At 42.6% G+C, this 72,089-nt stretch overlaps 2 protein-coding genes across 3 annotated transcripts in view; both read right to left on the bottom strand.

Annotated features, from left to right (window-relative positions):
* Window positions 1-16,723, bottom strand: part of LOC308323658 (dual specificity calcium/calmodulin-dependent 3',5'-cyclic nucleotide phosphodiesterase 1B-like) — a 21,742-nt gene extending 5,019 nt beyond the window's left edge. For both annotated transcript variants that reach the window (XM_080775423.1, XM_080775424.1), the window contains exons 1-10: window positions 15,930-16,723; window positions 11,514-11,627; window positions 9,753-9,938; window positions 8,545-8,611; window positions 7,785-7,901; window positions 7,178-7,318; window positions 6,536-6,636; window positions 4,101-4,226; window positions 2,766-2,867; window positions 862-982 (exon numbers count right to left, since the gene is read on the bottom strand). In XM_080775423.1, the coding sequence (XP_080631549.1) occupies window positions 862-982; window positions 2,766-2,867; window positions 4,101-4,226; window positions 6,536-6,636; window positions 7,178-7,318; window positions 7,785-7,901; window positions 8,545-8,611; window positions 9,753-9,938; window positions 11,514-11,627; window positions 15,930-15,982 (1,128 nt within the window). In that variant the 5' untranslated portion in view covers window positions 15,983-16,723. The remainder of the gene's footprint in view (window positions 1-861; window positions 983-2,765; window positions 2,868-4,100; window positions 4,227-6,535; window positions 6,637-7,177; window positions 7,319-7,784; window positions 7,902-8,544; window positions 8,612-9,752; window positions 9,939-11,513; window positions 11,628-15,929) is intronic.
* Window positions 16,724-26,305: 9,582 nt separating this feature from the next.
* nckap1l (NCK associated protein 1 like) lies at window positions 26,306-70,363 on the bottom strand. The gene is made up of 31 exons (XM_080781685.1): window positions 70,222-70,363; window positions 66,997-67,107; window positions 66,424-66,516; window positions 65,575-65,631; window positions 63,640-63,782; window positions 61,746-61,836; window positions 61,172-61,309; window positions 58,457-58,505; window positions 58,018-58,174; window positions 57,593-57,649; window positions 57,374-57,470; window positions 56,826-56,935; window positions 55,018-55,150; window positions 54,506-54,587; window positions 53,808-53,866; window positions 52,427-52,572; window positions 51,267-51,399; window positions 50,089-50,208; window positions 49,800-49,951; window positions 47,522-47,653; window positions 44,807-45,031; window positions 43,816-43,946; window positions 39,834-39,931; window positions 38,746-38,839; window positions 35,181-35,263; window positions 34,368-34,448; window positions 32,360-32,453; window positions 31,714-31,830; window positions 29,247-29,356; window positions 27,990-28,079; window positions 26,306-27,001 (listed from the first exon to the last, which is right to left on the bottom strand). The coding sequence occupies exons 1-31, from the start codon at window positions 70,312-70,314 to the stop codon at window positions 26,885-26,887; spliced, it is 3,393 nt and encodes a 1,130-aa protein (XP_080637811.1). The 5' UTR covers window positions 70,315-70,363; the 3' UTR covers window positions 26,306-26,884.
* Between the last annotated feature and the right edge of the window lie 1,726 nt (window positions 70,364-72,089).

Raw genomic sequence — 72,089 nt, 5'->3', positions numbered from 1 at the left:
AATTGAAGGTTCCATTATTATGACCCGTGGTGGAAAGCAACTAAGTACATTTACTTTAGTACTGTACTTAAGTACAATTTTGAGGTATTTGTACTTTACTTGAGTATTTCCAATTTCCAATACTTTTACTTCTACTGCACTACATCTCAGAGGCAAATATTGTACTTTTACTCCACTACATGTATTTGAAAACTTTAGTTACTCTGATTATTATTACAAAACATACATTAAACACTTCAGCCCTATATACATTTTGTTACATACATTTGAGCTCTACAAGCTCACATTGTGAGCTTGTAGATCTGCTATTTTCAAAACATTATTATATATTCTGCACAACAAGTACTGTTACTTTTGGTACTTTTTGATGGCAATACTTGAACTTTTACTCAAGTACATTTTGAATTCGTACATTGCTGCATTGATATTTTTAAAACATGCGAGTACTTTTCACACCACTGAATATGACTCGCCTCTAAAGAAGCACACTGTTTTTGTAATTGTTTACAGACGGTTTTTGAAGAATGTAACGCCTATAATGACATAATCAAATCGGGTACGTACATCATGCAGGTTGAAAGTGGTTAAAATCTATTTAACTTCCATATTTAAAAACTACATGGTGGCCCCAATGTGTATCTTGGACTTTAGTGACCAGCCTGTTGTCTATGACTCGTGTGCGAAGATTGACCTCCATTAGTAAAAATGATAGTGGATCATGTTCTTTGGCCTATACAAATGCACACCCGCACATGCCCACGCACACACTTGTATAAAGAAAGTACATAATTGAGAAGTAGACCGAACATAGACGAGAGAAGATAACCCGAACACACTCAGTGGTCCTAATTATACCAGTACCTGTCTGAAGAACTCTTCCATCAGAGCTTTGGTCCAGCGAGAGTGCAACGCCCAGGGCTTGGACGGATGGCTGATGTCAGCCGTGTGCAGCAACAGAGACAGAGCCTTGGGCTTGTCGATTCTATCGAGGAAGAGCATACTTTTGTCAAATCATAATGTATACAGTTCACCTCGGATGTATATGTCGCTATAGTCACACAGCCAGCTTTTAGGGACTGTTTGTTATGGTGCATTTTGCTCCTGGATCCTATTGGTTCGTCTGTGTGTGTGAATGGGTGAATGCATGACAGAAATTACATTTGACCTTTTCACAATTCTCTTCACTTTCCCTGATCTTCCCCTATACAGTCACCCCCCCCCCCCCCCCCCATTGTGATTTATTTGCCAGGTGTGAAATGGGGCAAATTATTGGCTTTATGCACTCGTGAATTCCGTTTGTGTCCGAGCATAGGCATGGTAACGCCCCAACCTGCCTGTGATTGGTCTACTGACACTTCCCCGTCTTGACTGTCCTCCGAGACGCGAGGTCACTCCGTGGTGAGATTGAGAAATAAATAATACAACAAGAGAATGACAGCTTGGCACGCGTGACGGAATGCAGCCTTGTAACTAACTTGTACGTTTTATTTTTGTAGAAGAGGCAAACTAATTCTGTTTATGCCGTTTGCTTTGATTGAATTGAATTGATTGAACACATATGTTGTACTATGATTTGATTTGGGTGTGTTCTAAATAAAGTGATGTGTTGATTATCGTGTATTAATCTAATTATAGTAAACTAATCTTATTACACTAAAAATGATAAAGATGAAGGGAAAATAAACCTTTTTATAGCACAATAATGGTTAATAATAGTTTACACATACAAACAAATTACACAATAATCAACACAAACACTTTATTTTAGGACACAAATCAAATCATGGCGTGCGTGTTCAATCGCTCTGTGCAATTATTAGCTTGTCATTGACTCCCATGTTAGCGCAGCGGAAAGAATGACTCGTATCTCCTCATCCAGGGCGCTCTCCGTGGTGATGACTGGATCGATATGCTGGCGCTTCATTTCTGCTCCTCATCCGTCTCTCCCGCAAAATATGAACGCTTTTTGGATCATATATCGTATAAATTAAAATGATCGGGGATGTGAGGTCACTTTGTAAAGTCAACTTTTTTAAGAAAGTGTTTCCGGTTCATGGCTTTCAGAGTAAAAGCGATCAGACAACTCTGGCACCCCGGAGCTTCTATTTTGATGCACTTCCGGCACTGATTGTGTTTTAAGGCTCTGTTCCATTTAGTGTGCAGTGGCTTTTTAACTTCAAGGACCCCCATAACTCTGCGAGTGTACAAATGGACCCTTTGGTTCCATTTGTACACTCCCCTGTACGGGCCCATTTGGAACCCACTCAAGGACACTTTGAGACCCACTGGTGTAGCAGAGTGTTTCCAGTGAGCCAACACGCACAACAGCAGAACCCTGACTCTGTTTGACCAGAATGGAACAGAGCCTTCATCAGTATCAGCACCGGTAACACCTGTGAAGGAAGTAGGGAAGGGGCCCAACTTCCCAAAGTTCTTTCCAAAATGGCGTGTGTGCATAGAGTCCATTCATGGGTCCATTTCACACCTGCCAAATGCCTCCCTTTCTCCGTGACAACTTGACAAGGCTTATTGGACCATCGCTGATGTCCCACTGAAGTGCCAATGGCAGGCTTTGAAGCTTTGAAATGTCTGCTATGACCACTGTAAAGCGCTTCGGATAAAAGGCGCGATACAAACGCACCATGGCATGTGCCATTTTAATCGGTATTGAACCCATAATATACCCACGGTATCCAATATGCTTTCCATTCAACTTCCACAGATCAGAAATGCACAGATCGGCCTGCTGTACTATATAACATTACCGTTCTGGTTGTTGTAGATAGGACTTCATGGCTTTAACTTGGAGGAGGTGAGAAGACATGTCTGTAGCCAGCACCATCTCTATAACCAGCGATCGCAACTCCCTGTCAGCACGCACGCACACACACACACACACACACACACACACACACACACACACACACACACACACACACACACACACACACACACACAGTGGTACAGTATGCTGTATACAATGACACAAAGATGACTGGCAGCCACACTCAAAAGATGTTCTAAACCTTTTCACGATTTCCTGATGGGCTTCCTTGTTGCCGTGGTAACAGAGATTGCTAATCAGTCCTGTCCCGTTTTCCTGCAGGCTTTGATCTGCAAAGCTTTACCAAAACATTTACAATTGTGTAAAGCAGCAGTGAGTTGTTATATGAAAAATAGCAGATCTACAAGCTCATATGAGCTTGTAGGTCTGCTATTTAGAGGATTTAGAAGTTTCTTTTTTAATGTTGAGGTCAGGCCTAAATGGGTTAACATGACCTTAGTTAGAAGGTGGCTGTGACCTCATATTGTTTATTTGGTATAGCCTACTCTACTGTTGTTGTTGCTGAATAAACACAGAAAGAGGCTACTTATGGCTAGAGTTGGGACCTGGAACCCGGAGGACCAGGTTCCAGCATTAAAGAAGCACAATCACTTTCCAGAACACCCATAGCGATGATTTGATTGGCTGAGGGCTTAAAAAGTGAAGATAAAAATTGAGGACAGAAATGTGAGGATGCCAAAAGCGATTGGCCGGAATGTGATGATCTATGATGATAAGAGCTCACTTCACACAAGTGTGATTTATTTATTTTTTTAGGTTGTTGTTTTCAATGTTTTTATTTATTTAGTAAATTCCTGTGATGTGACAGGTAAAAGCTAATGACTTTGAAGTGGAGTTGAAGTATTTGTTGATAACTGATTACCAGACTGGCTTTAAATTACGTTTGTGCTTCTCTATACCGATATAAGTTGCAGTGCCCGCCCAATCAAACAATAAATTGTGCCCGATGTGAAGTAAAGTCTGTAAAGATGTAAACGTGGATGGATGTGTTTTGCCACATCGTTGCTGCAAACTGAGGTAGACTATACTGTGCTTCAACTTAAATACCCATCATATCATCAGTTCACTGTCTGTCTTTGGAAAGCATGTATGTATGTCCAAAACCGTTACTTTTCAGGAAATAGGGAAGAAGCAACCTGTGTTCCTCCAATGGATCCAATATAGTTATGTACAGGTAGAACCACCTACATAAAATAAACATGTATAAACATGTATACTTAACAGCAAGAAGTGAAACTTCTTTTTTCCATCTTACATCCATTCCTCTCGAGTCAGGTTGGTGAAGATGTTCAGTCGGTCGTCCTGGAGCAGGAGGAACGCTGCACTCAAATGATGGCTCTCTTGAACCGAGCGGTCATTGTAGATCATCGCAAACTCTGACCTAAGAGAGAGAGAGAGAGAGTGACATTATTCAGTCTGGCTCATGTATACGTGGAAATATGGCATCATCTGGCATCGCCTTCAACAGTGGTGGAAAGTAACTAAGTAGTTGTAAGTACATTTACTTAAGTACTGTACTTAAGTACAATGTCCAATACTTTTACTTGTACTGTACTCCCACTACATCTCAGAGGCAAATGTTGTACTTTTACTTCACTACAATCATTTGAAAACTTTAGTTACTTTGTAGATTTCTATTATTATTTCAAAATACACATTGCAAATGATCATCTGGCATTGCCTTCACTGTGTGATAGTCACAAAGACTCAAGTGTGACAACCGGCGTTCGTCACTCATGGCACTTGGTAACTATCCAATCACAGGGAACAATGAATGCCTGTGATTATCAATCAATCAATCGATCTATCAATCGATCAGATAACCACAGGCATCGAATGATCGGGAAAACTGAGGTAAGGGTTTGATGGGAGAGGAGGGGAATGAGAGTGAGAAGGATTGTAAAGTGCAAAAATCACACCCGTGTGAACTGAGTGGTGCAACTCCTCTCTCTCTCTCTCTCTCTCATATCAGGCCACAGTGCAGCACTATCTCTCTCTCTCTGTTTCTGGCACAACAGCGCCGCTTTTGCCCCTACTGGTACTCATAGTCCCACACATGCATAGTCACATAGGTTAACACACAGACATTGCTGTTCCTTGGGAGTGGTTGCACCACTCAAAACATGATAAAACACCCTAGTAAAGTGTATGGAGAGCATGGGCTGAGGGGGAAATGCCTCTAGCAATGACAGTGAAACAGGGTGGTGGAAAGGCTGCGGGGAGTATCCCAACCTATTAAGTAGGTCTTTCATAAATGAATGCAGCGTTAATGAATAGTGTAGCCGATGATTAAAGCTGAGGGCTTTTGAGTGTTAATTACTCAGTCGAGGCTTGATAATAATGACCCAATTTTACTTCTTCAGTCTACTCTCATTTGCATAATCTGCTTTGTTAGGATTCTTTTAAATGGGGAGTAAAGTACGTCATGAAAAGCATTCCAATTAGCGATTATTATAACCAAACCACACACACACACACACACACACACACACACACACACACACACACACAGCCCTGTTAAAAAGAGCTTTGCGCACAGTAAGGGAAAAAGTTATGCTTCTTGAACAGAATGCTAACTTAGGTCTGGCCAATAGCTAACACTGTATATCGATATTATACTGATACCATGATATGTTTTTGTGAGGGTATACCTACCCTATAGGGGACACGGGGAGAGAACATGCAAACTCCACACAGAAAGGCCCTTTCACAATATTTTAAACAAAAAATATTTTCCAGAACAATTGCTGTTGGTTTTTTTTATATATATATATAATTTATCTTCCCGCCCGATCTTTTTTCACATTTTTTATTTAACTACATTGCAAAAGAAGTAGCATTACTTTTGACAGTGCAGAAACATAATTGCCTTCCTTGATGTATTATTGAGCATCAACGACCATCACCCATGGGCATACAGTCACAGACACACAGCTCCCCTCGACAGAAACTGAGAGACTACTACTATCAGTCTGCATGGAGTCTGTCTCATTTATGTAAAACTACTTAATTTCTGTACAACTGTAAGCATGCTTATTGTTTAGAACTTCAAGTTAACATGTTAAAAAAGCTTTCTTTGAAGGCATCGTAGGATGGATGTAGATCTATTTGACAGTGCAGAAACATAATTGCCTTCCTTGATCATGTTTTAATGAGCATACATACATGCATGTCACACAGACACACACAGCTCTCCTCTACAGTGCTCTACTACTGAAAGTGACTGGAGCCCAACACACACCGGGTGCGCAGCGACGCGCCACAGGCGTTGCCGCGCGGCAACGCCAGGACAATAGAACGGTGGCGTATCGGAGCGTCGGGCGAGGCGTGAACGCGCGTCGGACGCCGCCGGTGTGCGATAGGTGTGCGGAGGCGGCTGTTTTGACGCGCGGTGTTCGCAGACGGTGTGTGAGACCCTCTCATTTCTCTCCAAAAACACTTGAATATGATAGAATATGATTATTTGTTTATTTTGATAAATCGATTTTTATTTGTATTAAATCGATTCATATCGTCAGGAATAATATCGATATACGATATATCGTTACATGCCTAGGTATAACCAATTTTAGAGTTTAGACGTCTTAATAGGCAGACAGTTGCTCAGTGGGTAGCTAGCTGTAGTACTGCATAAAATACGTGGATGGAGTTCATAATGAAAGAATACTTGGCAAAGAACCGTATACTTACTTTGTGTGAATATGGAAGTTGTTTGTGGTGCCTGTGTGCTCATAGTCATGGATAGCTGCAGCAAACAGGGACGCCATCACCTCCAGCTCTGTTAGCCAGTGCTATATATAGACACACAACGTGAAAACGGTCAAATGGATCAATCAAAAGGACTGCCCGTTTTCCATTAGGGGTTATGATATGTAGTTTAATTTAAATGATCGGTTTACAATCTCAGTCCTCGCTGAGAAGTAGGTCTAGGGCCACCTAACTGATCGTTGTCGGGCAGAAACCTTGCATCTCCAAATTATGTTTTGTGTCATGCCCTATACTTCATTGTACAACAGTGCCACGCGAAAGTAGCAAAATTAGCAAAAATAAATAGAAATATTTTTTGTGAGCAGCTCACAATGCACCACGATGCAGAGTGGTGTGAGCTTGTAGCTCTGACATTTTTTTGAAATATTTTGAAAGTGGGCTGTCTGTGGACTTTATTTAGCCATTGAAAAGTAGAACTGAATAATCTCTATATTGGATCCATTGGAGCTCAGGTTCTTCTTTTCCATTTCCTGAACGGTTTTGGACATGCACGGTTTCTTTCCGCCCGACATCGATCATTATATAAAAGTGTAGCAGCCAATAGATACTGTACTGTTACTATACCACTAGTCCGGTGCGCAGGAGCAGGCAATGTAGGGTCTGAGTGACGTCGGCAGCATGGATGTGACTGTGGTAAGAGTTGTTGTGTTTACAGTAGCCCCTCTCCAACGCAGATCCGAACTCTGTTAGACAGGAAATGGGGATCTACAAAGTACATAGTAGAATCCTGAGTGTTAACATTTACATTTTTTACCAGTTGTTTTCCATAGATAAAGATATATGGACAAAAGCTAGATACCTAAAGCTATAGTGCGGAAAGCACGCTGCCACTCGAGTGACTTAAGACCCGCCCCCCACCTGCCTCTGATTGGCCTTTTCAGATGGGGGGGAACGCGTGACGGCGACGCAGACGTTGTCGCCTGGAAGACGACAGGTCTGCGTCATGAGGGGGCGCGACTCGCACTGCGTAAAAATAAAAAAATCTCGACACAATCCAGGTCTATATAGTCAGTCGTGGGCGTGTGTACGGAACCGCAGGCAGGATTAAAACCCCTCGTCTCTGTGGTGGTGGTGCATGCAGGAAGGAATCCGTGCATTGCGTAATGCCTGTATCAGTCAGATATTTTACTGTACATCATGCAGCAGTGTGAAAACCAAAGTTTTATTTGACCTTGAAGCGGCTGTTCAGCCCGTATCTGATGATGAGCTCGAAGAACAGCGCCTGCAGCGAGTGGTTGGAGCTGGCCGAGTTCAGGGCAAACACGTCGAAGTTCCAACGGTCAACGTCCTAGAGAGAGAGAGAGTATATATTTGAGTATATTTGATAAAGAGATTGAGTGAGAGTATATTTTATATTTTCTGTTGTAAGTATTTTTCGGTTTTTGCTGCATTTGATGCTTTGGCAATACTGTAATTGTTACATTCAAGCGAATTAGGGAGAGTAAACTTTACTTGAGTGTTTTGATTTTTGGATGCTTATGACTTTCAAACTTCAAAGACACGCGGGTGTACTTTTGACTCCAGTACATGTTTAGGAGAATGTACGCATCGTTACGCAAAGCATTGTTTGTGGCCATATTGATGGTGCTATAGTTTCACTATTGTTGGATTTTTGTCTAAAATGGTAATACAACAATGCAATTGTACTTTTAGTACTATTAATAATACATTATACGCATTTTTGAAAAGCAAGTACAGTACACCGGTACTTTAACTCAAGTATTTGACAGAGCAACTTTGACTTAGTAGTCGAGTCATATTTGACCAGAAATACTGGGGGGTTGGAGTGCTTTGTCTACCATGGCTAACCAAAATGTGAAAAAAATATACTACCTGGACTTTTGTTTTATACAATTCCTTTTGTGGCGTCCATTCAATTTACAGTGAAACATGCGAAGAGCAAGGCTAGGTTGATGTTGACCATCACTCACCCTGAGGCAGTTTACGACAACCGCAGGTTGGTCTGGCAAGGCCGCAGTGTAGGCCCTCTTGAACATCCTGGAATAACGATGAGATGTTTACATTGTAGTTCAGCTCCAGTTTCGCACGGTGACGCTGAGCAGCGAGTGCTAGCCTCGCACGCTGTTTATATAAATCGTCCCGTGGACAGACATGTCCCCTCTGTCTCCTCCCCCCCCCTCATGCAGGGTATTTTAAAGAGGAAAGGGAGAGGTTTACTGTACGTGATGCTGCTCAGTTTTTATTGGCAGTCTGTTCTGTGGCTTTGAGAGATGATCCAGTTATACACACAGTGCAGACGTGGAAATCAGTAAATCTTTACAGTGGCATATACATACATGTTTATACTTGATACTAATTTATGTATAGCGCAGATATTCTGCTATTTATACTACCATATAGGCCTAGAGACAATATCCAGTAATAATAATAATAATAATAATAATATGCCTGATTATGTTTACAGTCTATAGCTGTCGTTGAGGTGATCCCAGGCAGTGATGTAAATAGGTTTTCAATGTAATGGTGTGGTCTCTTAGATGGGTCCCAGGGACAATATATGAGTCCTACTTCCAATGACAGAGTACAGTACCGAGTACCGTATTGCATCCCAGCATCCTTTCTCAATTTAGTGAGTCTAAGGATGCGGGCTATTGGCATCCCCCGCCCACATAAATGATTGATAGTCATAGGAACCAAATGCACCCTTGCGTGTTTAATTTTTTACAGTGTAGATGTTTCACAGTGTAGATTCCAGAGATGCCTAATGCATATCAAACTGGGGGGGGTCCTTGAAATGGGTGAGAATCACGCATGTTTGGATCGTCCTCACCCAAAAGGCCCATATAAAATGAATCTTTTAACCCATTCTGAACGGGAACCCCTTTTGGTGTTAGCATTACGTTATGCTTTAGCTATTGAAAAATAGCAGATCTACAAGCTCATAGCGCGCCACCGAGTGGCGCGCTACGAGCTTGTAGGTCTGCTATTTTTTGACGTCATTTTTTGGACGCCACTTTAGCAACGTTGTCGTTTGCGTGGACGGAGAGAGATTGCAAACATATAGACTCGGAAAAGATATACAACACGAAAAGGCTCCGTTTATAAAAAGAAAAGAAAACGTGCTTTTACTGCCATAATTAAGGGCATATGTAGAAGTGAAAATGGGAAAGTGCGCGACCTTTCCACGAATATCCCGGCCTGCACGGCGTGCACGATGCTGCGGAACTTGGGCTTGTCGTCTGAGCGCCGCGCGGCGGGCCGCCGCGCTCTGGTGGTGAAGGTGGACGCCAGCCAGTCGGTGACCTCTGAGGGCACGCCGTCCTTGTGGAGCTGCTGAAGGTCATCCTCACAGTCCAGAGACTGTCTGTGAAGACACACACGCACGCACGCAAACACACGCACACATGTTGCACAAGCACACACACACAGGCTCACTGTCACAATGTTTTCACTACAATGGCAGCATATTGCTACACAGTGGTGGAAATTAACTAAGTACATTTATTCAAGTACTGTACTTGGGTACAATTTAGAGGTATTTGTAATTTACTTGAGTATTTCCAATTTCAAATACTTCAATTACTTCTATACTCCACCACATCTTGGATCCAAATATTGTACTTTTACTCCACTACATTGATTTGACTACTAACTTTTAGTTACTAGTTACTTTGTAGATTTCGCTTATTATTACGAAACGTACAGTAACCACTTCAACCCTATATACATTTTGTGGCCATTTGAAAATAGACGATCTACAAGCTCACAATGCATACTTTTATTTTTGGCACATTTTGATGCCAATACTTTTGTACCTTTTTACGCAAGTACATTTTGAATTCCAAACTCTTTTCTTGTAACAGAGTAGTTCACCACCACTGACAACAAGCTGGCATAGGCAGACACGGCAGTACAGCAGCAGCATGTCAGTGTTTTCATCAGTACAGTCAGTTGAAGTTGATAGCCCATATACATCCAAACAGAAAAGTCCTATCTGATTACATTAAACAACGTTAAACGACATTAAACTCACTTTGCCACTCGATTTCCCATTCACTTTATGCATGTGCATACCCTCTATATACAGTAACCGGTGGAATATGAAGTTCATAATTCACACCTTAATATGGTATACATAATAAGCCTAGAGTGAAGAGTCTCAGAAAGCGGGTAACTTATTGCTTGCCACAACAGAGCAGCGTTAACACGTAACTGCAGTTAGGGGTTCAGTCAGTGTCTTGCTCAAGGACAATTCGACACAAACTGGAATGGAATCGACCTGGGAACCTCACAGTTCCCATCGGCTGCTCTACTGGCTATATACTCTCTACTCCTGAGGCACTGCTGTCTCATTGTGTGACCCCATTGCACTTCACCACTTTTCAACGTATCTTCATATAATTGGTCCTCACTAATGTTCATGATAAAATTATAGCACCATTGTCTCATAGGAGGGCTGTGTGGGCAGTTCAGAAACCCGTCCACCAGTGACATCATCAATGGGGAAACCAAGCTAATAGAAACTGCAGGCTTCCTATTCCTGAAAAGTTGCAATACGAAAATGGAAGCCATTGTTCTCACGATAATAAAAATCTAATTTAAAAAAAACCTGCCTAACGATGATGTCACTTGTGGACATTAGTGAGCATCAATTATAAGAAGATGAGTTGAAAAGTGGTGAAGTGGTCCTTTAATTTACTTGAATGACTTTAGTCTGACTTTGCTCATATTGGTTGTAACCTTTTTAATACATTTCTTACATTGACAGGACTGAATTTGTTAAATAATGAATAGGTCCTATAGCTGTACAATGGCAAACCATCATGGAAAATGTGATCAAGTGGTGACTATAGTTAAATTCCCCATGACAGATGATTGCTGTTAAAATAGTAAACATTATAGCATTTGTTAATACCAGTCACCATCATAATGTGCTTACCGTGTTCCGTCAAGGTACACTGCCTCAAGTAATGATGCCGTGAAGTCCAAACTCTTTTTGATCTCCTCAAAGTCCACATCTTTCTCTTCCAGTTGCTTTACCATACTCCTCAGCCTGAAACAGTCACATTCATGATCTAAAACAATATCCATTTCAATGCACTCCTATACATTACACAATGTTGGGCAATCTCCTCCAAAAGCAATTCACACGGAATGCACTGACTTCTTCTTGTATTCTTTATTTTGTTTTTTACTGAGAATAAGGTTAGAAATAAGTTTAGGGTTAGGGCATAGTTTTACTGGGGTTTAAGTTTAGGAATAGGGTCAGGTTTCGGCACCGTTTTACTGAGGTTAAGGTTAGGAATAAGGTTAGGTTTAACCGTTTAAGGAATACCAGGCTGAGCAGTAATCCCGGCTGTACACCCGGAGCAAGTTGGTAAAAGGGCGAACTAACATTGACCTTCATAGAACACAGAGCACAAATAGGGTCGGCAATCATTTTTCATTAAACATCGCTTTACTGGGCGCCACATACACGTTGTAAAATTATAATGATGGGTGTGAAAATGATCTGATAAAATCATAAGTTGTACAGAGCTAAGGGTTATACTGTAGTACAGATCACGGGAAAAAAGCATAAACAAAATGCGGTCTGTGTCTGACGTGAGCTTTCTCAACTCTACTTGATAAATAACTGAAAGCACTTCAATGTTTACGAGTGAGCCCAGTGAGGAAACCTGCTCCAAGAAAGTGCTTTTGACAACAGGTTGAAAACGCCCCACTAACGGGAACGCGGCTCATTTGGAAGTGATTTAAATGCCAAACTGTCCAAAGAAAGCCAATGGCAAAAGCGCATCGTTGGTGCCAAATATTTCATGAGAGGAAAACTTCCCATGGTCAGGGCAGGGGGCTTATGTAACCTAATTTGGTTTCAGTGGGCTTTGGTGAAGAATGTGAAAGTGTTCTGAATTCTGATGCAGATAGACCTTTATCGATCCCACGAGGGAAATGGAGTTGTCATGGCTATAGCGCAGTATGAAACACAGGACACAAACGGAAATAATGAGAAACCACTAAGTATAGAACATTGTTTGTGAACATAAGACTAAACAGGTAGTAATGTAAAAGGGATTAGGAATAATGGTACCAAAACCAGGGTTCTTGTTTGGCCCGCCCTTCCCTGGCACTTGGACCACCAAGTAAGCCTATGAGCTAATAATAACTATAACGGCTATAAATATAAATGTGCATAAACATTGTCTATGCTCCGCAGCCTTTATAATCAGTTTCTGATGTAGAACTGGTGGAATAAGCAGCAATATGTTACGTGATTCCCCACAGGAGCAGTTTGAGTTACTGCCACCTCCACTTTTATATCTTTGCAATCTCGGTAATAAAGATAAAGATAAAGTGCTCCTCGGAGCACAGGTCTCGGCAAGGTCAGGTAGGTCATTGTGGCTTCCTGGTGGCGCTATAATGAGCCAATGTGAAAAGGGTGACATTTCTTCTTACGCCGTTGACGGCAATTGCGCGTTAGATTTGAGGCATTTTGTTCCAGAAAATGTGTTTTGAAAAAAATCCACCTGCTGGTGGCGCTATAACAGAACCAAAGAAAATGGTGGGATTTATTACTATGCCTAGTAGGAATGTGTGTGCAAAATATCACGTGTAAATTGCACGCTGTGTTCATGATTTAAAGCATTTTGTTCCAACTTTGATAGCCAATCTTTGAAATAGACTCGTTTTAGTACTGCAGTATTTGTCAATTGCGTTACGTCAAGTCTTTGGAACTCAAATGTTGAATGTTCGCTTCCCATAATGCGTGCTGCTGACCATTGACCATTGTGTGGCTGTTCAAATCACTAAGCTGGTGATGAGAGGCTCACAGCTTGTTTCAAGTGTTTATATCACGCTGGCAAAGGCCTTCAAAAGCGGTTGAGTCATAAAAATAGCATGCATCAGAATGCCACAGCTTCTCTTTTTCTTTTTTCAATCTCGAATAATCTCTCCGATAGCACAGTCCTCTCCTCTCAGTAGCCACAGTTTAGGAGTAGCATTAAGGATATGATTACTGTTAATTAAGTCCACTTACTGTAATGTGTATTAATAGTGGCAGTCAATGGTGCAATTGACACAGACATGCATAGTACTGTACTTACTATGCATACCTTCTACTTCATATGCGGTACAGGAGTTCTGTCAAGGGCACTCACATCGACACGTATTTGGCAGAGGAATCCCATTTGAAATTAATGTTGTTGTTATTAACAATTACAAAACATTATGTAAAATGAGTCAAATGACATACTGTAGGCCTAATAAGTACTTTCTACTTTTGGCATTAAAGTACCTTTTTTATGCCAATACTTTTGTACTTTTACTCGAGTCAATTTTGAATTCCGGACTTCTACTTGTAACAGAGTATATTTCTACATTGCAGTATTGATATACTTTTACTTCAGAGAACTATGTGAGTACTTATTATTCCACCATTGCAGTAGAGAGAGTGAAACATGCAGTATGATATCATACGTCTCGCGTAGCCACACAACTATTCCACAATTTCCGAATGCCATATAGAGTCTGGAACTACACCTTCCGAAATCCGAGTAAGGAAGCTGCCATTTCCGTTCCCGAAAATATATAAAAAATATATCTTTCAGAGCTTATATATTTTTTATTTCCATTTCTACTAAGCAGTAAGCTATGTATATATATATATATATGCTTAGATGATTTATATTTATATTAGGATAAATTTGCGCGACTGTGAAGACGAAACGGAAGTGGTGAGGATAGTCTCCACTTCCCACTTCATATTTTACTCATGACAGCTCTTCCGTTGCTCCAGACTGTTATGATGAAAGCATTTTGAAATGTGCGAGAGGCGACAGCCCTGGAAGCACTTCAAGGGCCTCCCGGGGGTCCCCCCCCGGATCCCAACACTGGCATTTTGAATGGGCCGCTTTGAGGGGAGAAGAGGAAGGTGATGACATGCATAAGGGTGACAAAAACAACAACATAAGGGTGACGAAGAAGTTCAACTTGTCAACACAGTTGTTTAATAAATGCTTTCCCCAAAAGGGTGGCTTGTAGGAATCGGATTGAAAAGAGTGGAACATTTGATATCTACAACGTAAAACAACTGGGCATGTCCGACCAAATCGGCAGATATTTGTCAATTATGCAAACTTTTGGCAAAAATAAGCCATTCTGCATCGCAACAGAACACATTATGTGAGCTTGTAGATCAGCTATTTATTTTCGGCAAAGAGAAATGGGCCCTATTTTCGCCAGTGCCCTATACCATTTATCCCTGAACTTTTTTTTACCTTTTATTTTACTATTTTGAAAAACTTTTAAATTGTTCAACTCTAGCCGATCTTCATCGACACATTGTAAAGCTTCTAGATCGGCTATTTGAACTATTCAAAAAAGTTTTTCAAAATAGTAAAAGAAAAAAGTTTAGGGATAAGGCACTGGCAAAAATTGGGCCCCAAACTGGTACAAATTCAAAAAAGGAGGGCCTATATATAGACCCCTGGGGGACCCCCAGTCAGTGAAGTGTCTGGGGGTTCAAGTGGTTAATTTGTTGAGGGATCGTGCCAAACTAAGCACAAGAGCACGCAACTCATGTCATTCTGTAACCTGACTGATAAGCCCGTTAACCAAAACAAAACCACATGTTCTCTCTGCAGCAGCACCTCTCTCTCTCTCTCTCTCTCTCTCTCTCTCTCTCTCTCTCTCTCTCTCTCTCTCTCTCTCTCTCTCTCTCTCTCTCCCTCCCACGGCATACATAGATAGCGCGAGAGGGTGAGTAATGACAAGTGCTCACACAAGAATTCGGAGTTAACAAGTGCCTGTTCGCCACACTGCAGAGCCAGAGGTGAAGCAACGGTTAAGTCAAGTCTGATTTATATACTTTGTCAACAGAGTATAGGAACTATTACCGCCAGTTACCACCAGTTTCCAGTATAGTGCCTCGATCTGTTCTTACTGAGTTGCGGGGTTTTGTGGTAGACTATTGGAGGATAATAGTGGATAGAATATTATAATAATTAAGTCCAACTAGTCCAAAATTATGACCCTTGTTTTAACTTGTTTTAACCTTAGCAGGCTTGGCGTTATTTATTATTATTTTTTTTTACTGCTTTCAGGTGGTCATATCAATATGGTACTCGACCACGTCCCTGTTTTAGGCATGTCGTATAATATATATATTTTTAATCTATCTACAAGCTTGTAGATTGGCTATTCATGTTATTTGTTTGACAAAGTACAGTATAGGGTTTAACAACTGGTTAATCCACCCTATAGTATGCAAACTTCCAGCGCGCGCGCACACACACACACACACACACACACACACACACACACACACACACACACACACACACACACACACTTGTCTTACCTAGAGATGGGAACCTGCAGCCGTTTCTTACGGACTCGCACCAGCTCAGCCATCCAGAATCCAAGCTGGAGTGATGCCCCTCACACAGACCCAGTTCCACAGGATCCAAGCTGGGGTGATGCCCCTCACACAGACCCAGTTCCACAGGATCCAAGCTGGGGGGATGAATCCAGTTCAACAGAATCCAAGCTGGGGTGATGAATCCAGTTCAACAGAATCCAAGCTGGGGTGATGAATCCAGTTCAACAGAATACAAGCTGGAGTGATGAATCCAGTTCAACAGAATCCAAGCTGGGGTGATGAATCCAGTTCAACAGAATCCAAGCTGGAGTGATGCCCCTCGCACGGTCCCAGTTCAACAGAATCCAAGCTGGAGGGATGCCCCTCGCACGGACCCAGTTCAACAGAATCCAAGCTAGAGTGATGCCCCTCGCACGGACCCAGTTCAACAGAATCCAAGCTGGAGGGATGCCCCTCGCACGGACCCAGTTCAACAGAATCCAAGCTGGAGGGATGCCCCTCGCACGGACCCAGTTCAACAGAATCCAAGCTGGAGGGATGCCCCTCGCACGGACCCAGTTCAACAGAATCCAAGCTGGAGGGATGCCCCTCGCACGGACCCAGTTCAACAGAACCCAAGCTGGAGGGATGCCCCTCGCACGGACCCAGTTCAACAGAACCCAAGCTGGAGGGATGCCCCTCGCACGGACCCAGTTCAACAGCAGGACAAACTAACGGAAGGAGAGACTTGAAAAGGAAAAAGTTCTGTAGAGGAGCGGTGAGCAGAAAAGTTCTCACAGCCACTCACACTGTATCCTGAGACAGACTTCTGTTTCAACAGCTCTCCCACCCACTTCTTAGAGGGACCCACTTCACTCTGATTGGTTAGGCAGGCAGGCCTGTGTGTGTGTGTGTGTGTGTGTGTGTGTGTGTGTGTGTGTGTGTGTGTGTGTGTGTGTGTGTGTGTGTGTGTGTGTGTGTGTGTGTGTGTACTGGTGGATAATGTACTTTTTTTTTTTCCACTTCCAACACTGCAATATAGAAGTAAAACTCGGGAATTCAAAATGTACTTGAGTAAAAGTACAAAAGTAGCCTATTGACATTAAATGTATACTTAAAATACGAAAAGTACAAGTAGGCCTACTCATTACGCAGAATGTCCCGTTTCAAGTTCTCAAATGTATGAAAAATCTTTTGAAAATAGCAGATCTACAAGCTCACAATGCGTACACAGTAGCATGGGGCGCATCGTGAGCATTGTTAGATCTATAGATCTAACGAGCTAGATTGGCTATTTTCAAATGGCCGAATAGGGCTGATCACAGTGAATTATGTTTTGTAATAATAATCAGAATCTACAAAGTAGCTAGTAACTATACTCAAGTAAAGTACAAATTCCTCAAAGTCGTACTTAAGAACAGTACAACTGTGTGTGTGTGTGTGTGTGTGTGTGTGTGTGTGTGTGTGTGTGTGTGTGTGTGTGCGTGCGCTCGCGCGCGGTCTTTGTCTGTGAGTGTTTGTGTATATGCGTAAAGCACGTCTCTGAAGTGTTAGTGAGCTGACCTCACTGATGAAGTGATGATGACTGCTAGGCTTTCAGCCTCTGTGTACTCTAAACCCCCGAATGAGAACTTTCCACTGCCGCCGTGAATCGGGGAGGCGCGCGCGGGGGGGGGGAGGGGGGAGTGGTACCGTGACAGAGAAAGCTTTTCACTCCGAATTGCCAGAGACACCCGCGAACCAAAAATATATAAACAACACTTGTCCTCGAAAGCCACCCCGCAAAACAGAGCTCTGCAGTCTGACAACGGTTTTTGGTTGCGCTGGGCAGTTCTGCCTGTGCGCAAGAAAATGTGAGGGTGGGGGCTCGCTTGCTTGAGCAGAAAACACTTGCACATCTCAAATTATTTTGGAGGGAGAGGAAGGGTTGGCTTTTTTTGCAACCTGTTTAAAAGGCTGGCTGTAGTGTAAATGTGTTTGTGCAAAAACATTATTACAGGATCTAAATGCTGTAGGTGTAGTACCTTCATGCATGGTAGTTGAAAAGCGTGTGTGTGCGCTGTGGAGGTGATACTGTAGGTTGAGATGATGAGTGAGATCATACACAAAACAATACTTTTACTTCAAATTAATTTAATGAACATGAAACAAGGAAACGATAAAAGCCCTCCTCGGGACTATGCTTGGCCTCCTCCTTTTTTCCCCTGTACAACCAAATCTCTTCGTCGAAAATCGACGGGCTCACAGTCACACGTTTCCGACGAAATGTTCTACCTTTTTTCGCCTTATTCTATAATATAACATGCCCAGAACAGGGACCCGTTCCGTGTGGTTGAAGTAAAGTACGCACACGAGATCAGAGGCAACAACAACGATTGTCCCGTATAACCACTTTTACAGTTTTGCAGGTCCTAAATTCATTAGTCTTTTTATAGAGGGCTGTGAGAGCGGTGCTGCAGCGACATGGCTTGGGAAAGCCCCTGCCCACTCCCTAGTTGTCCCCCATGCTATTGCTTGTCTGGCTTTGGCCACTGGGTCAGGCCGACTCCCATGCTCCCATGCTCTTTGACATGGCACCGTGTACTGTGAAAGCTTGGATTAGTTGACATTGCAGCGTACACATCTTCCCGGTCGCGTGAAAAGCCATTCTTCCACCCACCCACCGCAGCGATCAATGGACATTTGTACAGAAATCTACAGAGAATCAGCTGTGCCACACTGCACTGCAAAATAAAAAGCTGGGCAGGTGTGCAGGTACAGTATAGCTTACGACTTTTACAGTGTGGAGGAGTCTAGCCGTCTGTAAGAGAGATTGTTCTTTTTAAACAGAAAGATAATTCAATTTTTCCTGGTCTCTATGCTGCCTTCCCCTGGCCAGCCAGGATGTCTGATGGAGAGGAAAGGATCTGGTTTTGAAATAACTCATTCCTTCCACGAATCGACACGCTACGTCCCAAACTCCCCCCCCCCATGTCAGGTGAAAAGAAGCGGCTTGGACTCCTCATGTCAGTCTGTTGCTCTCCCCGGGTTGGCAGAGGGCGTGTAGCGCTCCAGCATTACATTATACAAACATTAGAAATGCACTCTGTTGAGGTTGCGAGGCGCAAGTCGGCACAAGTAGGGAATACATGGCCTACTTATGCGCAAGCAGAGCGTGCAAGTACTGCTACTAACTGATGTCTATTACAACTGCTGTGTGTGTGTGTGTGTGTGTGTGTGTGTGGTTCCAGTGGTTATTCTGAGGGGTCCCCAGACCCCACTTTGAGAACCAGCGGCATAAACTACAGATCCGTCGCTTCAACACACACATGTCCTCCGTCTCGGTTGATTTAACTCATGCCCTCTGAGCTTTCTGGTCAGCTACAACGTACTCCCCCCCCAAAGATATGGACTTCAGAAAGACATGTCTTGACTTATGACACTATAAATCTTATCAAAGGGTCACAAGGACCCATGTGGGAATATGACATTAACCTCTTACATAACCCCTATGCACTTTGTTTATTGGGGTCCCCCCAAGGGGGTCCCGTCCCCTTTTCCCCCTCTACACCAGTGGTTTTCAACCAGTGGTCCTTGAGGGGGTTCCAGGTGGTCCCCATGCTAAATGATTGTGATGAGCTGGTGTCAAATTGACCCTTAACGATCTTTAACTCTTGAGAGTGTAAAATGAAAACCAAATGGATTTGGTTCCGTTTCATTGTACACGCTCTCAAGAGTTGGATAATTGTTCAACATCCACATTACTTGATTGAGAAGATGTCTTACACTATTAGAGAATGTAGGTTTTTGTATATATTTTTTATCAATCCGTTATCTCTACTGTGGTACCACTGTACCACATCAACATCGTATCCAACAACAACAAAAGATTGTTTAGTTTTGTGTCTGAGAGTGGGCCTGGTTATGAAAAAGGGTTGACAACCACTGATCTACACCGAAAATAGCTGATCCACACACTCGTGTCCCAACTGTGCCTTTGCGAGCTTTGCGGAACTGCTATTGTTTACAGAATGTTCGTCTATTTTCATGTATGTGGCTAAAATGAATGGGGACTTCGGGAGATCATTGAAGATCACATGCTTTGGAGATGTATGTAAACTAGAATTTCGCCCGGCTTCGCCGGGCTCATCCCAGTGTCGTTGCAATAACAGAAAGTGTTTTTTATTTCTCATAAATACGCAAACATGGTGAAACAACTACAGTCACAGAGAGCAGTGGCAAGGTAGCTGCTGCCTGCTAACGATGCAAACAACAGCCTTGCCTGTCGTGTGTGTGTGTGTGGGGGGGGGGGATAGCACTAATTTTCGACATTTTACTGTGTCATAAATATGTACATCTGTAGCCTATATTGTGATTACATTTGACCGTACATTTGACTCTTGTGTTATATTCTTGTGAAATATTCAGTAAAGTATTGTGGTGAAATATTCACCCCAAGTTGATAAGATATGCAGAGAATATAATAGCAAGAAGCCCCAGTTTGAAATGCATTAGGCCACAGACCCCCATTTGATACCATTTGCTCTCTGGGAAAATCAGGGTCCATTTGGTTCCATTTGTATGCTCTTGGGAGTATGATGACTGTGCTAACAGTATTATCATCAAATATGTCTCAGTTTGAAGATTCAAAAAAACATATTTCATATGTGTGAGCTTGTAAAGTCGAACGTTCAACCTAGAGACAGTGTTGCCAAGTCTGATCATTATAAGCTACTTTGGACTTGTTTATCTATTGGTAGTCCTTGACATGGAAATGTTTGAGTTCCACTGCTCTGAAACAACATTAGACAACAAAGTGTGACAGTCAACACTATAATTGATTATTTTAAGACTAATTTCCGGACCATTTCTGATTTACCTACTTTGAACTGGCCTATTAACATTTTTATAGACCTGGTTGCTTGTTTCACTCTCACATCCACGATATGTGGTTTGTTTTGCGTGTGGATGTTGTTTTGTGTTGCTTTAGCATCTTTAGCACAGTATCTATCACAGGGTGCAGCAGCTGCTGCTGTCATGAAAACGCAAGTTTCTGTCCCAGAAGCTCACGTTAGGTCTGCGCACACTGTACGTTGCTATGGCAAGCTGTCATCAAATGCTGCTAACGTTGTGGTCAGCACTGTTAGCATGTGTGCTATCAGGCAAAAGCTGAGATAGATATAAAACTACTGGCCAAAATGGCATACAAAACACAACCCCTCAAATCGGAATGTGATTGTGACCTACAGACCATCATGATTTGCTTGCTGGACCTATAAATAATTTATTTGCATTAAATTGCCACTCGCCTTAGCCTGCATGCCTATTCTGTGTCTCTGTGTGTGTGTGTGTGTGTGTGTGTGTATGTGTGTGTGTGTGCGCGTGTGCGCAAGACAGACGTGCGTGTGTGTGCAGGCTGAGAGCTGCTGACTGTGATTGACGTGTGAGCTGGATAAATCAGTGAGAGTTGGAAAAAGCGCACGCAGAGCCAACTCGCAGGCAGTGCCTCAGGCCAGATGCCTGAGAATCGGCACAGGATTCTCTGGGTCACCAGTGTTGGTGTGACACACACGGCTTCCACATTTAGCTTCATACTGGGTGAAAGTGGCGTTCCAAAAATTATTTTTCCCCTCGGAATTCTTATTCACAATGAGATGGAGTTGAGGTGTTTGTGTTTGCTTGCTGGAGCTATAATTAATGTATTTGCATTAAATGTCCACTCGCGCATCGAAGTAAAAAGCAAGATGGCCGATTGTGAGACTGAAAAGTAGCTGTGGGGGCGGGCCTGGAGGGCCTATGAGAACACGGAACAGTGTTGCCAGGTTTGCGAATTGTAAGCGAGTTGTAGTGTGTGTAAGTAGCCTGGTTAAAAGGCCTTGTTTCTGCCCGTGTTGGGGCAACAGAACATGTCGACCAGTTTTGTTAACCGCTTTTGGTCAGGTGACCAACTCCACAAATGTTAAATTAGATTACTAGGCTGGCATTAGCTATTAGCATTAAATACTGCACCCGATCTCTGCCTATATAGGCCCAAGTCATAAAACTGATAACGTGGAGCAACGTGTGAGTGAATCCACCGTTATCAGTCTGGCTAATCCCAGGCTATAGTGTTACACCTCAAGACAAAACGTTTCCATATAAAATCAGTCCCAAGTCAATGTGAAAACACATAATCCTTCTGGGACAATAAAATCCAATCTTATCTAATCTAATCTTCAATTAAATTGCATTATATTGCTTGCCAAATCACAAGTCATCTCAAGACAACTTTTTGGCATTTTGGCAAGAGACCCGTCACGAGAAACAAACTCCCTTTTAACCACTCGAACCCTATAGCGTTCCTTATATATCTATATGCTCACATCGGGACACAGCCGAGCTTGTGCTGTACATCCGTTATTTTCAGCAGCGAGATTTGAGTGTCGAGGGGGGGAAAAATCACATTCCGTGCTCAGCCAATCATAATCATTTCCATTGTCATTCCGGCCAATCACAATAATTTGGTGTCTTCAATTTTCTGCCCTCAAACTTTTTATCCTCAATATGTATACTTTGATCAGCCAATCAAGTCATCGCTAAAATTCTCATTGTTCTAAACCCGAGTTATGTTAAAAAAAAGGCTAGGCAATATAAGCCTCGGCTTCAGCCTTCACCATTTCGGTGCCACTAGTTATAGTGGATTTAAATGTATCTATGTTTGTACACATAATGTGCTCTTTATGGACCGAAATAAAACATACGTACAGTACTTACTTACTGTAGTTACTGTACAAACCCTGGGGGACTCTGGTCAGCCAAAGTTATGGGGTCAATGGGAAGAGTCAGGCTCTGGGTGGGCAGCCATCCGCCTCCTCCACCAAAACATACTGTAGCACCTAAAAGTCCTTTTAGCTGCCATGACAGGTGCCACAATGCTGTAGCACCTGCCGTTTCTAAACCTAAACTACGGTATAATAGAAGGAAATCAAGTGTGCTTTAATCAGGCTAATTGATGATAACATGTTGTGTAACCTATTGCTGGGATACGTACAGTATGGCCATTGGCCGACAGCTTACTTGGCTAGCTACTTACAGTATACACAGAGTCACACACACACGTGCATAAAGAGGCTTTGAGTACTTAGAAAATCACTATATTCGGGCGTATCATTAAGTTCCAGGTATTAACAATTTGTGTGTGTGTGTGCGCGACTGCGCGTGCGTGGCGCGCGTCAGAATTTGAGACTCAAACTCGGGTCCACATGGCGCCAAGGAGCATATGCGGTCTGTGCAGTGTGCACTAAACCGCTGAGCCGCCAGGCGCCGAGAGATGACTTTTTTTGTAAATGATCTGTAATGAGTTCAAGGTAAATATTATGAAAGGTCTTACCGTCCTCATTGTGGTCCTCAGTGACTCCGGACTAATACGAACCGTTCTGCACACACGCTACGTGCGTTTGGAGTTGGTGTCATGGCCTCTGACTGGCTCCTCACACCGCTGGTGACCTTGTGTGTGCGCGCACGTGTGTGTGTGTGTGTGTGTGTGTGTGCGCGCGTGTGTGTGTGTGTGTCAACATTCCTCCCAGTGCTCAGAAGCCACCGGCAGGAGAGCTTTCTGCGTCACTGGTGCATTCAGCAGGGGCCTTTGTATTGGGACCAGAGTTTGTGTGTGTGTGTGTGTGTGTGTGTGTGTGTGTGTGTGTGTGTGTGTGTGTGTGTGTGTGTGCGTGCGCACAGTGTCTCGGGACAGAGCTGTTATCCACTGTGGTGCAGGACATACTTTTTAATTTCTTTGTTTACAAGTATAGGCTATTAATGGACATTGCAAACAGATGCTACGTACATTTCACATCCAGTAACGGCTCAGGATAAAGCCTGTGTATGGTTGCGGGCTGCCGGTGTTGTGGGCACCAAAAATAGCAGATCTACAAGCTCACACAACGTCCGCTTGTGTACATTTATTTTCTGGTGCACAGCACAACACAACACAACTGATGCACAACCATGTATACATGGGATGTAAGGCCTCCACACACACACACACACACACACACAGTGGTTAGTGGTAAGTTATGCGGGGATGCCTATTGCCTATTGAGTGGCAAAAAACGACAGCCTGAGCCCATACATCCAAACGGAAAAGTCCTATCGATTTGACACTCACTCAGCTCTGAATACAGTACACACTGTGTAGGTCGCTAAGGACTGTGCAGTAGCCAGTAGGTAGAGAGATGGATATATAAAATTTAAATTGAACATGATTGAACTGTATTTTTGTCATTGTACATTTTTATTATTGCTCAAACAAAAAGACAGTGAGCCCTTGGTCCAGGCCTCCAGGGGGACACTCTCTCAGACCCCAGAATACCGCACCTCCACCCCCACACACGCATACAGTATACGCCGTGTGATCTCAACAGCCATATCTCCAGTGTGGCAACCATGCAGCCACACAGGATTATACATGGGGAATATGGGCTGGAAGCAGAGGGGAGGAAGGAAGAAGGCTGTATGTGGGAACGGGCTTATGGCTGCAGAATAAAAGCCTTCTGAGGGACTGGAATTAGCGAAGAGGAGCTTTATGTATAGAAGTGTTAACCCATTCTGACCGGGCACCCATTTTGGTGTCGGCATCATGTTATGCTTTAGCTATTGAAAAATAGCAGATCTACAAGCTCATATCGCGCCACCGAGTGGCGCGCTACGAGCTTGTAGGCCTGCTATTTTTGAAAAATCGAAGAACGACTGACATTTTTCTAGAATCTGATCTCAGGTCAGAATGGATTAATCAGACCAGTGTGTGTCCAGTGGAAACCTCGTATGAATCTGATCTCAGGTCAGAATGGGTTAAAGGATATGGGGGGGTTGGGGGTTGATGGATTTGGGTGGAACTGGCCGGATTGGGAAGACTGTAAACACTATAGTGTAGAGTCTGTAGACCATGGCTGGATAGTAACAACATGAACCCCGGGCCCTGCCTATTCTGGGCATGACATAATAGGCAACCATTCGATGAGAATATAGGCAGACGTTTTGCTGAAATTAGCCGATCTTACAGTACAAGGTCACAAGGTTTTGTGAGATTTAGCGTAGAGGGGGGGAAAAGGAGGGGGCCAATTATGGACCCCGGCCCATTTTTACGATTTCTTTCCAAAATAGCAGACCTACAAGCTCGTAGTAACTTGTAGGTCTGCTATTTTTCAATAGCTAAAGCATGGGTTTTCAACCGGTGGTCCGTGGACCACTGGTGGTCCGTGAAGGTGTTGCATGTGGTCCCTGACCATGCATTTAGTAATGTAGGAAAGTGAAGATTCGTATTTGAATTTATTGTATTGACCACAAGTTGAGAAACAATGCAGTAAATAATCTGGTGACAAAATGATGACGCATCGATGTTGTCAGTTACTGGGAAGACGGATGTCAAGAACTTCCACAGAAAAGTGAGTTCGAATCTCAAGGGAAACCGTACCGGATTGCCTCGTTGAGTCACCATTATAAGGAAATGTGCCCATAATGAATCGCAAGTGTCTGCTTACTGAGTCATAGAATAAGTTACAATGAACAGCAACATGAGTTTAATATGGAAGGTTAATTTCTTTCCCCCACACCACGACCATATCCCCCCTTACCAACACAACAATGGTCTCCAGGTTGATTCTCAGTCAGGGTGGTGGTCCCTGGTTCATACTGCTATCATAATGCTTAGTTAAAACACCAAAAGGGGTTCCCGTCCAGAATTGAAAGACAACATCAGACCACTACTGTAATTCAAGCGCTTTATTCAGATATATATATATTTTTTTAAAGAATGAAAATATCTATTAAAAATACAAGACAATGTTTAATGAACCACAAACTGTGTGACAACCTCTGCCGCACTCTGAGAAAACGCATCTCTTCAGACTCCTTCTGCCCCCCCCCCATCCTTGCACTTGTTGACTATTTACATATATGTTAATTGGATCAATCATGCGATTATTAATCGCGATTCAATATTTCATCGTTGGTCAGCACGAACATACATTATAGTAATGTTCTACTCATTAAAAAAATAAGTTTTGGATTGCAGCTTTACAACAGCAGCAATATGGTCGGCAACAAACGATCACTTAACCCATTCTGACCTGAGATCAGATTCATACGAGGTTTCCACTGGACACACACTGGTCTGATTAACCCATTCTGACCTGAGATCAGATTCTAAAAATGTCAGTCGTTCTTCGAATTTTTCAAAAATAGCAGACCTACAAGCTCGTATCGCGCCACTCGGTGGCGCGCTATGAGCTTGTAGATCTGCTATTTTTCAATAGGTAAAGCATAACATGATGCTAACACCAAAATGGGTGCCCGGTCAGAATGGGTTAAAGCGTCATTTCACCACGCGTTTTGGGGGGCGAGGGAGGGTACATGATGAATGTCGTCCCCTCCCCCTTGACATTTAAAGGCCGACCCCAATTTGCTCCGCTGCGGCTGCTTTTATGACTAAGTCATAATTGAATGATTTATGGCTGTAATTAATTCAGTGAATTTATTTAAAGCTTATAGCTTCATTGTGTTGTTCTTATGAATGTGATGTCCTGTGTTGTGTGCCCATGTATACTATAGTACTATTTGTATATTCTTTCTGTGCGACTGCATGAATCCCAGTTAACACAACAAAATCTAAACCCGCCTTGCCATCAGAAAGCCCTTCCTAGAACAAAACATCACACCCGTGCGAACTGAGCAGTGCAACTACACTTTTATTGTGATGGTTACTATTGTACTGTACAGTTTTATTGTTGGTTATAATTGCATTGTTACAGTAGTTATAGTGCTCAGTGTGAATGGCCTTGTAGGCTGTTCAACAGTGCCACTTTATAGGTCACCCAGCAATATTGCGGCTGTTCATACCCACAACAGGCAGACGGGCTAGACAGACATAGGGACATACGAACACACGCGGACAGTTATTGGAGCGGTGTGTGCACCGCTCAAAAAAGAAGAAGCCACCACTGTTAGCCAAGAGTTATGATAAAGGTCTTGAAGACCTCCCTGTATGCGTTCCGCAGCAGAACATATGGGAAGCAGCTCTCCAGCATGTCTTGGCTCAAGAACGGAGAGTCCTCCACAATCTGCAATGAAGGGTAAAAGGGTTACGTTAGATGAGTGTAACTTGACGACAATAGCGACACATTCATATATAATTGTAACATGATCGTTAATGGACCTTGAACAGCACATTTTCATGGCTGTTAATTTAACTTTCCGAACATAAAGGGGTACCCGCAGCACACAGGGATTTTACTGTGTGGTAAGCCACGACACACAGTAAAACCAAATGGAACCTATAATGAACCCTTACGGGTCCAATTTGGTTCCGTTTGTACGCGAGTTAAATGAACAGTGTAACAGGCACCAGTAAGTAGGTGAATAAGTGTCTTGACTCTTTCTAGCAGTATAAGGTTGCTGTGTATGGCATGAAAAAGTACTCAAATATAAAAAATATATAAAAATATCAATATTGCACTGTAGAAGTACATTTACTTGCGTAAAAGTACAAAAGTATTGGCATCAAAATGTACTTAAAAGTACCAAAAGTAAAAAATACTCTTGTGCAGAATGTCTCAATTCAAGTTTTCAAATGTCTAAAAATCCATGACGCATTGTGAGCTTGTAGATCGGCTATTTTCAAAGGACCGGAATGTATATATTGAAGTGGTTATGAAATCCACAAAGTAACTATTAACTAAAGCTGTCGAATATATATATAGTGTAGTAAAATTGCAATATTTGGATCTGCGATGTAGTGGAGTAGAAGTAATGGAAATTGGAAATACTCAAGTAAACTACAAATACCTCAGCAATGTACACAGTACTTAGGTAAATGCACTTAGTCCCTTTCCACCACTGGTATATGGTGTTATTGTGGAACCAGAGTTTAAGAAATAATCCTATAAAAAAAAATCCTATTAGAATTTGGAACAAATCCTATTGGATTTTCTTATAGGACAATAATCATAATAAGAACAAATCCAATAGGATTGGTTTCAAAGTCTAATATGATTTTAATAGGTTTTTTCTATCAGAATCCTATAGGATTGTTTTTGACTATAGGCTTACCATGTGCAGGAGCAGATAGACGGAGTCTCGGTTCCTGATCTCCAGCCTGTCCTCATTCTGTCCCAGCTGAAGCAGAGTGGAGGAGGCCAGCTATACATGGAACGGCCGAGTTAAAAACAAAATGGACAGATTTACGTACAGTCGTGAACCCATTTTAATGTGGTGGGTATACACAGTCGGGGTGGCATGTTTCTTGACAAAGCCATAGGACAAGAATGCTGACATAAGCAAACGCGAAAGTTTAGGAGGGCCCCCCCCCTTGTGTGTGTGCGTGTGTGTGTGCGTGTGTGTGTCCTGTCCTCCTTGTTTTGACTCCACGTGCTATGCGTTTTTATCAAATGCCACTTGTAGATTATTTCTGAGGGGACAAAATGTGTCGCTGCTTCTTAGAGTTCCGAGGAGGAACATCATGTGCTGTAGTTATAGGAAGCTGTACTGTACTGTGCTGTGCTGTACTGTACTGTACTGTACTGTACTGTACTGTACTGTACTGTACTGTACTGTGCTGTGCTGTGCTGTGCTGTGCTGTGCTGTGCTGTGCTGTGCTGTGCTGTGCTGTGCTGTGCTGTGCTGCAGTGGTTCGCAAACTTTTTAGCCCGTGACCCAAAAGAGAAATTAGATTTTTGCCCAGGACCCAAACTAGTGAAAACAGCAGATCTACAAGCGTGTAGATGGGCTATTTTCACTACTTGTTAAAGTAGTGGAATAGCGGGTTCCCTGCGTAACCCGCTATTCCATTGTCTTTCCCTGCGTAATACGCCAAAACCGCTATTTGTTTTATGTGTTTAATTCGCCATTTTTTTAATAACTTAAAATAAATAGCGGCTTTGTCGTGGACCTGGTGACGAGGCCGCCGCTTTATGATGACGTAACCGGAAATCAAACAACCGCCGGCTTGCAAGGGCTTCTGGGAAACTGAGTCCAATGCAAAGTGAACGGGTATGGACCAGAGTGTAGAGTAGGAGAGTAGCGACACGCTTTGATCTCGCCGCAAAGCGCGTGCCCTTGGACTATAGTTCCAAACATTGCTCCTATGGCTGGAACTATCCCATTGAGATAGAATGAGCACTTCCGCATTCCATTGTTATACTATGGGAGTCAACGCTAGTGTCGCCACTCTCTTATTATATTACTCTGGTATGGACGATCTTAGCCTGCTCTTTGCTCTTTGTCTGTGAGTCGGATCGCGGAAGGGGACCCATAAGAAACAGTGCTGTGTGTACAGTATGCTTATGTGTGTACAGTATGAGGACTCACCAGGAGGAACTCCTTGAGATGCTGCTCTATGTTCTTGTTCTGGATGGTAAACATGGCCGCCGCCAGCTGGTTCACGGCCGTGGCCAAGCAGTGGATGTTGTTGTTGTGGCCTGACGGGAGTTATACGGAGACACAGACACACCTCAGGAAATGCAACCATGTGGACCAGAAAACAGAATGAAGACTATAGCACAGACAGAATGGAATGAAATGGAACGCTCAAGCCCTAGACTTGTTGCACAAGTAATAGTGGAAAAATGGCTTGCATTGTGAGGCGTTTATGAGCTTGTACTATTTTCACAATTTTGTCGTTATATATATTTTTTAATGAACAATACGATGAAAAATTTCCAAAATAGGGAAACCAGGTTGTAAGTACTTAAGCTATGTGCCATTTTGCGAAAAGAACAGATCTTCAAGCTATGGAACATGATGTTAGTTTGAAGATTGGTTCTTATCTGCTATATTTTTGAGTGGTGCAACCACTCCTATAGACTGTGAGTTTTATTATTACTCAAGGTTTAGGGCCACATATAAGTGTTTTGTCAATTTGTGCATTGACATTAATTATATAATGTGGATCTCCATACATGTGCATTTGACAGTGTATCCATTAGGCAATCATGCAGTGGTAACCATAATGACCGGACTTATATAATGATGTAATAAATATTATGTATACAGTATGGCTATGACTCAGGGTGTAGCCGCAGTGGGAACTCACGCAGGTCCCTGCGGCCGTGCACACATCTGCGTCGTTAGGCAACCGTTTCTGTTTGTGTCTGATATACAGTGCATGCTGTCCCGTCTGTTGACTAGTGCCCACCCATCGACCCACCCATTAGCCAATTTTAATATTGGATTATCTTTATTCTTATTTTGTTGGCAAGCGAAACCATCGTGCAACGGGAGTACAAATAATAGGCCCGTAATGAAGCGTGTATACAGCCCTCAACAGGAAACTCACCATTTCCTCAAACTTATATGGTCTATCTCCTTTCTAAAACATGTCAATGGAAAAATAGAGAGAGAGAGAGAGAGAAAATAAGCAGAGAGACAAACGCCACCGCCACCCAGCCTCGATAAAGATCTCTTTTCTGTTTAATTCTCTTAAGGTTTGGGTCCAGGCTTTGAGCCAAAGCACTGAGGGTCAGCACTAGGGCCACGTGCCAAAAGTAACTGCATTGATGCACGTCAGGCCGAGCTATCTGTAAACACACAAATCCCCTCGGCAGAAACATGCTTCTCATTAGGCAAGACATACTCTGCTCAGGACCACGTCAGGCATATACAGGACAAGTATGATGCTAAGCTTGGATGTATACAGTATACAGTAGTCGGTGGGGGGGGGGGGGAGTGCTCACATTTGTTACTTAAGTAACAAGACCACTATGGTAGAGGTTTGGGTTGTGTAGTTATACCTTGCTAATGATGTAACTCCAAATGTGGACATCAAAAGTAATTAGAAATTGATAATTCATAATTTTCTACGCTGAAACAGCTCACTTTTAGTACGTGAACGAACACAAACAAAGTTGATTCAGACAATGTTGAACATGACCACCAAAACTTGTGTACCGTTTAATTCTTATTTTTCTTTTTATTAGGAAGAAAACCCGGACTGGATCCGTGGATCCGGTTCCAGATCTTCAAATACACTGACACCACAACGCGTATTCAGGGCGGAGTCACCACCCCCAGGGTAAGTTGTGATTTGCTCTCGTTCACTGCAATGCAATTTGAGGCATTTCCAAAACAATATTGCGCAGAGTAGCGATTATCAAACGTATTTGCAATGCCATACGTTGAAAGATCTGTTGCCCGTGGACAAGGCACGCTACCTCCGCAAGTTAGATATTATCGGCATAGATGTTGGTCCGTATGTGATTAAGGATTGGAAAAAGTTGCATTGGCAGCCATAGAAAATTCTTACCCTGGGCTAAAACCGGATGTGATGTTTTTGGGCGTTCCTGTCTAACTCAAAATCAACATCAGAAAGTGATTTTTTTTATATATATATTTAAAAAAAAGAACAGTACGAGGTTTGGTGATGTTCTATATTGTCTCAATCAATTTAGTTTGAGTTTGTTTACGTTCTAAAAGAGTGACTTTGAGAGATGTTTCAGCGTACAATCACTGTAAGACAGTCAATGAGGAGCATAATATTTTCAATTCATCATTTTCTAATGCCTGGGGCAATTCTTTTTTTATTTCTTGTCCACATTTGGAGTTACAGTACATCATGGCAAGGTAACTACAGTACACAACCCAAACCTCTACCAAAGTGGAAACTAATAATTGTTGCCAGCTTGTGTGCCTCTGGCCACGTATGTATAAAATGAATGAATATAGTATGAATGCATAGTATGACTGTTAATAGTGTAGTGTGGATGTCCTCGTAATAAAGATACGTCTTTCTAGCCTAGACAAAAGCATACATAGATGAACGAACGTAACGATGGCCCACCTCCATGGACCTGACTGTAGACAGAGTTGTCATCCAAGGCCAGGACTGGCAGCGACACGGCAACGTAGACGAGCAGCAAACAAGACAGCTTGTACTCCTCTTCCAGTGATGTGTTGTCTGCAGGTTTTCAAAGGAAAGCTTGATTTACAGTATATATACACCGATGTATACTGAAAGTAGCAACATTTGCAAGCTTGTAGATCGCGACATTGGACAGACAGACTCGTGCTGCACATCTTTCAGTGAAATGTCATTTTTCCGTTTAAAGTCAAGAGTTCACGACTTCACGTGATTTGTAGTCGTATCGGTTTAAACTTTTTTCATGTCAAGGACCCCAAAGAATATCTGTATTTGGCCGTCGATCCCCATCTGAAAATATTTTGTACCAGGCCCCCCCCCCCCCACCCCCCAGAAGCAAAGCTTTGAGTTGAAAATATTCGCTGTGTAAGATTTTAGCCATTTAAAAAAATATATCAAAAATAGAAGATCTACAAGCTCTGCTATGAGCTTGTAATATATCTTCTATTTTCCAACAGCTAAAGTTTAAAATAATGGTTAAAGTGGGTTTTAAGCAAAGGCAAGACATTGATGCGTTCCAGGTCTTAATGGGTTTTATAACTTTGTGTTGTGGTGGTGTGTGGCGTACCTGTGCGCATGCTGGCCATCGCCGCACACAGGGCGGGGTCAATGTCGCACGGCAGCCCTGCTGCAGAAGCCAGCTCAAAGACTTTCATTGTGTCCTGTAAAAGTTCAAGCAAAAAACAACAACAAGCTTCGGCATTTAAAACCGTTTCTCGTTCGGATGGCTTATATGAAAGTTCAGAACAAGCAAAAACATAGGGTGGCAAAAAGAATCACACTCGTGTGAAGTGAGGGGCGCACCCACTGTGGCCGCAACAAGACGTCACTGGGTGGGGGGGGGGGCATACATGAAGCAAACATAAAAAGTCCATAGACTTGGCTGCCAAATGAAGCATCATTTTGACTTTTAGAAGCCTGCACATATATGGCAGCGTCACTTTCATTCATTGCAGATTCACTGCCGTATACGTTGCGAGACATGAATGCCGTGTGTTGTTGTATTAAACAAAATCATATTTATATCGGCCACATGACGTCTCGCGTCGTCAATGTTTCTTTAACTGCTGCCCTAAACAAACATTAAACGTCCATATGACGTCATTTCAAAAGCCAGGCATCGGAGGGGCTATAGCGCCTCTTAAAAAAACAAGTGACAACTGCGGTATCTGTTGTTGTGCAATCTAATATCCCTGTGCTTAGGGTCTTATATATAGCGGCCTCTTTATTGCAAAAGAAATCCATAAGAAACCGAAGCTGTAAAAGTGTATCAATCTCTTGAAGCAATGACACTTTAACATAAATCTTCGACGCGTCTGCTACTCCAGAGTCATTTCTTGGTATTGCCATATTTCTGGTTGTCCATGCACAGCGCGGAATGTTGGTTGATGTGGTTTCTAGTCCATTTTAGGCGGGAACCCCTTTTGGTGCTTTAGCTATTGAAAAATAGCAGATCTACAAGCTCATAGCGCGCCACCGAGTGGCTCGCTACGAGCTTGTAGGTCCTGCTATTTTTGAAAAATCGAAGAACGACTGACATAGAAACATAGCTTTTTCAGAAAACTGTCAGGATGTAGAAGAACATTTTGTAGAATCTGATCTCAGGTCAGAATGGGCTATAGACTACAGAGCATGCAGCGGGCCGCTCAGAGGCTCTCACGCAGGCACGAGGGCTCTGGTGACGTCTTTGGGGTTATCCTGGCCTGGCCTGTGGCACGGCTGTCATGCCTCACTCTTAAGGGCCAAAGACGTAAGCGAGCTGGGGTGGGCGGGTCGGGAGGGGGGGGGGGGGGGGGGGGGGTTTAGAGTCACACATACACACACCCAGGCCCAGAACGCTCCAGTGGAAGATAAGTATAGAAACAATTGATTGTACGACAACACTGAGCAATTGTTTTACGAAACAATTGTTGCGCAACAACTCTATTAGTAGTACAGTAAGACTGGTCTGGTACTCGTACTACAGTATTGCCTTCTGTTCTTTTAATGTCTTATGACGTGGTGATTCCCCACAGGGTCAAACTCACTATAATGTTAAATAAATATATACGTTGTGATAAACACTGGTACTGTATGGCCTACATATAACAAGCAAGATATAACTGGCCAAACTACATGGAACATTGAGTTAATTATTTTAAAAGTTTAAAAAAGAGTTTAAAATTTTTATTATTTTAAGAGGACGCAAGTACTATCCCAGTTGCTTCTACTGATTTCTTACTGGGTGTGTGTGTGTGTGGTCTAGAAAAGGTTATTTTACATTTATTTCGGCACACTTTTTTGAAAGAAATCTTCCTCCTAGTATAATCATAGTACCTGATGATCATGTTTTTTCGGGGGGGGGAAAAAATCACGCCACTCCATCTTTAATAAAAAATGCTTAAAGATATAAAACAGAAGTGCGGAGGTACTTCTGTGGCCTATACTGGCAGCGGGCACAAGACAATGTGACACTGATTGGACCGTAGCGGTTTGCGAAATGAAGGACAAATAAACAAACACACATAGACTCACGTCCACGTTCCAGTTTCAGAGAGCATGTTCGTGACATGACGAAGTATCACGATATGATTTACCTTGATGTCAGTTTCAGGGGACAGAAAGTCCCTCAGGCTCTCGATGGGCCCCATGAGGTAAGGGCAGTGCTTGTGTAGAATCTAAATATAGGAACGGAGAGCAGAGAATCAGTGGGAACATTTCAAGATACAATATATAGCAACTGGTTCCCAAACAGTGGCGCCACCGCCGACACATTGTTATGGGTCCCCTTATTTTTTTGTTTCCTAAATTTGTTTTTTAATTATTATTTCGACACTTTCGAAAAACATTACCGAAAAATAAACTTTTCATGAATTAAACCAGAATTCGATGATTTCTTTTTCAGTAACTTCATAACTTTATAAGAGAAAAATCTAAGAAATTCCATGAATTAGAAGAAAAAAAATATATATATATATATTTTCACTAGTTTGGGTCCTGGGAGAATGTCTAATTTCTGTTCTGGGTCACGGGCTAAAAAGTCTGAGAAGTCTGCAATATAGCATGTACAATGCCAAGGAGAATTCTATTCAAGCCATGTGCTCAATCTGGCTAGATAGATGTTTTGTCGTCCAGATGTTGGCTAATCTGCTGATGTTTATGAGAGAAAATGATCAGTAATCAAGTTCATGAGAAAACATCATTTCATAACGGTACGAATCACGTTTCTTACAATTCAGTCCAAGACGACCGCTCTAATGGATTTGGTTGTCATTGCCAGTTGAAAGGCAACAAAGGGGAAAATAAAATGATGTGATTCATAATTCATCTAATAAGACCTGTACAGGTCTCACAAGTATGGTCTTAGTTTGCATATTGTATGGAGTAACTTGTTTGGGACGTGCCCTTACTTCTTTCAGGCCCTCCTGTGTCATTGCTCTGAAGGAGAGGATCACCCCTATGATAGTCATCCTTTTCAGCACATTCTCTCCACCTATACACAGGAGATGGAGGGGAGAGAGGTAGACGTCAGATAGAAAGATACAAATAATTCATCTTTTGGGCGACGTCGCCCGGCGATAGTGGGTGATTGGGCGATAGCCAATGAAATTCAAGCGACGCTCGCCGTCTCTAAGGTCTCCCGCTGTTAAAACGTACTGTAAGGGTTGTACTTTATTGTTACATCTTGTGTACATAAGAGTAAAACGCATTTTTGTTTGGCTTCCTTCAGACAATGCAGCAGCATAATGTGACAAAACATGACATATATGTCATATAAAAGTAGGGAATCATAGCTTCAAATTGACATTACATTTTAGCTCTGCAGTGTGTGACCCACTAGTTGAGATATCCAGGCTTATATAGACATAGGATAATATAACATATGATATACAATATAATATAACCTCAGGCAAAAGTGCTGTAATATTGTCCCCAATTCTGTCTCCCCCTGTGTAACGGCTGCACCATACAGGCTGTTGCGGTGGCAACAATCTGTCATCTCACAAAAAAGGGATTTTGAACAAAGAATACTATTTTGGGGGTTCCCTGTTGGCTCTCTGTGCTGGTGACGAGCGAGCTTGGCTGCGTTCTCCTGACATAATGGGATCAACGTTTCTATAATCTGTACAGTACCGTTCTAGAAGAGAACCCTTGGGGATTGTATTATACTGTTCTCCCATAATAAACCAAGGCCATGCAGTGGCCCTGGTTTATGCAGTGGCAGGATGAGATGGCAAATATCCAAACAAAGTTTGTTGAGTAATAATTAAGGACAACATGACGTTGTTGTGGGGAAAACTAACAAATGCATTGCCTTGCAGAAGTTCCTTTCACCTCCTAGATCTAACTCGGGGGCTACTTTTAAAAGTAATGACCACATTATATGACCAGCTCAACAGCATTATCTTAATGTTATATGTAACTGGTGTTGCCTATAAGACAAACGTTACCATTCTGTATGGAAATGGTATGTTTTTGGATTCTTTGCCTTGCACATTTGTACTTGATTTACTTCTCTACTTAAAGCATTGCATTGCCAACTATAGAAGCCATGAAGGGAGCCGACAGGCCATTATTGATGTCAATCTATCACCTTCATCTTAGTGTCAGATGCTAAAAATGAGGAGTATTGTGATTTTTTAATATATTATAAAAATATATATTTTAGGGGCATATCTTGTGGTCTACTTGCATAGCCTTTGTGATCTACCTTATGGAAACCCCTAACATCAGTGCAGAGATACCAATGTGAACATGGTTGTGTAATTTGTCAGAAACTTAATTGAAGTTTATTGAAATGATTTCCGGCACGGGATAAATCCTCTACGACTCAAAAACAGTATAGGCTACATATTAAATTGTGACATAGGCCTACACAAGTTCATACATACAGTGCATACATTCATCTTCTTTTTTTTTTACAATTTAAAATAAAAAATGAAATTCATGTGCACTCGCACTCATTTTTTCTTTTTTTTATACACAATAATACGGTTACAAAATCCCTAATTTACCAGTTCATGACCTTACAAGCCAGCCATATAATTATACAAAAACTCTTTTGTAAAAATTTGTCAAGTCTGTTCTTAAAACTATTAACTGAAGGAGCCTGGTCCTCTGAGAGTTTATTCCATGCTCTGACAGCTCTAAGTGTAAAGAAATTATGTCTCGAGTCTTTTCTGAGTGACAGAGTAAGAGTTTAAGGGAATTCCCTCTCATCTCGTACCTGTTGTCCCAGAAATGGACAACAGGCTCGGCTGTAAAGTCTTATATCTCGTGAACAAGTTTAGACATCAATCATATCTCCACCGTGCCTCCTATACACTAACGTCGGTAACTGTAAGAGTCTCTGAGAAAACTGTTGCACCTTCTTCTTCTTTTCTACGGTAGCGGTGGTCTCAAAAACATAAGGGAAACTTTGACAGAAAAAGACTCGCTCACCATATACAAAATAGAAGTAAAACTCCTTATAGACTGTAAGAGTCTTAAACTTTCTTTATATGACAGTTCTTTCAACCCTGGTATTAATTGAGTAGCCCTTCTCTGAACCTTCTCTATTTTCTCTATATTTTTGATTTTGTAAGAGCACCAGACTGACCTTGCAAATTCAAGATGATGAAATGGACAGTACAAATTCAAATGTACTGTCCATTTCAGTCTCATGTCTATACACATACACAAGAACCAAATTGCTCAGAGTGTGGGTATCAAAGTGTGTGTGTGGGTATCAAAGAGTGTGTGGCTATCAAAGCTTTCAAGTAGCATAAACCCAGGTCAGTGAGATAGCCCTTAGGTGTGTACTGTACGTGAAAACCAATTAGCTGAGAATGCGTTGTGTTTGGAGTGATTCACTTACAGCAGTCTGTAACCCCGCCCCTTCATCCATCCACACTTAAAATCCTCAGGGTTAATTTAACTCTGAGAGTGTTAAACTGGGGACCCAAATGGGTTTTCTTAGTGGTGGAAAGTAAAGTACATTCACTCAAGTACTCTACATACAGTAAGTACAATTTTGACGTATTTGTAGTACTTTTTGTACTGTTTACAATTTCCAGGACTTTTTACTTCTACTGTCTCCACTACATCTCAGAGGCAAATGTTGTACTTTTACTCCACTGGGCCTATACATTTATTTGAAAACTTTAGTTACTACTTGTTACTTTTGTTATTACAAAACATACATTCATTTTGAAAATAGCCGATCTACAAGGTTTGCGACACATTGTCGTTTTTTTTTAAATATTTTTTATACATTCGAGCACTTGAAATGGAACATTCTGCATAGTGAGTACTTTCTACGTTTGGTACTTTTAAGTACATTTTGATGCCAACACGTTTGTACTTTTACTCGAGTGCATTTTGAATTCCGGTACTTTTGCTTGTAGTTCTACACTGCAGTATTGATACTTTTACTTACTTACTTAAAACAATTGAGTACTTTTTCCCACCACTGCTTCTGCTCTGCCTCCCACGGTGCACTATCAGCTCTCCTGCAGTGCATTATCAGCTGCTTCTTATATAGCCTGATTGATATGTTGACGTACGACGGATGGCGTCACGCCAGTGTTGTTTTTACGAGCTTGTAGGTCTGCTATTTTAGAAAAATCAAAGAACGACTGACATTTTTAGAATCTGATCTCAGGTCAGAATGGGTTAATCAGACCAGTGTGTGTGTCCAGTGGAAACCTCGTATGAATCTGATCTCAGGTCAGAATGGGTTAAGGAGGGTGTAGAAGACCGGGTTAGTTGTTGTAACTGGCCACGCATGTCGGGAGCGACGGTGTTGTCGTCAGACTAATGCCTGTCGGACCGTTAGCATGTCCAACCAACGTATATGCACCCTTAGAAGACCAGTGGTCCACAACCTTGTCTGGATCAGGGCCCACTTGGAAATATTAAAAGCGTTAGTGGCCCACCCATCTGACCACTTAACTTCCCTTTTTTTATCAACTCACCCCCCCTTCCATCTCTTACCGGGTAGTCTTCTTTTAAGGCTGGCCATCTCCTCTGGCTTATCAAAGTTGCTTTTCATCTGCACCAACACGTCCATGTTCTCACTCACCAGTTTCTGACGGTCCCAAGCGGGAGGGTGGGTGGGGGGGGAGAGAGAGAGAGAGAGAGAGAGAGAGAGAATCACCACTTTTAGAAGCACTGATGGAGAGATATCAGCAGAGAAGTGACAGGTTTCATGTTAATCTGGATGAATATTATATGTACCTTGCTGGAGGTGAATTAATCATTAAGCAAAAGCTGCAATCTGCTGCAAACTCTCCCCAATTAGTCTAGTAACCAGCCATGTTGAGTACACCAATTTGTGTTAGAAATGTTTAGTATGGGTCCCCAGCATGTAGAAAACTGCCGGATGCTACTGTACCTTGCATATGTTGGGCAATTTTCATAATTGGCATAATATGACCATACCAATTACAACCTATATATTCAAAATGTCATCATGCTTTATGTAGCATGTGATGTGTCAAACTAGGGGGTTTTCATGATGCTGAATCCATTCCAGGCATTATTTTTGCAACAAAAAAAAACACTCCACGGGGTGGGCAATCTGCGCATGGCCGTTTTAAGCCCAATGAGTGTTTTCTTTTGCAAAACTAATGCTTGGAATGGATTCAGCATCATGAAAACCCCCTAGTTTGACACGTCACATGCTAGATTGCCTAGATAAAGCATGATGACATTTTGAATATTTTTAAAACGTTGTCCGACATGTAGGGACTAATCTGCCCTCGTTCATCTGTGCTGCGAGCGGCCCTCCCATCCATGTTAAGGTTTTTAAACCTATCAAAAAAAGGAAAACACTGCGCCCTCTGCTGTTTGTTTCCTTTCAATTTGCATTTGGGGGTATACTATAATCATAGTACCGTACCTGATAATCATGATTTAGGGGGGAGGGGAGGGGGATTACAGCATTGCATCTTTAAGTAAACACTTAATCATTTCGATTGGCATCCCAAAGACAATAATATACTCTGAGTTACAGAGCCGTAGCCATGAGTGTCCGTTTGGACCCCTGGAGGGCTCCTCAGAGCCAGAGCATTGCGTCATACCTTCAGCTCGCTGACTTGAGAGGTGATGTGCCACATGAGGTTCTCACTCAGAAACTTCATCCCGTACGGACCGATGAGCTCAGCCAGGGCCCGGAGCTCTGTTCACAGCACACAGTCACACACGGGAGACACAGTCACAAAAACAGTACTCACAATTTTTTTTTGAGGGGCGCTATAGCTATATTTTATATACAGAGATTTATAGAAGGTCGTGATGTGACATTTTCTGGTTTTATATACGGGGTCGCTTTATAGCGCTCCGCTGATCCGGAGCGGAGTATAGCTGACACTTTGTGGAGTGGGCGGTGGCTATAGCAGCATGACATGAAGAGAGGAAATAATTACATGAAGCGTGCTTCCTACACGTTTACATAGTATGTGTATACGTGTCATGTGTTGTGACGTGTCATGTCTTGTGTGTGTGTGTGTGTGTGTGTGTGTGTGCAGCATTACATGAAGAGCGTGTGACGGAAGCGTGTGACAGGCGTGAGCGTTACAGGCTTCCTGCACGTTTGCATAATAAGTGCGACTTGCGGTCGCAACTCGCAACAATGATTTCAGCAGACTCGGTGGCTAGTCTAGCTAGTTTCTTGGGACATGTGTGGTCGTGGTGACTACATCCGTCACCCAGGGTGCCGGCCCGGTTTACGGCGAGCCGCCTGAGTCCGAAACGGTCGAGAAATGACAGAGTTTATACCGTGTGGTCCCCGGAGACATCCAGACCCCCAGGAATGCGCCCTTCAGGGGGTCAGGCCGGGACCCATACAAATGTGTCCGTGACCCACAAATGTTTGGGACACCTATAGCATCTGTCTACATAACATTTTACTGAGGGCAGAGGGTTTCAGAGTTCTGGGTGGACGTACTGTATATAATAAGAGTGAGTCATGCTGAAGGAGGGAGGGACGGAGAACATAGAAATAAAAATAGACACGGATGTTGAAACTCTGTGGGAGTCCACCATGGAGGTGGAATGATCCCTGAGGTATACCGTGTGTGTGTGTGTGTGTGTGTGTGTGTGTGTGTGTGTGTGTGTGTGTGTGTGCGAGCGACTCAATAGCACAACATTGTGTAATGTAATTATACTGTAGCTGGAGGTCATCGTGTTCCCGCAAGGGGAAGCGTGTAGGTGGTGAGAAAAAAAGAACAACTACTTCTAAGGGATGGAATAACAGTGGTGGGAAATAGAAGTACTCCGTTGTTTTACTTAAGTAAATGTATCAATGCTGCATTGGAGAACTGCTCTGTTACAAGTAAAAGTCAGGAAAGTACAAAAGTATTGGCATCAAAATGTACTTAAAGTACCAAAAGTAAAATTACCCATTCATTAGAATGTCCCATTTCAAATGTAGATTGTGAACTTGTAGATCGGCTATTTTCAAATGGCCAAGTGGTTATACTGTATGTTTTGTCATAATAAGCGAAATCTACAAAGTAAACTAAAGTTTTCAAATACATCTAGTGGAGTAAAAGTACAATATTTGCCTCTGAGACGTAGTGGAGTAGAAGTAAAAGTACTGGCAATTGGAAATACTCAAGTGTAAAGTACAAATACCTCACAATTAAGTACATGTATTTCGTTACTTTCCACCACATGTTGGTGAGAAAACAGAACAGCTATAAAGTTGATGGAATAAATGGAGGTAGAGTGAGTATGTGACGATGACGAGGAGGAGACGATGGAATAAATGGAGGTAGAGTGAGTATGTGACGGTGACGAGGAGGAGACGATGCGTTTACATTCTCCCAAACATTCTGTCACAGCTGCTTGGAATTGAAGAGGCGACAATGACCTCAACTTCCTCCTTGCGTGATAATGTGCCCTCGTCGTGTGTTGTCAAACTTAGTGAACCGAAACGGCGAGAGTGCTCCAGTTCAGCTACGGAGCTTGTGAATTATTGTCGGTACTGCTGCTCGAAAACTAAGTGTCTACTGTACTTTCATGCACGGTGACGAGAATGATTACATTTACAATTTAGGCATTTAGCAGACGCTCTTGATCCAGAGCGACTTACATTTATGCAAAAACAAAAGCAAGGCATATCTCACATTATATAAAAAGTGGTTATCGTGAATCACGTATAAACTAAGAACGTAACAGTGGAGTGTCTATGTCAACTATACATACTATACTATATTATATTATTATACAATATACATGTGTACTATAAAGTGCTATGACTACATAAAATGCAATTCTAGTGCTGTCTACGTAACGAGCTATAAGTCTGTCTAAAATACTATCTAAGTCGACATAAAATGCTAAATCACTATATTCTGATGGTAATCATTGCTCCGTCTCTTTAATAAATAGGTATAGGTGACAACATTTTTTGAGCTTCATTTTTACAGTGTTCCAGTTCCAATTTTTGCCTGCTCATTTTCTTTGTGTCATCACTTACAATTCCACTTATTTAATCTGTATCCTGACTTGCGTTCCTCTATCCTGATTGGATACAATTTGTATCCCAGTTTCAGTTTCTGAAAATGCTTTTTTCTGTTTAATAAGAAGCTGGAGATACTGAACAAACACTCTATAGTAATGAGTACTATCACGATATAAAGCTTTTTAACACTTATTTTAACAAAGAAAATTACTTGCACTACCTTTAAAATGTCTCCTATGGTTTAACACTCTTTACTGCCTGTGTGCACTAAACGAAAAATATGCTAAAACAACCACACTTGTAAACTCTCTCCCTGTTTCCTGTCTCTCTTCACTGGGCATTAAAGCCAGAAAGAAAATAAGAGAACATGTTGCAGTTACATTTTCCCCCATATTAAACAGCACTGGTTTGATAATCTAAGATTTAGATTACACTAGTAAGCTTGTATGTACAACCGCCCAAAGTTCTATGATACTTTTACTTTATATGGCCCATACCCTGTAACTCATAACTACCACAAGGCTATACAGTAGTACTGTACCATCGGATGTACAGTAGTACATCATGGTACTGTAACAGTACAGTACATGTCAAAAACATTAGCCATTCAGCTAGTGTGCGTAGCAAGTTGCAACATCAAAACAGCTGTTGCTATGGACACTTTTATAGGCTTATCTGATGACTGTTTATCTTACGCTGTTGCCAACCTAATTACCACGTGTGGCGTTCTGCTAAATTAATCATTGTCAGACTGTCTAGGAAAGACAAAGGTGATGATGAGCAGGAAGCAATTATCTCTATTGTAATTAACTGATTATAATGGGTTGTATTTCTGCAAAGTGGGGGGTTTGTTTTCACATCAACCGAGTGGCACTTGGTTAACGAGGGATAATGGGCTACAGTATGTGTGCACACAGAATAACTCTTCCTACTTCCCAAGCCTCCCAGAACGGCTGCCAGCGGTGTGACGCGTTCGGCCATGCTGGTCGTGCAGCTGCAGGTGTTTAACGTTGAGCGCTCGTTAGCACTTCCGCATTTCGAAAAGAATGTGTTTAGTAGAACGTACGTTCTTCTGGGTGCTTCAAAACGCCACTGAGCCAACTTCCTTTGAAATGAATAGCAGTGGGGGGGGGGGGGGGTTCTCAAACCTTTTAAATTCAAGGACCCTTGTGGGCCCATTTGGTTCCATTTGTACACTCTCAAAGTTACACACACACACACAGCCAACATGCACAATAGCAGCAGCACCCTGACTCTGACCTGAATGGAACAGAGCCTTCTTCACTATAGTATCATCGGTAACACGGGTGCAGTACTTAGTTTAGACAGTTTTTTGGTTTAGACTAGTCATTGGTTAGACCAGTCATTAGTCCTATACAACTACAACCTATTTCAAACCCTTACCCTAAACCTATAACCTCCCAACGGGGCAGCACACCTAAACCTATAACCTTAACCCATGTCTAACCAATGACTAGTCTAAACTAAGTATGCACCCCGGTAACACCTGTGAAGTTAGTATAGGTAAGGGGGGAGCTGTTCTTTCCAAAATGGTGTGTGCGTGTGTGCATATAGGGCGCTCCGCCAATGCTGACCTGTTATGTCGGAGTACTCCTCTGCGTTGAACACCTGCTGGTTTTCGGTGGCGTGGTTGACGAAGCAGTGCATGTTGGGACAGTGGGCGATGAGGGAAGTGCTGGCCTGACGCAGAAGCCCCTCCAGGTACCTGGGGAGATACGATATACATGCTTTAACCTTCAGAGGACATATACTGTATATCATAAGAGACTTTGACGTCTTCTGGTCCTTTGGCCTCTCTGTGCCAAGATCGTTTTTTGACGTTTTTATTTTATTTATCCCATTCTGAACGGGAACCCATTCTGGTGTTAGCATTATGTTATGCTTTAGCTATTGAAAAAATAGCAGATCTACAAGCTCATAGCGCGCCACCGAGTGGCGCACTACGAGCTTGTAGGTCTGCTATTTTTGAAAAGTCGAAGAACGACTGACATTTTTTAGAATCTGATCTCAGGTCAGAATGGGTTAATCAGACCAGTGTGTGTCCAGTGGAAACCTCGTATGAATCTGATCTCAGGTCAGAATGGGTTATTGATGCTGTTCATGCACCGGTCTGTAAAGCTCCGGAACAGGAAAAAGTCAGCGCGCTTATGATGTCTATGTGAACAGATCTTTGAGTGGTACAACCACTCCAAGGAACAGCAATGTCCGTGTTCACCTATGTGTCCGCTAATGAACACCAGTATGACTATTAGTACCAGTAGGGGCGCTGTTGTGCCAGAAACAGAGAGATAGATAGTGCTGCACTGTTGCCTGCTAATGAGAGAGAGAGGGGGAGGGGGGGGGGGGAGTTGCACCACTCAGTTCACACGGGTGTGATTTTTATTTAGAATCCATTTAACTCCGATTAGTTTTCCAGGCTGAAAAAAACAAGCTTGATTTGCTGGCTTATAATAAAAAGCGTTCGTGATCGCTGTTACTGTATGTTTTGGGTGAATTAAATAATATTCACATCGGTGTGTGCGCGCACACACACACACACACATGCACACACACACACACACACACCAGTTGGTGTAGAGGGTGGTGATGGTCACTTGTCCCGTGGCGTCCAGCGGCTGTGTCTGCTGCAGGAGGACGCTCTTGGTCAGCCTGCTGACGTCCACGTTCATGTAGGAGGACAGGCTCTGCAGAGCGCCCATGTAGGCCCTGACCGCCGCCAGCAGGTCCGACGGACGCTGGATCTCCTCCCGGGTGGTCGGCTGGCCCACTTTGGCCATCCTCACGATGACCCTGTATAGTATAAGCCAAGAAGGAGGAATGACATTTTTTAAAACGCTCAACGTCACTTCTCAGCTCACGTGCTTTAGGGAGGCGAATTGGTGGCCCCGGACAGATGTTGCTGCCTTAAGTTATATAAGCATCTGTGGTCATTTCACTTAGCGATGTTAAAACGGTGTGCTGGACTCTTCATTTTATCTCTTTTGTTCGAGCACCCGTTGATTTTTTTGGGATGTTTGTGTGCCGTGCACTGGCCTGACTGATAATTTTTTATATTGAGCACTTTATCTATTAATATATTGTCTTCTGCTGCAAGCTGTATACCTTAGTTATGTTTTTGCTTTTAACTGCGTTTTGTATTAACTGTTTTTAACCTGTTGCACGGCGAACTTGAGTGTCCTGAAAGGCGCCTTATACATATATAGATATTTTATACTTTGTCTATTCAAAAATCGTGAAAATGTGTGAAAATCTAAAACCCTAATATTTGGTTGTCCCTGCAACAAAATATTTTGAGATGGGGGGGTGGGGGGGTCCGTGGCCAAATACATGTCATTTTGGATGTCCTTGACATGGACAATGTTTGAGAACCACTGATTATAGAAAGAAACATATCGTTCTTTCAGAAAACTGTTAGGATTTAGAACTTCGGCCTCAGATCCTAACAGGTTAAAACTGGGCTAAACGAGCCGGCGTGGCATTCATCAGATTCACTGCTGCAGGGGACTCACTGTGCATAAATTCACTCTCACTCTCTCTCTCTCTCTCTCTGTCGCCCTTCTGACCTACAGTTGGTCTTTTCCGACTGTATTTACAAACGTGGCATGGGAAGGGAACCATTACAGTAAGTTGTCTGCCACTCAGGGGCCCTAATTTTGTGAGAGATAATCATCAAACTGAGACACGGAGCCTAAGCAGAGCACATGTGGCACGGAAACATTAAGTTGCCCCCGCTGGTACTGTACCAACAAGCCCCTAATCTAAATACAAATTGAGATGACGCAGAGCAGTGGCGTGACATGGCAGATCTCCTCTCGTTTTCTGAGTGTCTGCTGGCACAAACGAAACCGGGGGAAAATCAGACGCCAAAGCGGAGTTTGCACATTTCTCAAGCGGCTTGTTGAGAAATTGTGCTGAAAACTGCCTCCCCCCTGGCCAGCCGGGGTGCCTGATGGAGGGGGAAAGGAACTGGTTGGAATAACGTGTTCCTTCCACGCGCTACGTCCAACCAGGGAAACTCCCCCCCTGTCAGGTGTAAAGGAGCAACTTGGACACTCAGGCATGAAGGAAGTCATGAGTTCAAGTCCGTTGCTCTCCCCTTGTCCCCCATATATGGGGACTAGGTTGGCGGAGGGTGTGTAGAGCCCAGGATCACATTAGATGATTGACACAGGGGTGAAAAATGGGTTACAAAATCGTGGGATGAAAAATATATTTAAAAAAAGAAATTGTGCTGAGGAATTCGATGGACAGCAGAAATGAGATATTTGCCCCGGGACCCAAGCTACCGGTATACTACTTCTTAAACATTTGCTTTCTAATTTATGGAATTTCTTCGATTTCTCCATTATTCAATTGAATTACTGAAATAATAATGTTTGAAACAACAAATAAAGGGGCCCATAAAAATGTTTTCGTGGCACACAAATGGGTCCCGACCCAGTGTTTGAAAACAGTGGTCTATACAGTATATAGTGCTCCTTTCTGTTTTGATGATGGTATATGTTTTTTTTTGATTGATTAATAATTCTATTAGACAATAAAATTCAAACGGTACAGGGGTGCAGTCGAGCACAATTGGTCCAAAAGGACAGCACCGAAGAAAGACTGTGCGGTCTTGTTTCCATTCGGGTCCCATGCATTCATTCAAAAACACCAATGACATCAACAATGATATATCTCAAACATATTAAATCTATGTACATAAATATGGAAATAAATTGGAAAAGGGGGGTGGGGGGAGGCGATGTGGTAAGAACTGATGCAGACAAAAGCTGGCAAATCTTAGCGGCATTTAATTATGATGAACGGTGTTAATATTGTAATAATTCATGGTCGCCCTGGTATTATTCAAATGCTTATCCTTATGAGAATTGCCAGCCGTTTCTGAAAGGCCCGGTGTGATAACCAGTAGTTTAAAGTGACTAAGTACATTTACTTAAGTACTGCATTTTTTTGTTGTTGAGGTATTTGTAATTTACTTGAGTCTTTCCAGTTTCCAATACTTTTACTTTTAGTTACTAGTAACTCCACCACCTCTCCCCCTCTCATGGAAGTAAGTGACAATATATAAAGTCACAACACCCACTTTAATGAGGCAGTATTATGCTTTGTTTTCAAAATACAAGGTTTTCTTCAGTTCCTGAAAAATTTATATTTAAAATTTCCTGATTATTATTTTTTTGTTAAGTAACCTCCCATCCCTGCTCAATGGCCACCTCCTCAAACTGTTGGCCGTTTCTTGAACATAATATATATATATATATATAGCATAGCACGTACTCGGAAAGGCGGGTCTCCAGGTGAGACAGCAGGAATTCTGTGGGAACGACGATGTGGTCAAAGACGATGAAGTCACTGCAGAAGCTGAAGGCGGTGCACATCTCTGTCAGGTTGTAATGCATCTTGTCAAAACTGGGTGGAGAGAGAGAGAGAGAGAGAGAGAGAGAGAGAGAGAGAGAGAGAGAGACTATTTTGACATTGACAGTGACTGCACTTTTCTCAGACAAATTGTGTCATATAAACATTTTGATGAGTAACAGAAAGACTGCTGTTAAATCTTAACCCCATGGCACAGGACCTCTATTACTGTACTACATGTGGGATTTTTTTGCACATGACAGGGTTCTTCTTCTGACACGATTTCCCACCTCCACCACCCACTCGGGTCCCAGGAGACATTCCTCAGTTCTTAGAAGGCATATTATTATCACCTCAGCAATAATACCAGCCCATACGTTGACGTGATCTTCTCCCGTTCTATGAGGCTAGGTATTATCATCCTGGAAGGATTGCCTTGGAGCCTGTTAAGAATTATACCAAACACCTGATATATAGGGAATATCCTTCAGGGAATAACACAGTGGTTCCAAAAGTGGGGTCCGGGGACCCCCAGGGGTCCTTGAGGGAGTTCCAGGTGGTCCCGAGCTAAATGATAGTTTGGAACCAAATGGACCCTCATGGGTCTGTAACTCGGAGAGTGTACAAACGGGTCCATTTGGTTCCATTTGTACACTCTCAGAGTTAACCTAACAGTGATTTTACAATATAAATTGGGGGTGCCAGAGATATAAATGCCATTAAATGGGGGTCCGCAGGGGTCTGCATGTCAAACTGGGTTGAGAATCTCTGCTAGAGCCGTAAAGAACTTCTCTTATGGGGGTCCCAGGCATATCATTTCAATATAGAAAAGGGCTGATTAGTGTCAATTTGGGGGTCCTTGACATGAAAAAGGTTTGGGAACCACTGCTTTAACAAGAATAAACTAAAATGCTTTAAAAGGACCACTTTTCAAGAATTTCAACCTATCTTCATATAATTGGTCCTCACTAATAATAATGATAAAACGCCACAATTTTTTTCCTACTCGGTCTGTGTCTCATGGGAGGGCTGTGGGCAGTTCAGAAACCCGTCCACCAGTGACATCATCGATGGGGAATGCAAGCTAATAGAAACAGCAGGATTTTTATTCCTGAAACGTTGCAATGCGGAAATGGAAGCCATCGTTGATGATGATAAAAATAAATAAAAAATCTGCCTAACGATGATGTCACTGGTGGACGGGTTTATGAACTGCCCACAGCCCTCCTATGAGACACAGACCGAGTAGGAACAAATTGTGGTAATTTGACTAATTTATCATGAACATTAGTGAGGACCAATTATAATATGAAGATAGGTTGAAAAGTGGGGAAGTTTTTGTTGCGCAGCAGTGTTAAAAAAAAAGAGAATAATGAATGAAAACGGACTTGGTCTTTCCTCAGGCTCTCTGCTAATAATGAATGACCACTGACTTGGTGACAACGGCTCGGTCTTTCCTCAGGCTCTCTGCTAATAATGAATGAACACTGACTTGGTGACAACGGCTCGGTCTTTCCTCAGGCTCTCTGCTAATAATGAATGAACACTGACTTGGTGACAACGGCTCGGTCTTTCCTCAGGCTCTCTGCTAATAATGAATGAACACTGACTTGGTGACAACGGCTCTGTCTTTCCTCAGGCTCTCTGCTAATAATGAATGAACACTGACTTGGTGACAACGGCTCGGTCTTTCCTCAGGCTCTCTGCTAATAATGAATGAACACTGACTTGGTGACAACGGCTCGGTCTTTCCTCAGGCTCTCTGCTAATAATGAATGAACACTGACTTGGTGACAACGGCTCTGTCTTTCCTCAGGCTCTCTGCTAATAATGAATGAACACTGACTTGGTGACAACGGCTCTGTCTTTCCTCAGGCTCTCTGCTAATAATGAATGAACACTGACTTGGTGACAACGGCTCGGTCTTTCCTCAGGCTCTCTGCTAATAATGAATGAACACTGACTTGGTGACAACGGCTCTGTCTTTCCTCAGGCTCTCTGCTAATAATGAATGAACACTGACTTGGTGACAACGGCTCGGTCTTTCCTCAGGCTCTCTGCTAATAATGAATGAACACTGACTTGGTGACAACGGCTCGGTCTTTCCTCAGGCTCTCTGCTAATAATGAATGAACACTGACTTGGTGACAACGGCTCGGTCTTTCCTCAGGCTCTCTGCTAATAATGAATGACCACTGACTTGGTGACAACGGCTCGGTCTTTCCTCACGCTCTCCGCTCCTGGCTTCTCTTTCTGCAGCTCTCCTTTCTTCGCCACTGGCTTCTTCTGCTTCTTATTGCGGGCCTTGCTGATGGCCTTGCTGATGGTCTCCGCACAGTGTTTGGGCAGCAGCTGATGGGTTGTCATGCAGAGAGAGAAAGAGAAGAGCACATGTATCTAATTGGCCCCCATCTGAAAATATGTTGTTCCAGCGACCCCTCAGAAGCAAGCTCTGAAAGAATATGTTCTTAAAGTCATAAACATTTCACCTGGTCATTGAGGTTGCACTGCTCGGCACAGATCTCTAAGATCACACTGCAGGTCTGCTTGGCCATGTGCTCCAGGAATGTCACACACAGTCGCAGACTCTTCTTCTGAATGGCCTCTTTCTGCAGGACACAGAAATGCACACTGTATATGAGATCGTGTCCGTCTGTGTACATTGAGGGCGTGCACAGAGGCACACACACACACACACGTACAGTACAGTATGTATACGTGTATGCGCTGTAGACACGCACACACACACACATGTGCGCGCACACACGCGCACACACACACACACACACACACACACATGCACACACAGTGAGACAACAACACGCAGAGGGATGTCTCCCACATTAGTTAAATTTAGCCCGACATTCACTGACGTTTTCAAATTGTTTTTCCTTCTGTGCTCCGACTGCATGTGAATTATCTTTCAGTTATCAGTGTCTTCGCTATATTCCCATATGTGGTTATTATTAAGGGGGGGGGGGGGGGCATTTCTTTGTAAAGACTTCCCATAGCCGTGATGAGCACAGCTGCTTTTCACCAAGCCTGGCAAAAAAAAAAAAAAAAACATATTAATGTTTTGACATGCTCGTTCAGTTGACAGGAATGTGTTATAAACCAGATTGTGAGGCAGAAGTGTTGGGGGGGGGGGGGGGGTGTACAGTAACAGTACAGTACACTTTCCACTATTGTATACGTGCCATTAAGACCTGAGGACCTGATTCTAAGTGTCTTCTAGTATGTTTATATGTCAGTGTTTCATGTCAAGGACCCCCAGAATGATTTTCCCCCACCCCCATCTAAAAATATGTCGTTCCAGGGACCGTCAAAAGCGAATATTTGAGATAAAATTGTTCGCTGTGAACGAATTTATATTCAACGATTTGCACACATTTTCACAATTGAAAAGTGTTGCACTATGAGCTTGTAAATCTGCTATTTTTCAATAATGGTTTTCTAAAAAAGTTTTCTAAATCATGACAATTTTCTGAAAGATTTGAGGCGCATTTCAACGATTTTTCAAAAATAGCAGACCTACAAGCTTGTAGATCTGCTATTTTTCAATAGCTAAATTATATCACAAATGTTTACAACACCAAAAGGGGTTAAAATCTATGAGGTGAGATGCGTTCCAGCAGGTCTTAGTGGCCGCCGGTGTCTCAATACTGACCTCTTCTGGGCAGAGCGGGTGTCCACTGCGGCTGAAGTGGGAGCAGACCATTGGGAAGGCCATGAGGTAGCGCTTCATGGAGGCCTCGCCGTTGCACAGCATGAACATATTCTGGAACACCCGCGGGTAGAAACTATAGACGAGAGAGAGGTCAAAACAGTTCAATTCAACTTCATACGCCAACAGCATATACTTGTAGATTGGCTGTTTTCAAATGGCTGAAATGCACATAGGGCTGAAGTGGTTAAAAGTATAAGTGGATATTATTTCGGTCCATAAAAAAAGAAAAGAGCCTGTGTACAGTACTTACAAACGTACATAGTACAAGTTAAACACTATTAACTAGTGGTACCGAAAAGGTGAAGGCAGAAGCCCAGGCTTATATTGCTAGAAGACCCTTAATAAAACATAACTCAGGTTAAATCGTCAGACATTGATTTCACAAAAAAAAACAAAAAAACTTTAAACATCAGACCATTGTACAAGGAGGAAGCACTGTTTTGTAAATTGTAATAATAATCAAAATCTACAAAGTAACTAAAGCTTCTTGGAATTGTTGCGTGGAAATAATATTCTGTTTAGCCTAGAACTGGAGGTCTAGAGTTTAGGGTCATGTGATCAGTGTCATCACGTCGGTGAAAAGGAGTATTCCCCTTTTTTAAAGGCTTTAAGTACAGTATACTTAGTATAAAAACCTTGTCAGTACAATACGGTACAGTACAGTACATATTGATAATTTCGTCAACAAGTAAAAAGTAGACTAATATGTTTAGGGAGGGACTAGTGGAGAAGTACCAACAGTAGAAAGTACTCATTACGCAGAATGTCTCATTGTTTTAAAATGTCTTACATCTTGCTTGTAGATCATCAGCCGATCTACAAGCCCACGAGCTCGTCGCTCTGTGACTCATTGTGAACTTGTAGATCGCATATATTTTCAGCATGCAACCGAGTGTAAAAGTAATTTATGACACAGCTCGCCAAGATCCATTTACAGTAAGTGGACTAAATCAACTGTAGATTTATCTTATGATATTGAGTCTATAGTCTAAAAGTAAGCTATTTCAGATTACTAAAAATATGACTAAATTAAGTTTTATTCCAAAGACTATGACTGAAACAAAACAAAAAAATAAAAATAAATCCACATTGGAACTGACCACAGTATGGACAGGTCCGAGACCTCCGTCAGCATCTCCTCCACGTCGTCCACCATCCTGGTGTGAAACTGGGTCAGGCTCATCACCTTGGCCAGGTCAGGGTACTCCTTCAGCGCCAGAGGAGCCTTGTTTACGCTCGTGTAAGCCTGGTGTACGACAAGGTGATAAACTGTAAGCCTGGTGTACGACAAGGTGACAAACTGTAAGCCTGGTGCACGACAAGGTGACAAACTGTAAGCCTGGTGTACGACAAGGTGACGAACTGTAAGCTTGGTGTACGACAAGGTGACAAACTGTAAGCCTGGTGTACGACAAGGTGACAAACTGTAAGCTTGGTGTACGACAAGGTGACAAACTGTAAGCTTGGTGTACGACAGGTGACAAACTGTAAGCCTGGTGTACGACAAGGTGACAAACTGTAAGCCTGGTGTACGACAAGGTGACAAACTGTAAGCCTGGTGTACGACAAGGTGACAAACTGTAAGCCTGCTGTACGACAAGGTGACAAACTGTAAGCCTGGTGTACGACAAGGTGACAAACTGTAAGCCTGGTGTACGACAAGGTGACAAACTGTAAGCCTGCTGTACGACAAGGTGACAAACTGTAAGCCTGGTGTACGACAAGGTGACAAACTGTAAGCCTGGTGTACGGCAAGGTGACAAACTGTAAGCCTGGTGTACGACAAGGTGACAAACTGTAAGCCTGGTGTACGACAAGGTGACAAACTGTAAGCCTGGTGTACGACAAGGTGGCAAACTGTAAGCCTGGTGTGTACGACAAGGTGACAAACTGTAAGCCTGGTGTACGACAAGGTGACAAACTGTAAGCCTGTTGTACGTCGACAAGGTGACAAACTGTAAGCCTGGTGTACGACAAGGTGACAAACTGTAAGCCTGGTGTACGACAAGGTGACAAACTGCCACTGTGAAAAACAACTCAAGTCGGCGTACAAAATAGTCTCGCGTGGCCAGACCGTTTCCTCTCGCAAATTTTCAAACGCTTCCGTCTATATAGCATTCGCAGATTGTGGAATGGTTGTCTGGCTAATATACGCAAGACTATAGTGTACGAATGGAACCAAATGGACCATACAAAAGGCATATAGTTACACTCTTAATAATAATAATAATGCCATTTGGCCTGGTGGTTTCGGTCACCTGTCCTATAGGCTGCTAATCTAGCCTGACAGTGTGTCGCGGGTTCGAATCCCCGAGGACCTTTGCCGCGTGTCACTCCCCATCTCTCTCCCCCAATTTCCTGTCGGCTTACTGTATGCCCACGTTTCTCTGTTTTCCTGTTCTAAACAATTAAGTGAGTGAGTGGTGACAATTTAAAAGAAAATGAACATCGCTGACTATTTAGTGACACGTTGTACTGTACCTGTAATCTCAGCCAGTCCAGTCTAAGTGCAGTGAAGTCAAACTCCTCCTTTCTTTCAACTGTGGTGAGAAATGTAAAGGCAGACTGCATTGCAACTCATTTTCAACATGTTGTTGTACTGTACTGTATTTTGCCTGTGTGGCAGAAAAGACAACAATGGGTGTACTAGTAGACGAGTTCTTGGGGAGCGCTTGTTATATACACCGCCGGCTACTATACTAGTAGTATTTTTGGGCCGCCCTTGCGGGTGGGGCTTTCTCATGTTCTAAGACAGACAGAAAACTCATTCTGGCAGGTATACCTCGCTATAGCGTGCTGGGCTGGTCATTCAACTCTCAACCCACATACTCCCTGAGTTCGAATCTTGCTGCCGCCACTATTTTACCCAACAACCACAGACTTCTTCATTATTTAGCTAAAATCAATTACTTGGCTGGTTTAAAAAAATGATATGAGGTTAGTGGAATTACGTGGCTGGTTAAGACTGAGGTTGAGTGTTAGAGTCGGGTTGGATTATTGTTAGGGGCCCATATAACCACTTGCGGTCAAAATGAACACAGCAGAGCGCTCCCTTACCTCTCTGACAACCAATCACAAGCCGTTTTTTGGACCTACTGTACACTACAGACCCAATATTTGCGTACTGTATACGCACTGTGTACACACTGAGTTTGGTGCGTCTTAGTGGTCGTTTTTACCTTGCTTGATCGAGAGAGCAGACATGGTCGAGACAAATGAACTAGTCAGGATGGACTCTTCTTCCGGGCACACGTGCATGTTCTTCAAAAAGGGAAAAAGATTCAATTAAAAAGAATCCCAATAAAACAAACTGTTTGCCATTGTTCCAGCTGTATCTAATTAAAATACATTTTGGGCGGGAACCCCTTTTGGTGTTATAGCATTACGTTATGCTTTAGCTATTTAAAAATAGCAGATCTACAAGCTCATAGCGCGCCACCGAGTGGCGCGCTAAGAGCTTGTACGGTAGGTCTTCTATTTTAGAAAAAAATCGAAGAACGACTGACATAGAAACATAGCTTTTTCAGAAAACTGTCAGGATGTACAAGACATTTTTAGAATCTGATCTCAGGTCAGAATGAGTTTAAATCTTTACCCGAGAAAGACAGATGAAATGCATGCGCGCACATGCACACACGCGCACACACACACACACACACACACACACACACACACACAATGTGCTCTGTACCTGTATGGTGTCATTGAGCACCAGGGCATCGAACTGGGCCAGGTACTGGACGTGGTAGCGCTGCAACACGTGGCGGTGCTTGGTCATCAGAGCACTCAGCTTCACCATGTGGAACAGCAGCTCCGCCAGATGACTGCAAAATGACACGTATAGTCAGTGGCGTACACAGATAGACACTAGGGGGGTGCTAGAGCACCCCCTGCCCTTTTGGCAATGTGCTCAAAAAAAATAAAAATCGTTTTCTTTTTTTTCTTAATTTGTAGTGTGTGGAGACCGTGGACCATGGTGACATTGATCAAATCTTGATAAAAAACGCTTCTACTATATTATTTAGGCCCCCACAATCTAAAGCTTTGTTTCTATGTCAGTGGTTCTTCGATAAAAAATAGCAGACCTACAAGCTCGTAGCGCGCTTGTAGATCTGCTATTTTTCAATAGCTAAAGCACCAAAATGTCTGTGCACGCCACTGCGTATAGTCAACATCATCGACTCTCACCGATCCTCTTCCAGTTTTTACATACATTGTACAATGCTGACGTATACAATAAGGCCTTGGTTGTGTATTTGGCTTATTATACTGGATCACATTGTTAGATGTTATTGGTTATCTTCTGGTCGATTATTATATCGATTACTATTTCAATTAATCGGATAATCGAGAACATGTGTATTTTTTTGACCTAGAAATAAAAAAAATAATCTTCTAAATCCTCCAGTTTTCTGAAATAAATATTTTCGCGATTAAAAAAAATAATAGCAGACCTACAAGCTCGGCGCGCTATGAGCTTGTAGATCTGCTATTTTTCGATAGCTAAATTATAACATAATTTTTAAAACACCAAAAGGGGTTCCCGCCCCAAAATGGGTTAAAGCACTTAGTTTGGGGACCGCATGTAATTCAGACGGTTATGGTTAGGTTAGGAGATGAGGTGGGTTGTCATTTGTCGGACCAATGACTAGTCTATGGACTTTAATGTTTGTTTTGGGCACTAAACAACCACAAAAGGCGTCATGTGGCCGATATAAATACAATGGGCAGGGGCGCCCATTGTATTTATGTCGTCTTAAATACATACTTTTAAAAAAAGACAGTGAAAATAGCTGTTATTTTCAAACAAATGTCTCTTTTGGGTCTCAAACTAAAAGGTTTGTGAACCCCATGGGATAGTGTGTTACGACACCTTCCATTCCGTTCAGAGCAGTGGGTCAAATGATTAATAATGTGATTATGTTCAACAACCGGCCTCACATGACTTCACAACGCTTACATTTCTATCCGTCAGGGGTCTCAAGAACATTTACTCAAGTACATAAGAACAATTCTGAGGTATTTGTACTTTACTTGAGTATTTCCCAGTACTTTTACTTCTACTCCGCTACGTCTCAGAGGCAAATATTGTACTTTTACTCCATTGCATTTATTTGAAAACTTTAGTTACTAGTTACTTTGTAGATTTTGATTTATTATTACACAACATACAGTAACCACTTCAGCACTATATACATTTCGGCCATTTGAAAATAGCCGATCTGCAAGCTCACAATGTGCCACGAATCTGCGACGCGTTTTTTTAAAAATAAGACATTGAAATAAGACATTGTGCATAATGAGTACTTTTACATTTAGCACTTTAAAAGTACATTTCGATGCCAATACTAAAGTACATTTTGAGTTCCGTAAATTTCACTTGTATCGGCCTATTATATCTACATTGCAGTATTGATACTTTTACCTAATAATAACAAAAAGAACGGGTACTTTTTCCACCGCAGATGTTCTGACGCGTCTCCCCCACCTATGACCTACTTGTCAACGTAGTCCTCGGGAGTCTTGGTCTTGGGGATGTTTTCGTAGTGCCTGGCGAGCCACAGAACTTCGTCACGGGAAAATGACAGAGCCATGAGGACAAACAGGGCCTGGGAGGGAAGGGAGGGGGGTGGGGGGGGGGGTTGGCACACACATCAAAAGGGGAAATGTCCCGCGACTTTAGTATACACACTCACAATTACAACGATTACTATCTATGGTCATATTATTACCGAGGCAAAGGAATTGCTTCTTCGTACAGTGTTGGCACATTGTCTAAAAAAAAGCTCACGCAACACCTCACATCTCGCCATATAGCATTATAGGCCAAGGCAGTACTACTCAGAACTGATTGTGTCAAAGTTATACAGTACCTAGTAGAGCTTGTAGGTCTGCTATTTCTGAAAAATCGACTGACACAGAAACATAGCTTTTTCAGATAACTGTCAGGATGTATAGAAGACATTTTTAGAATCTGATCTCGGGTCAAAATTAAAAGTGTCAAACTGCTCTATCGATTGTAATTGGGTGACCTATCTCTGTATCACCTTGGGTCCCAGCAGGCCCGGTTCATCCTCCAGGACATTGGCCAACTCCGTCAAGGCCCCTCTCAGATACTGCCTCCGCTCTCTGTGAGTCGCTCCGCTGTTGATAGCATGATTGAAGTAGTGCTTCAGATCAGAGACGTTCATTTCCAGGCAAAAATATGCAACATGGAATTATTTCTCACGCAAAATAATGATTCCTGGATGTTCTGCCAGACTCACCAGTTGGTTATGGCATGCTCCCTGCATTCCTTGATGTCGGCTATTCGCTTTCCATATCTGATGCACGTGGAGAAATGAGTCACAGTGCGTTGTTGTTGCAGTGCAGACTGCTGGTATGCAGCAACAATATGGCGATTTACAAGGTCACCATTTTTGAAAATGTTGCAATTGTTTTGTTTGAAGTTTTGGTTGGTTGGTTTTCTTTTCAACCAAGGTTCATGTTTTAGTTTAGACTATTTTAGTAATATACATTACATACCCCTTAATGTTGTCAAAGACCTATATACTATACATTACATACCCCTTAATGTTGTCAAAGACCTATATACTATACATTACATACCCCTTAATGTTGTCAAAGACCTATATACTATACATTACATACCCCTTAATGTTGTCAAAGACCTCTACTGTACATTACATACCCCTTAATGTTGTCAAAGACCTCCTCGGTGGCCTTGTGTATGTTGAGGGACTCGTCCCGGATGAGGCTGAGGTACAGGCCGCTCCTCAGACCCATCTTCCACAGCTCATGGGCCGCAGCGTTGCTATTTAGACTGCTGTGACACAGCAGGAATCCCACTGCACACAGTGATTGATTAATTGATTCATTCATTCACTTTTTATTCAAGTACATTTTGAATTCCGGGTCTTTTACTTGGAACAGGATATTTCTATATTGCAGTATTGATACTTTTACTCAGGTTTTTCCACCACTGGTTCTTAGTGGAGTCGAAGTAAAAGTACAGAAAATTTGACATACTCCGATAACGTAAAAAATACCTCAACATTTGACTTAAGTACAGTACTGCTTAGTTACTTTATAAGACTGGATTTAGCTTGTGAAGTGATGGTGATACTCACAGATGACCCAGCGTTCCATCACCTCCATAGACAGATATTCACAGGCTATCTGTGGAAGACATTAGAGACATTGAAACACCTTGAGGGCCCGGGCCTATATTTAATCCATTAATAAAATGTGCCCATCGTCAACAAGCGCCTCTAGGCTGTGTAGAGCGATGCGATCAGTTTTCACAGCAATAATTTGACGGAGATTATCAATCTCCGTCTCGGGCACATGACCGTGCACTTGAACTTGACGGTGATTTACGTCATGGGCCCCCGATGGTAACCTATACCTTACATAGAACCTTACTTATTTTATTTTTTATTTTTTTATGTTGCAATTCTACAGTAAGATGCACTGTAAAACTCCTTACATTATATTATTATTGGCTTATGTGACAAATCAAGCCACATAGCCACGATAAAACATTACAGTATATATTCTGTCCTGTCACGCCCTTAACATTTGCTGCACTTTGCTGTGAGCAACGTATCTGCTCCAGCATGATAGCACATCAGACTAAAATTAGCTTGCAGTGACGGCACCGTGACGCGGCACGAAGAGTAACCTCTTCAAGCTGTGAATAATTCATTTATTTTCTGCCGACAACCAGAGTCATGGTCTCGGAGGGAGACATAGGATCATAACAGTGCTGCACATCAAAGACAATGTAATGGGTGTGTTTTTGGAAGGCAGGACAGCGCTGTCCAAGGCAGCGGAGGAGACGAGACAAGTGGACGAGATGTTTAACCCATTTTGGGGGCGGGAACCCCTTTTTGGTGTTCCCATTATGTTATGCTTTAGCTATTTAACAATAGCAGATCTACAAGCTCGTAGCGCGCCACCGAGTGGCGCGCTACGAGCTTGTAGGTCTGCTATTTTTGAAAAATCGAAGAATGACTGACATGGAGACACAGCTTTTTCAGAAAACATTTTCAAACAGACATTTTTAGAATCTGATCTCAGGTCAAAATGGGTTAAACGAGGATAACGCTCGACTAGAGCTGGAAGGAAAGGAGCTGGATCATGCTAAAGATTGTGTGTGTGTGTGTGTGTGTGTGTGTGTGTGTGTGTGTGTGTGTGTGTGTGTGTGTGTGTGTGTGTGTGAGTCAGACTCAAGGCAAACAAACATCTTGCACAGAAGACATTTTAGCTTTTTGACTGGGATACTTGGTGGTAGCCCTATACTACACCTACAGTGTATCTAACCGTTGTGGAATGTGGGTATTTTGCGTTACTTTTTGCAGATTGGTTCAAGTGATTGAAGGACAGGCCCATCGTCCAGTTTAGGGCATAGCAGTGGGCGTGGTTTTCTGGTTCCACTGAGAGATTTATAATTATCATTACAATTAATGATCAATTGTTTTAAGACGCAACGAAGGCTCAAACAACACCAGAGTAAGGCCAAGTGTTGGACAAGTCAGAACGGACATGCACACAGCACAGACTATCGTCTGGTGAGACGTAGGAGGACCCTAGGCAGTCCTAGAGACCTCTCAGTGCCTGCTATCCCCCAAGAACACAACAAGGCAGCTAGAGAGAGCCTCCTGTTGGTGCTATAAGAGAAAGGACAATAGCTGGAAGCCTGGATGAGCCTGGCCGATCACTGCTAACCCGCCAACTAGAGTGTTGTGGTTTACCCATTTTGGACTGAGGTCGGCTTCTAAATCCAATTTTTTTTTCTTTTTAGTTGTGATCAACCTTTTTCATTTCAAGGACCCCCAGAATTATCTCTATTGGGCCACGGACCCCCATCTCAAAATATGTAGTTTCAGGGACCCCCCAGAAGCAAATATTTTAGTTAAAAATGTTTGCTCTGAAATATATATTCAATGATTTGTGCCACCTTTTAACAATTTTTCAGAAATAGCAGACCTACAAGCTCGTAGCGCGCCCCTTGGTGGCGCGCTACAAGCTTGAAAACGAGGCCGTTTGTCGTCCCGCTGCTGTCAATTATGTTGCTCCATGAGAGCACAGGATGTATAGAGATAAATAAATAAGACGGGCAATGCTGACTTCAAACGCAGCTTCAGTCTAGTCACACTCATCTCTGTTCCTTTTCTCTGGCTATTTATACTGTGGGAAAATAACAATTATGCTTGTTTAAAAAACAAGTGTGTGTGGGGGGGGGGGGGGGGGGGCTGGGGGGTGGGTCACATTACATCCAAGAACGAGTGGAACGAGTCAGAAAATTACACAACTGCATTGCCAGCCCAGTGCACTGCAGCTCTGACCACGTGCCAAGGGGTTTATTGGCAGATTGCTTTTTTTGATTGCTCAGATTATTATTATTATTGAGTGGTGCGACCACTCCAAGGAACAGCAATGTCCGTGACGTTAACCCACCCACCCATGCACCTATGTGACTGTGAGCACGAGTATGACTATTAGTACCAGTAGGGGCGCTGTTGCTGTTGTGCCAGAAACGGAGAGAGAGACAGTGCAGCACTGTTGCCTGCTAATGAGAGAGAGAGAGAGAGAGAGAGAGAGAGAGGAGGGGGGAGGGGAGTTGCACGTAAAAAAAGGCTAACTGTCGTTAAACCCAAGCCCTCGGAAAGGCTGGCCAACGGTGAAGCCGTCAAGCCTATACTGGTTAAAGCTGTACGGGGTGGGGGGGGGTCGCTCCCCGTCCGCTCTCTATCTTTTATTACTCTATGGCCGCTAAACCCCTTTTTGCACATGCTCAGAGCTTTAGTTCCTTTCCGCCACTAGTGGTCACTATTACTCACTGTGTCACAGCAGGCGGGGTCCAGCATGTTGGCGGGGGTACTGAACAGGCTGAGGAGCTGGGCGCTGCGCCAGCTCTCCGGCGGCAGGTTCCGGCGCGGGTAGACCTTGTGCAGCGAGAGCAGCGCCTCCGTCACCGACTGTCATGTCACGGGCACGGAGAGACACATTGGAGACAGTGCAGTGACTCGACACAGACGTCTTCCACACAAGCACTCGCGTAGTAGAAGTATTATCGACAGCGCAATGTGACAAGTAAAAGTTCTGAATTCACCATGCACTTGAGTAAAAGAGTGCAAAGGTGTTGGCGCACGCACGCACGCACACACACACAGGCCGGGGGCACACCTTAGCGCACAGCCGCGGACAGAAGAAGTTGACGCCCGACGTCAGTCCGGCTTTTTAGACAGCTGGTGGATGGAAAAGAAGCTCCACCCCCCGCGGCTGACGCGTCAGTCAGTCAACCAGCCAGCCAGTCAGTCTTCTGTCCGTGGCTGTGCGCTAAGGTGTGCCTGCGCTGACACACACACACACACACACACACAGAGAGACGTTTAGATTGTTAATTGAGCTCACCCTTGTGTGAGGGCCAAACTCCTCTGTGAGTTTCTTCCAGGGGTGTTCATACTCCACAAACATCTGGCCTAACCGTGGGTAGGATGGATCGCTGGATTCAACATGTACAGTACATACATACGTGTTTGTCAATATAGAATTAATGTTAATACAAACCCTTCATGCTGTTTTACTGTCATTAAGGAGGACCTAAAAAAATGATGAAATCTAAATGAGTACTCCCAACATCAGAATGCAGTTATGAGTTTGGTATCGGTGTGTTTCGTGTGATTTTGAGGTGTTTGAAAGGCAGCAGAATATGGTATTGAGGAAGGAAAGTATTAGGCGTACCGGCTGTTGCAAAAACGAGAACTGTCAATCAGTGACTATTGGCCAAACACAGCTGGGTTTCCCCTAGAACTGTGGCGGGATCCATGATAATGCATGAAGGAAGTATCTTTCCAATATGGCTGCTGTGCATACTGCATATAGAGCCTATTGGAGACTTTCAGCATTTTTATTGAATCTTAAAAACGTCTGACACGCTTGGTGAAACTCTTTTAAACATCTGTCTAAATATGATTGACTGCGTGCCAAATTGAAGCGGGCAGTATGAATACACAGGAGGGTGAAGTGGCAGCTAGGACTCGAGGCAATGTGAGGACAATTTCGCAATTGGACTCCAATTAGATGTGGGGAAGACAGCTGTGTCGAATCAGGAGTAATATCACGGGCCATATTGGCAGATGATGTAACGTGGAGTAACTTAAGTTGTGACAGATGAATGACATGCTTGTCAAAGACAGTTGTGCTTTATCAAAATATCATCCCTTATTCAATGATGGGGGAAATGTATTGTTAAAGCCAGATTTATACTTTTCCACAGTATAATTCAGCTGTTTTCTGATCTTCGAGCTCACAACACGTTGTGGCATATAGATTGGCTGTTTTTGGGCGCGCTATACACCTCATCATACGACATAGTCAGTCAATGGGAAAAAAAGATGACTTGTGTCACCTGGGACTCCATTCCTTGCCGTGTATATTTTGAGTCGTGTAAAATGAGATGTAGCTACTTATTTATTTCTTTGTGTTCAGAGCCCTGACTCCCTGGAATGCCCTCCCTCGGGAGATCAAGCTCGCAGACTCCATGGGCACATATGAGCCCTTTCCAGACCTAGTAAGCGCGAAACGGTTTTTTGGGCCGCGGACAGAAGAAGCTGTGCGGCGTGTGCACAGCTGGTTTTTAGACAGCTGGTGGATGGGAATTAAGCTCCACCTCTGCGGACGATATATTTTTTATCCCACGATTTTGTAACCCATTTTTCACCCCTGTGTCAATCATCTAATGTGATCCTGGGCTCTACACACCCTCCGCCAACCTGGGGAGAGCAACGGACTTGAACTCATGCTTCCTTCATGCCTGAGTGTCCAAGTTGCTCCTTTACACCTGACAGGGGGGGGAGTTTCCCTGGTTGGACGTAGCGCGTGGAAGGAACACGTTATTCCAACCAGTTCCTTTCCCATCCATCAGGCCCCCCGGCTGGTCAGGGGGAGGCAGTTTAGAGACCAGGATTACTGCATGTTTTTTGTGAGGGTACCTACCCTAGGGGACACGGGGAGAACATGCAAACTCCACACAGAAAGGCCCTTTCGCCAACAAAACGCAGCTTCTTCTGTCCGCGGCTGTCTGCTCATATGTGCCCATGGGGAGAGTCCACACCCCGCTTCAAATCTCTCCTTAAAACTCACTTTTATAAAGCTGCTTTTATCCCCTAAATGTAGTACAAATACTGTATACACCACGGGTCCACTTGGTTACATTTGTACACTTGCAGAGTTTCTCTTTTTGATTTCTCAGAGACATTATAAAGTGTGAGAAGTAGCACTGGAACAGAATGTGTGGTTTGCTGACCTGGTGCCACTGGTCATCTCGTGGGCACAGTTGTACATGCCCACCAGGGCCCTCCGGTCATCGATGCGAGACAGCAGGATGATCACACTGGTGTAGGTGGTGATCAGGTCCAGGTAGCTCTTGGTGAAGTCAAAGTTGACGGTCTGACAACAACATTCAGTCAGTGTACAGTAAGAAGAAGATGCACTATTGGCGTTTTGATCTGACAAACACTTTAAAAAAATATCTCAGGTAGTACATTTTTTCAGTTGTGTCAAATCACAACAAGTTGTCTCAAGACACTGTACAACCAACATATTATTATATTAATATTGCCATATTAGTAGAAATAACGGAGCGTTTTTGACATTACATAACAAATGGTACTATAAATGAATGCCTTTTTAAGCTTTTAAAAATAAAACGTAAAAAGACTATTAACAAAAACAAAAATTAACTAAACTTCAAAGAAATTACCAAAGACCAGTACCAATAATAGCCTACAAATAAAGAATTTACTATAATAAGAATATAATTTTAATAATGAATTTCACATTTTATTTTAAAATAGTGGAAATAGCCATCTACAAGCTTACAACACGTCACGTTGCTATTCTGGTATTATTTTTTAAATGCGTTAACAATTTTTCAACAGATTAATTAAAACTAATGAATGGACGTGATTCTGATGATTATGCAAAATAATTGAGATGATCTCATAATGTCAATTAGGCAGGTAAACATAATGTGGATGCAATCACTGCATTCAATCACTTCATTCAATTTAGCGAACCTTGAACCTTTTCCTATTTAGATCCATGGCTACTATCACTGCCTAGTTTGTCCATCTGTACCTGCATAGATTGATTGGTCATGCCTGCCTGATGCCTGACATCATTATGCTTGTTTCTAAGAATGGGGCAGATTTGTTCTTCTTCACCCCAGAAGGGTGAAGGCTAAATGTTAACTAAATGTCCGTCTATTGCAAAGTTTTTGGAAAGAAAGGAAGTCAGCAGTACCTATAGAGGAGCAGCATATACCCTTGATGATGGATTACTACGTTATTGAAGACATCAAAGGTCATGGTTGTAACCATTTTTTTGCCGAATGGATTTGCATTGATTGTGTCCATGTTGTCTGCTTCTATGGCATGCTATGGGGTACTACAATCCTGCATAATTTGTCATTTGGAAACGAGTTGAAACTATAGCTGCTGTTGTGCACTCTCAGGTGCGTGTGCGTGCGTGTGCATGTTGTTTTATGGTTGTTTGTTTATATTTGAAATAAATAATGTTAGTGGGTCGCACACAGTACACACCAAGACTGCAGTTCAAAAGAAAATTCATTTTGAACAGGGAACAAACGTTTCGGCTATCCAGCCTTCATCAGTGTGTTTGTTTATATTTGGGAGTGTGTTGGGAGTGTGTTTTGTAGAAGCTGTAGCAACTTCACATTATGATGAAATTGAATGAAATGAGATTAGATTTTGATGAAATTGCACACGCATGCAATTCCCAGCCAAGCCCAGCCACATGGGTCGCAATGATGGCATGCACAAATATGGAGTCTATACACACTTTTCCTGGGCTGTGTGTGCTCCAGTTCCTGTTGATTTCATTGGATATCATTGGTCATCTGACCAGTTTCATTGGCTTTCATTGGATCAAATCGACAGTCAGAATAACATTGTGATGTCAGAACAATCACTGTGATGTCAGAACATTATTGTGATGTCAGAACAGGCCAGCTCCATATATAGGGGTGATCAGGTCCATATTCCGGGCAGAGAGTTTTGTGTCTTGTCGAATTTGAAGTTTTTGTGGGGCGAACGGTTCTCAAGTTACGTGGGTCACAGACGTACGTACTGTACACGTACGTATACTGTACACACACAGAGACTTGGTGCATTTATAGATGGATATTGTGATCGATGATAATAATAACAATAGTACTTACGATGTCGAAGTAGCACAGGCAGGCGTCTATGGTGTTGAGCAGCTCGTACACATGGTCCTGGAGGAGGAAGTCAATAGATAAGCCAACGCATTGTCTGCCACATACTGTACATGATCTGAGAACAGATTCTATAAAATGTCTTTTCTGAAAAACCTGTTTCTATGTCAGTGATGCTCAAACTATTTCATGTCAAGGCGCCCCAAGATTATATGTAATTGGCCGCCGGACCCCCATCTGAAAATATGTTGTTATGTTGAAAAGACTCCATCCATGGCAGCCAATGTTGACAGCCAGCATTTGCAGAAACGTGTGACAATGAAATTTGTTTGGACTCCTTACACTTTAACAGTAGGCCTATTATTAGCATTTCTATTATTCCCCATATAATGGATTCCCAAATCCCAAACGCTATTTTCTTTTCTATCTCGCAACGACCTTGTGAGTCTTTGGTCAAGGATTTTGAACTCCCATCTGACGGAAAATGCAAAAGCCCCCAAAGTGTAACGCAATAACCCGAGCTGATGTTGAGGTGTGGTATACGCAAGTCTTATTATCTTCCAATACTAGCATAAACCACTCTATATGTAAATGTCATGTGGGGAAAGTTGATGTCTAAGATAACGAGTGTCTATGAATGAAGGGAGAGAGAGAGAGGCCTTGTACTTTGTGAATCATGTTGCACACCGAAAATAGCAGATGTACAAGCCTTTATATTCGCTGTAGCACATTATGTGTAACAAGCTTGTACATCTTCTATTTTCAGGGAGACGAATCTAAGTATGAATCTGGCTTCATGCTCAAATGAGGTGTGAGAGCGGTGGATGTGTATGCAGTGTGTACGCTCATTACTCTGAACTCGAGGACATCGAGGAAGGACTGATAGTAGCTCCTGGTGACTGTCATCACGTCACCCTTCTGTCTCTGGATGCCCGTCAGATGTTGCTGCAATAACCCCAAAATAATGAGTCATTATTCCAATGGCAAATGAAGATGTAAAATTTGCATTTTTTGTGAACTGGCAGATGGTTTTATGATAAGCAGCTACAGTGCCATGCTTTACATTACAGGGGTTGACACTATAAGGTCTCAGAGGCACTTGCCATCGGGCAAGTACAGGCCCTGTTCTACTTGCCCAAAGGTCATGCCCACTTGCCCGGACCCTGGTGTTGCGTAGGGCACCGCCACCTACCATTTGACAATGCTATTTAGTATACACACACCACTATCATCATTGTATATAGTAGTTCAGATTTACCTCATTGCAATTTTGCTATTGCAATTACCTCTCTCCACTGGCAGAGGGAGACAACGGACGTATAACGAATGGACAGTACTAGCTTTAACATGGGAGAGCATTGAGCACTTGCTGTACAGGTTGTCAAAAAAGTAGCACTCTTGTGCTGGCTCTGTCTCTATACTTACACTGTTTCCCCTGTAATCGACATTGGGGAATTTCTTGTTGATATATTTGATCGCCGGTTCCAGGGACTTGTCTGTCAGAAAGGACGGTCGCAGCTTTGGGTGTGTACATGTCTGCGATGAAGAAAAGGAAAAGATAAGAGTGTAAGGAATCATTATATTTTAGACAACACTTCCTTGACCGGAGTAGCCCCAGTAGATCTATGTTTGGTATTCCTTCTTGCCTCTCTACACCACTGGTTTTAAATCAGTGGTCCTTGAGGGGGTTCCAGGTGGTCTCCACTCTCCAGCTACATTATTGAGTTGGTAATCAAATGGAGCCTTATAGATCTTTTACTCTCTCAAGAATTAAATTGTTAAACATCTGCATTACTTAATTTTGCAAGAAGTCTACAACTCTACACAATTAGAGGATGTAGAAGAATTGTTATGATCAACGCTTGCCTGTCATCTCTCCTATACTATAGTACCAACATCAATAATACAGCATGGAAATGTGAGGCTATACAGTACATTTCTTCAAATGGTCGTCCATGGCTCAAAAATGTCCAATAAATAATGGGCCTTGATATGAAAAGGGTGGAAAACCACTGGTGTACAGGTGTACAGTATGTGGCTTTTGGTCTTTCTTTCTATCTATCTTACTTACTAACGGTATACTCAAAGCTTATGGTGTCTCTCCCAACCTGCTCCACAGGTATACACGAGCCAGGGTGTGATGACCCCAGACCCCCCCAAGCTCAGCTTCTTCCATTCTCCTGTGACAAGCTGTGAATGCTGGACCCTAGACGAGCATGCCCTAAATCCCTGACTACTGGGACAACACGGTTTACCACTACACCACAATGCTGTGTGGCAGTACCAAACATCCAACTGGCTGAGTGAGGAAAATGGCAGCCAGGAGAATGAGGAGACGCCGCTGAATGGCTCATCATGAACTGTATGGAGGTATGTGAGTTGTATAACACACAAGTTGTAACAGTATATGTGGCTCTTGATCACTTCAATAATCCTATGAGTGGATTTTCTATTTCCTTTTTGGTTCGAGCTAGAGGTTTTGGGCTTTTGACATAACAGCCAACAATTCTTAATGTTAATTTCCAATTGAAGATCTGATGTGTGTTGTGGTTGCTATGGATCGTGGTGAGTTATTGTCTCAGGGTGACTGTATTGGTTCATGACTGGCATGGTGGCAAATAATGTCTCTATGTAGGCTTTCTTTCTTGTCCAGCTGTGATTAGTGAGTAACAAGGAAGAAAACCCTAATCTTAACCCATGGAATGGTGCATGAACCCCTACCTCTAATTGTGTCACGTGGGTCTATGATGGACCCATAATAGTTATATAATAGTTAGTCAGGACGGTGGTCCCTGGATCAAAATCAGTTGAAAACCCCTGCAGTCTACACCAAATCTCTTCCCTAAACAGCAGATCTACAAGCTCACAACACCTCACTTGGAGATGGGCTATTCTCGCCTAGCGTTGGCCAGTTTTCACCAAATGTTCACCTACAGTTTGAACGTGAAGGTCATGTTTTTAAATCCTGTTCCCTCCTGTCGTCGTCATCATCTATCTCTCTTACTGCATATAAATTCCTGAATTGGACGGCATGTCACAATAAATAAATTGAGCTCACCTGTCAATGTCAATCTCCACCCTCTCCACTGACAGTCAAGATGAATTGCAAATGCCACTGTTAAATTCACTGAAAACCAGTGGTGTAAAGTAACTAAGTACAGTATTTACTTAAGTACAGTACTTACTACAAGTCTGAGGTATTTGTACAATACTTTACTCCACTATACAGTACACCTCAGAGGCAAATATTGTACGTTGAATCCACTAGTTACTTTGTAGATTTCTATTACTAAAAATATGCGTTACACATTTTTGCCATTTGAAAATAACCCATTGTGAGCTTGTAGATCTGCGTATTTCCAAAAGATGTTTATATATTTGAAAACTTGAAATGGGACATTCTGCATAATGAGTACTTTCTACTTTTTGGTACCTAAAGTACAATTTGATACCAATACTTTTGTGCTTTTTACCAGAGTGTTTCTAGATTGCAGTACTGATTTACTTACTCGCAGTACTTTTATTTAAGTAAAACATTCGAGTGCTTTTTTCCACCACTGCTGAAAACCTAGTCCTGCCCAATGCCCATCAATCAGTGAGTGTGCTACAGCAGCTGTGTCAGAGCAAAAAGGATCTTTGAAAGAGACTGACGGTTGATCAGGCTGACTTCCTGTATGCACTTCCTCTTTGGTTGTGAACTGAGCTGAGATGGAGAGGGGGAAGGCGATACTGTACAAACCACATGGAAATGTACAAAGAATACGGAACAACTAAATGCTAAACATATTACGTGACAAATACGTTTAAATGCTTTAGTTCTGTTGTGTCATAATAATGTCACACAAAGGGCTATCACTATACATAGCTGACCTGTAGGGGATATGTCTGAAGCCTATCAGGCCACACTGTGTGTTTCTATTATTTGTAAGCAGCAGCAGTTCTGAGGCGGGTTCATATTGAAGCTTTTCAAGGACAGTTTTTGAGTAACTGCTCCTATAGACCGCAATGTGTGTCCCTATGTGTACGTGTCCGTCCAAGCATGGAAATTAGCGTTTGTTGACCACCAAGTGGCACTGTTGCACAGCCTAGCACGCACATACGCACGCACACACACACACACACACAGAGGCCAGGGAGGAGAGCTTGTACTGTACAGTACAGTACAGTACAGGTCATGTTGGCCACTTTCCTGGCATTGCCCTCAGCATTACAGTGCAGCACAGTTGGAACAAACTCGTGTGTAAACTCGATGTACTTTGGTATCTTTAAGTCTTTATATCATCAGAGCCATTTAAACCAATATTATTATAATTTATAAATCTCCTGATCCATGTTTTATTAACCAGAATATTGTTGCCGTCAGGTGGAAACCGTGCATGTCCAAAAACCTATTATATTTAAAGCATTTCAAAACGGCAGCGCTGTGACTCATTGTGAGCTTGTAGATCTGCAATTTGTTAGTAAGAAGTAAGTGTGTGCGTTTGCGACACTCTTATGGTGAAATAGGTCGCATTCATTTTAAAACAGTGTGCTATGGAGACACATGACACAGTCAACACACATTCAGTTCCTTATTTCGCCTGTGTCTTTCTAGCATCAGTTGTCTTTGTAAAAAGAAAAAAAACATACATACACTCTTTTCTCCCTCACCTTCTTTATGTAGTTCATGCGTATCAACACCCCTTTGCCTCGGTCGTTGAGGATGGTGAGTTTCTCTGCCAGTTTGTGTTGGTAGTACGCCATGGCTGCAGTGGACACACGGTTTAACACCTCTCCCTCCTCTCGGACCCTGGCCTCCTGGTCCAGGGACTATAGTAATAGAGAAGTTGGACGCCCAGAAACAAGTGGCACCCACACAGCCCCACCCTGTCTGGGTCACATGGAGGCTGGTGGAGGTGGAGTTTGGGGATGTCTGTTTCTATGTTCGTTTTTATGAAGTTAAGTTTCGTTCCTGCATGTTAAACACTGTGAGGATATTGCAAGTTGGCCCCCAAATATTTGGCAAAAATACTTTATTTATAACATTGATATAATTTTCTTTTTTTTTAAACATAGTAACAGAGTAAACATAGCTATTAAACATGCTATGAGAATGCACACGGTCCACCCATCTGGGGTGGGTGGACCATGAACACATTTTCAAGTGGGCCCTGATCTAGAAAGGGCTGAGAAGCACTACAGTATTGCTACAAGAGTTTTGTATGCAATGCATGTTTGAAATTAAATTGTGACTGTTTTCGGATTTGGGTGATATTACGAACGCCGGGTTACATTATCCATATTCCATAAGGAAAATAACCTACCTTTGAAAGGACACTGGAAGGGAGACATTGACATAAAATCACTTACTACTAGAATATATTAGAATATTATAATTTTGACACACATTTTTGCTTGCCAAATTGTAGGTGTTGCACCACAGGTCACAGCATTTTGCCAACGATAGAGTGTGAGCGTTTTGATGCATATGGGCTTTGATTGGCTTTCTGTGCACAGGAGGTTGGAATGCACATATTATTGGACTTGCAATCAAGACTCATTCACAACACGATGGAATAGAAGGGTTATTTATTTATAGAAACAGCTTTGGGAGACAAAATAATTCTGTTAGCCGCTACACACTCTTTGGCCACTAGATGTCATCCTTTACCAACCGGTGGCAGTGCTGCTCAGCGCGTGAATATTTCAGATTTCACACAACATTAGAATGACAGATTTATGGACGGTGCTCGTGCTGTGCTAAAGATCCCAAGCTCACTTAAATCCTCCCAAGTGACAAGTCTGTGACTAAACACACAGTAGCAAGTTGGGAAGAGAATAGCGTACAATAGGCTACAATAAATAAAATCTACTGGCTGCCTATACTGCAGCTACTGTATTATGAAATCTGTAACATTTATATCAGGAGTCGAACAGAACATTCCAGACAAAACTTCACTCAGACGAAAGGTAATCCCTGCTTGGTCGAGTGTTATTTCAGGCAGTAGTGACCTACCTGCCGTGGTCTAAAGTAACTAAGTACATTTACTCAAGTAATGTACTTATTAAGTACAAGTTTGAGGTATGTATTACTTTACTGGAGTATTTCCAAATTTCTATACTTTTACTTCTACTCCACTAGGCACTACATCTCAAAGGCAAATATTTTAATTTTTCTCCACTACAATTTGAAAACTTTAGTTACTAGCTACTTTGTAGATTTAGATTTCCATTAGAAAACATACATTAACCACGTCCGCCGGTTATGTAGACAGCACTAGAATTGCATTGTATGTAGTCATAGCACTTCATAGTACATATGTATAGCATAGTATAGTATATAAGTATAGTTTATATTTATAGTTTATTAGTTTCATTATATAGATATTCCACTGTTACGTTCCGAAATTGCAGCTTTAATGGCTGTAGATGCTTTGCTGATACATGGTGTATATTGCACATTATCCACTGTTGGCATTGCTTGACTGTACACACTGTATAGGCTGTCTGACACTTTACATAGAACATCATATCCACCG

This window comes from Protomyctophum bolini (assembly GCF_963924005.1).
Source record: "Protomyctophum bolini genome assembly, chromosome: 2".
Classification (NCBI taxonomy): Eukaryota; Metazoa; Chordata; class Actinopteri; order Myctophiformes; family Myctophidae; genus Protomyctophum; species Protomyctophum bolini.
This window is presented reverse-complemented; position numbering and strand designations above follow the sequence as displayed.

Bases quoted from the DNA above. Each gene is read 5' to 3' on its own strand.
- nckap1l (XM_080781685.1), bottom strand. From the start codon at position 70,314: ATGGCGTACTACCAACACAAACTGGCAGAGAAACTCACCATCCTCAAC. The intron at 50,209-51,266 runs GTCAGTATTGAG...TGTGTCCTGCAG, and splicing joins ACCCGCTCTGCCCAGAAGAG to AAAGAGGCCATTCAGAAGAA. The intron at 34,449-35,180 runs GTAAGGGCACGT...TCCTATATTTAG, and splicing joins CACAGGAGGGCCTGAAAGAA to ATTCTACACAAGCACTGCCC.